At 39.6% G+C, this 72,089-nt stretch overlaps 1 protein-coding gene across 1 annotated transcript; it reads left to right on the top strand.

The window, feature by feature from the left end:
- Positions 1-21,314: 21,314 nt before the first annotated feature.
- LOC142078412 (sodium channel protein type 5 subunit alpha-like) lies at positions 21,315-58,203 on the top strand. The gene is made up of 25 exons (XM_075140875.1): positions 21,315-21,569; positions 22,580-22,698; positions 24,300-24,407; positions 25,978-26,106; positions 26,897-26,988; positions 30,086-30,295; positions 32,690-32,747; positions 33,419-33,560; positions 34,057-34,254; positions 35,199-35,381; positions 37,066-37,192; positions 39,132-39,370; positions 39,714-39,914; positions 40,707-41,060; positions 42,731-43,168; positions 45,123-45,243; positions 48,328-48,482; positions 49,119-49,292; positions 49,541-49,648; positions 51,352-51,630; positions 52,250-52,303; positions 54,055-54,196; positions 54,828-54,928; positions 55,349-55,619; positions 57,005-58,203. Exons 1-25 carry the CDS (start codon positions 21,315-21,317, stop codon positions 58,201-58,203), a joined length of 5,457 nt encoding a protein of 1,818 aa, XP_074996976.1.
- The last annotated feature ends 13,886 nt before the right edge of the window (positions 58,204-72,089 follow it).

Raw genomic sequence — 72,089 nt, 5'->3', positions numbered from 1 at the left:
TAGTTGAACTTCAGAGGTCCCTTCCAATCTAAATTACTCTATGATTCCATGACCGTAGCCACAAACTTTTCAAACTTAAATATTATGGCTAAACAGGACTTACCCACATGAATCAACAGCGATTAGTGTTATCTGGGAGTCTGAGTCTGTACCAATCAGTATTATTTTGGGTATACAGTTCTAGTCTCTCTGTGGTGACAAATTAACAAAAATTAGCAAGAGATTTCTGACCTGTCCACCTCTGGGAACCAAATGATGAGTCCTCTGTAACTTCCACAACAACACGTCAGATTTCTTTCTGAGAGTTTCTTCAATACCCCCATCCATTATAAATATTTGGATAAAGATACTGAGTGGTTTCAGAGCTGAATGTGGTGGTACAAGTTTAGGCTCTTTGCTCTGCCAATTCCAGAGAAAATATGTGAAGGCGTCAACTTAGTAAGTGATTTTATTGATCTACAGAGACTTTTGAAAGAGCAATAGAGATGTTTTGGCAACTCCTCAGGAAAATATAGCTGTTTGGGCAAATCCGTTGCAGCTTTCTGCTTCATGGTTCCATGGAGCTAAGGCAAGACAGGCCAAGCTGATTTTGATAATAGTCATTACCTTAATGCAGCGCTGTTAGAGTTCTGGGCAGATTGAGGGCAATGAAGTTTCCTTTTCTCTCCAGGTTCCAGGGAAGATGGGCTTACGCAGGAGCATTCGAAGATTAGCGATTCATAGGTTAGACTTAAGACAACAGCCACCCTACCTTGGTGCCCAAACATTGGGTAGAATTTGTTACCAAAGATAAATTAGTCACTGGAAAGATCAACTGTTACGTAAATTTTCTTCTATATATTCCTGACTTTCTTGAAATGAAGAGAGTAGAACTGGAGATAGTATTTTAATAGCGGTCCTACTATGCTATCCCTACACATATGTAGTGTCCATCACTCATTTCTCAGGCTCTCTGACATCCCATTCAATATAAAACTTGTGCTTATGTCCATTACACCCACCCTACTTATCTTCAGCTTCCTCCAACAAATTGTTTTGTCTGCCAGCTGTGCAAAAGGCAGAATATCCAACGGCTGCACAAACATCAAATATAATGGGGAACAGTTAAGGTCTTCTACTTTCCCCTGAGTAGGGGGCTCATCCCTTAACAAACAGCCAATAGTCCAGATGGCAAACACCCAAAAAATCCAGATAGGAAAGAGAGACTATTAATGTACAAGCATGGATAAAGTCAGCGCAAGCCGCATTTTCTTCCAACAAAATACCAAATCATAGGAAATCCACCAACAAAATACCAAATCATAGGAAAAACTCGTGTTTTGTTAATTCTGCTGCTCATGTGACTAGTTCGTATTTATTTAAGAATACTATATCTAAAAGTATGTTTTGATCAGTTTACAGCCTGGAGTTTCAGCCTGAAACATGCTTAAACTGATAAATGCTTAAAATGCTTAAACTGATATTCTACTTCAGCTAAATACCATCTCAAATAAAATAGACGTTGTTTTTTAAAATCAAAACTTATCTCAGTGTTGTTTTGTTTTGTTACGTCATATTGTTTCATTATGTGCATGATGACATGCATAGATATACCTGGCTGCCAAAAAAGAATCTTGTTGCTTCTTAAACTGATACTGCCCAACTTAATTTTCTACATTTACTCCATTTTCAGTCCAGGGCAAAGGCGTTTTCTTCCTGTATGACTGCCCAATAAAACCCTACAATAGATGAGGGCTCAGGGGGTGATGTGCCCAAGAAACCTAGGGAATAACGCAGGGTGTGACTGACCACAAACTGTTGCAAAGAAAGCCAACTTATCTCAACGCTAAGGGAGCTGGAGGGTGGCCTTTGTTTTAGATAAACAGCTATCAACAGTTGAGTGGCTCAATGGACTATATCAACAGTTGAGTGGATGAGCTGGTGGTGTAAATGTTTCTCGCTGCGTTCATTAAAAGGGAATGTCCCCTTGAGTTAGCGAGGACAACATGGGGGGAGTGTATATGTGGTTCAGTCCAACCGAGAGTATAAAAACCGAACAACTAACGAAAGGATTTCAAAGAGAGCAATGGGCTTGAGCTGCTTCAACCCATGTACTTCTTCCCAGTGACTGGAGACGCCCAGCATCGTGATGGTGAACACATTATAGAGAGGGTAACGGAGATCACATTGATATTGTGATTGAACTGTACATTGCAATAGTTATATTTTGCTAACCTTATATTTGTATTGTGATTTCAGCATCTTATGTATCACTCTGCTAAATCAAAAATCCCATGTAACATCAAATATCTTCAAATAAGTAAATTTGATATTAAACATCACACCCTTCATGCATGGAATATCTAAAAGAATCTGGTCAGAGAGTATTGGACTCTGCCAATCAGGTATGGCTGTTCTTCTTTCTGCAATTATCCAGAGTCAAGAATAGAAATGAGCAAACATTTAGAGAAAGGATTTTCTATTTGTTAAAAATGGGGCAATGGTTACAGAAAAAATTACAATTTTAAAACCTATTCACTCACCTTAATGATTATAGAGACAGTGACAACAGCCATCTTCATTTAAGGTTATAAATTTTGTATGTTTATCTATGTATACAGAAGCAAGTTTTTTAATTGCAGTGCAATTAAATTAACTTCATAATGTTTCATAGCATACCATGAATAATATATAAGAAGTAAAGTGAAATCTATCTCCATATTTCCTGGTTTGATGATGCTGATTAGTGGATTTGAATACTACATCCAGCAGCAGTAAAGGAGAAAACAATGGGCTTGATTGGCAGAGGCTTTCATTTCCAAGTGCCACATCATTGCCCCACTCATGTTATAACAGCGCACACTGTCAACGAGCCTTTTCTCACCAGAAAATGCAATGGTTCAAATCCGGTTTTGTGGCCCCTGCTTAAACAGTGCCCATATTTCATAGATTTAAGCAAAGAGGATCACTGTGGAGTGATCATTTCCTCACAAGACACTTTCTGGCTTTCTGAAGGTGATTAAGTAAACCTGCTTCTCTACACAACCAAATGTCATTCCATCCGTCCTGTAAGGCTTTCGTCTTACTCCATCTTTCTGTGGAAGAGCACACAGATATTTACTGGGTTTATAATGCTGCTGGTCTTTTGCTGGTGCCAGTCCCACCAAATACAAAGCTGAATTCCCAAGTCCTTTACCACAGTAGAGAGAAAAGTCTCTGGCTGGCCTCAGACACCAGGAAGAGAAGTAAATCCCCAGAAATCTTATAAGAAGGTCTGCCTTTCCCAAACACTTAGCCGTTGGATGATATGTGGTGTACGTACCCCAATCAATAAACAAAGACAGTCCTACGGTTGCCCAGTGATGTAAGTGAAGAGTGGAAGCATTCTTGCATGTTCCCATAAATCCCCATAGTTTTAAGATTTTTGGATGCAATCAAACCCAGCTATTAACACTATCCATTTAGCTTTTTCTTGAATTTTAAGCCAAAGAGTGTTTATGGGCCAAACACCTCACAAATAAAAGCTTTTAACATACCAAAGTAATAGGGGTTTTTTGTGGTTTTTTTGCTACCTTAAAAAATAATCTCTACCCGATGCACCAGTTATGAACTGATGATTCTGTTTGCAAAGGAAAAGATCCTTTATGTCAAAGGTCAACCTCCTTCACTGGAAAAAGCCATTGAATCCAGCTTCAGTAACTGAATAAGATGCTGTATAAAACTTATAGATAAATACAAGCACTTCCTTCCTTTTCCCTCTCTCCTTTGCTCTTGCCACCTTTTTTTCCTTTTCAACTTTAATTTCTTTATATTTTATGTGTTGCAAAAAACTGCACGATAAAAGCGTAATGGTTAAGATATGAGAATTAAACCAGTCTCTATATATCTTGTGCTGTATGTGTTTTACATTGGGTACCTAGAAAACTTTTATATTCTTGTAAGTAAATAAGAATGAAAGTGCTTATAAAATATCATAAAAGTGGCCCCAGTTACAGGACATTTGATTTACTCAGGAAAAAAAAAAACAAATTTATGCATTTATATATGCAAATACGCCTGTGTGTTTATGATATGTTACAGCAAGTGCCAACTGCAGTAGACAGATTGCTTGAATTTTCTCTTTTGGAAGATAATGAATCTCGTGTTGCAAGAAATATTTGGATGGCTAACACAGGTGAGACATTGATGTTATTTCAGATTATTATTTCCTCTGGCCTTTATATTATTTTGACACAAAAATACTTGCAGCTGACAAAGCGCAGATGCTTAGAACATAACACATTTCAGTAGCAGGAGAAGATCCCTTTGACCTTCCAATCACGTGTTCCTATTTCCACAAATCCAAAGCTCTAGTTTTAGCTTTAAAAGACGAGGGTGAGATGAGTGATGAAACAAATCATAGATTTTTTCCATTCTGTTTGTTGAATTTGATAGACTTTTAAAGCATGTCTTCTGAGAGGCAATTTAGACACTTCTCTTAGCATCATCCAATTATGCATTGGCTGCAGCTCACTGTAGCTATCAAAGTGTCACAGATGCTTTCATGTCAGCAATATATTGCTTTTTCAGACCCAAGAGAGGGGAAAAATCAGGCACCCCAGCGTCTTCTCCTTAAGTAGGTATTCAGCAAATTAGCCCCATTACAAATCAGTGTGCATTAGTCCATTAAAGAGCTGGAGGAAGATTCCTTTGTGTAAATGACCAAATGGTTTCTCTGTATATTTGTATTAGTCATTTCCTGTTGTTCTTTAAAGAAAGTTCTTGACACCTGATATTTAAAAGATCTTCATTTCCACATGAGCATAACTTTAAAAAAAATAATTTAATGAAGGAAAGTATTCCCATACATTTAAAAAGGTAATTCATTATTTTTAATATCATCAAATTAAATTACTTTTTGGTTCAAAGAACACAACAGTTTCTCAATTTGCAAATACCCATATAGTTATCCTATGATTAATGTGACTTCTTGTGTACAAAACTTTGAGGTTTTCTCTTTGAGGTTTTCTCTTTTCCTTTCCCAAATAATTTCTGCTGCTGCTCCCAGAATTAATGGTAGACCATGCAAAAGAGCAAGTATTTGGGCTGGCAATCTGCAGATTTAGACATCTCACCTGGAATGAACATGCTCAATTCAAATCAGCAGGATTAGGGCTCTTCAACTGTCTTGAGAGTTGAGATACCAGGTTGAAAAGCCTTGTGGTAGTGAACTGGTGCCTTGGCTATGAAGTTCGCCTCTTCTCACACTCCTTCTGTTACGTAAGAAGTTTAAAAATCAACTGAAAATGTACAACAATTGGAAAAAAAAATACTGTATGCTCAGTTCTCTTCTACCACAGATTACAAGAGCCAGCGAGACCATCATCAGACAGGAAACCGCAGAATAAGAGGTGGGGATGCTGAAGAAAGACCTCACAGAAACATGTAATAGATGCAGAATTACGTTATCAAGATTACAAAGGAAAAAGTGAAAAATCCTGCAGAAAACTGTGGAAGATAGTAGGCAGTGACAAACTCCTCTGTTCCAGATAAGGTGGAAAGAGTAAAGGATGTAGTTCAAAGTGCAGAGCTGGCGTAACGAGCTGTTGGGGATTGTTCAGCTCAGATCTTCTTTTACAACTGTTTTGCACGCAGAAGAGGACCTCATTTTCTAAACAGTATTTGACACTCGTTTTTTTCAGCTATTCCAATCTGATGAAGAATACAGTCCCTAAATCACCATCCTCTGCCAAACAGATGCTTTAGTCAATCATCTTATTATGCATTAAATAGCTTATCCACTGGTACTCTGTGTGTACAGGTCTTTAAGATGGCTGCTCCTGAAGGCTACAGTTTACTCTTACCAGCCTGGACCTTCAGTCCAGGGCGTAGTAGCTTCAACTAACTAAAGTTGCCTTTGATTTACATCAGATAATCAGGGTTCTGTGTTTTGCTTCTTCATAAAATATAGAAATATAACAGATAAAAGAAGTTTCTCAGAGAGTAAATATCCAGTGCATGATACAGCTAGGGAAATCTCCAGATATACTTAATGCTGCTTGATGAAATAGTATTAGGAATATTAATTTTCTAACTTGATTTACTTCACTACCCTAATTCTCTTAGTATTATCTTGATAGACCACTGAGGAGAGAGAAAAGAGCAATCCATATTTTTCCATCTGAGTAGATGATAAGCAAATTTTCCTGATTGAAATGTGCATCAGACCATTTAGAAAGCTGAAGATTACTGTATGTAACAGAATGATTTTAATACATACTTACAAATAAAGCAATTTCCTGTTACTCTGTAATACCAATTATCTATTCAAAAGAGTCTGAATTTTACATCACCATGCTTTTTTTTTTTTTATAATTTCATTCTCTGATAAAAGGAAATGAGATTCCTTTATACTAGGTCTTTATTTTGACAAAGATGCCAATTAACTACTTTATACCATTTAGACTTCACTATTATGTGGATCAGAAAATGGCATCAGCTATTCTTTTAAAATAAAGCAGCAATGTAATATATTATAAAAGCTATTCTAATTTCTGTGCAGTAAAAGGCTTTCATAAATCACTAAAAGCTCTCTACAGCATCATTTCCTCGGTTCCAGACTGGGCTACGAATCCCACGTATGTTAATACTCATCCCATAAACAGCAATTTATGAGGGTTTCCCCCCTTGACCAGAAGCTCTCAGTCTCCACTGTATTATAAAAGTGTAATTAAAAAAAAACACTGAAAAGGTTCTAGTTTTGTAAAGTCACAGGAACATTGTACAGATGAACATAGCTCCTGAGCTGACAAACAGTTATGCATTTTGGAGGTTAGTTTCCATACCATAATTTAATTGACAGAATAAAATTAACAACACATCCCCAAAAAAAGGAAATTTTATTCTATAAATCTCATCATGGTGATTTCTTTATAGGAAAGAGGAAGCATAAGGTGGGTGATATGGTCCTTAATTTATCTGTTTAAAACCGTATCAGTTAAGCAATTCTAAATGAACTGAAATTGTTATACTGAAATAGTACATACACCAAAGTTGCAAAATTAATTTTTCTCAGTCTGTGTTGGTTGGCATTAGAAATCACAATGCTTGTGATCGAAAAGCTATCATTTATTATTGTAGTTATAGGTAAGCTGCTCAGAGTATGTAGGGTTTCTTTTGATTAATGACTATATAATTCTGCATTGCATACCTGAAATCCATCAAAGAATTTTAACATGAAATATTGTTAGCAACAGTAAGAAAATGTATCACAACACTGACATTTTTCCTTACCCAGATCAAGAACTCAGGTCAGTTTTACACATTAGATATTAACACTTTCTGTTTGCTTTTCATCTCCTTTCTCCTACATTGTGCAGCTGAAATGGTTCTGATTGATGCATCTTTACGAAATGAAAAACCAGGATCAGTTACAAAATGAAAACCCACACTGTATCCTTAAAAGAAGATGATAGTGAAATGCGAAAGTAATTTACAGTTAAGATCTCCAAATCTTATCTAACTTCTCAGAAAGGACCAGAAATTAATCTTTACTAAATCTGGTGATGTTGTGAGTTTCCAGAAATGTATGCAAAAATGATTACACTTGTGCAACTCATCTGCTTTCTCTCGATTAGAGCTGCCATTGTATTCGCTATTGTGTCCCTGTTACTATAGCGATGAAATCTATGTAAAAACCTGAATAGATACTGACTGATTGCTGCACCTGATATATAATTTTCACAATCTACCTTCCATTCATTATTTCTTAAATTGCTATAAAATAGCATAATTTATCATAACAGATAGGTATGTACACACATACCAATTACAGCATCGCCAGGAAACATACAGAAATAAGTTGGTGGTTATTTTTAAAAGAACTGAGAAATAAGATTATTTTGTACTATTTTTAAGTAACCATTCCTTACCCCAAAGATATTGCTATGCTGTGGAGGGTAAAACTGAAGGGCAATTTGAATCTCACTTTAAGCTGTCTGTTCAGCTTTATTGTAGATTAAACTACTTCACATTTAATGAATATTCTTCTTTGCTAAAAGCAAACATACATCACATGAATATGTTTCACTTGTCTTTATTAATTTTTCTTGAGTTCAAATATCCATTAACATCAAATATTTGCCCACTTGCATTAAGACATTTCTGTATCATTTGCAAACGCAGATATTGCTCAGCTTTTTAAATACCTCTAAACATTTCTCTCTAAAACACCTAGGTTTTTTATAGACTATTTCCATATGTTTTCATTACAAATGGGGAATGCTTTTTGGCTCTTCTTCAGTTAGCAAGGTTGAGATTTTGTCACGGCAACATTTACATTTCTACTTCTTCAAATTTCTTTTAGCTTGAGGTTTATTTCCCGCCAGCTGCTCTTATTGACTTGAACTTGCTGAGGTTGAAGGTTCTTCGCTTTTCCTACTGATGGAGGAGAGGGGACTCAGACAGCTTTGCTGTGAGTACAATGAGCGAAATGAGGATTTAATTTTGGACAGGGAAGGAAAAGTCATTGCCAAAGGTACCTCACCTTTCCCTGTCCAGCAGGGAATCTCTGTTTTCTCTCCACACATTTAAAAGGCGGTGGGACACATCTAAATTCCTTTTTATACTCAGGGGAGACTTCATCAGCACAATCAATGGCACCTAGACAGCTGCTTCTCTCACCTTTAACTAAACGTGCAATTTGTCTGGCTACTGCAATTTGACATTTCTGCATTTTTCATGTATTTGCTGCCCTTTGCAGGCTACACATGGAGATATGACCCAAAGCTACTTCGCAGCACAGATGATGCAAGGCACCTGCTTTCTCAAGTAATCAATGGGGTAAAACTGGTTAAATGCTAGAACTGCCTTAGTTATCTCTTTTCCATGAGTAGTCAATGGGCTTGGATAACTCCGTACACACAAGGAATATACGTTGAATGCAACCTGTAAAAGAAAGTGCCCTTTGAAAACACCCTGGGATATTTTCAATTACTGAGAGCTAAGCTTAACTCTGATTCAGTCTGGGCCAGAGCTTACAAGTAACTTGCCTGTCGCAAGGTTAGTGCAGGGACCTGGGAAAGGCTGACATAAACACGAGATGCCATTTCTGCTTTCTTCACCCATAGATGAACCCAGCATGGGTTCATGGAAGGCAGGTCCTGCTTGACCAACCTGATCTCCTTCTATGACCAGGTGACCCGCCTGGTGGATGAGGGAAAGGCTGTGGATGTGGTCTACCTGGACTTCAGTAAAGCCTTTGACACTGTCTCCCACAGCATTCTCCTAGAGAAGCTGGCGGCTCACGGCTTAGACAGGTGCACTCTTCACTGGGTAAAAAACTGGCTGGACGGCCGAGCCCAGAGAGTTGTGGTCAACGGAGTTAAATCCAGTTGGCGGCCGGTCACGAGCGGTGTTCCCCAGGGCTCAGTTTTGGGGCCGGTCCTGTTCAATATCTTTATCAACGATCTGGACGAGGGGATCGAGTGCTCCCTCAGTCAGTTTGCAGATGACACCAAGTTGGGCGGGAGTGTTGACGTGCTGGAGGGTAGGAAGGCTCTGCAGAGGGACCTGGACAGGCTGGGTCGATGGGCTGAGGCCAACTGTATGAGGTTCAACAAGGCCAAGTGCCGGGTCCTGCACTTCGGCCACAACAACCCCAGGCAACGCTACAGGCTTGGGGAAGAGTGGCTGGAAAGCTGCCCAGAGGAAAAGGACCTGGGGGTGCTGGTCGACAGCCGGCTGAACATGAGCCGGCAGTGTGCCCAGGTGGCCAAGGCGGCCAACGGCATCCTGGCCTGTATCAGAAATAGTGTGGCCAGCAGGAGCAGGGAGGTGATCGTGCCCCTGTACTCGGCACTGGTGAGGCCGCACCTCGAATCCTGTGTTCAGTTCTGGGCCCCTCACTCCAAGAAGGACGTGGAGGTGCTGGAGCGTGTCCAGAGGAGGGCAACAAAGCTAGTGAAGGGTCTGGAGCACAAGTCTTCTGAGGAGGGGCTGAGGGAACTGGGACTGTTTAGCCTGGAGAAGAGGAGGCTGAGGGGAGACCTCATCGTGCTCTACAACTACCTGAAAGGAGGTTGTAGCGAGGTGGGTGTTGGTCTCTTCTCCCATGTAACAAGCGATAGGACGAGAGGAAATGGCCTCAAGTTGCACCAAGGGAGGTTTAGACTGGACATTAGGAGAAATTTCTTTACTGAAAGAGTGGTCAGGCCTTGGAACAGGCTGCCCAGGGAAGTGGTGGAGTCCCCATCCCTGGAAGTATTTAAAAGACGTGTAGATGAGGCGCCTAGTGACATGGTGTAGTGGGCATGGTGGTGTTGGGTTGATGGTTGGACTCGATGATCTTAGAGGTCTTTTCCAACCTTCATGATTCTGTGATTCTGTGACAATAATTCCTTCTTACCTCTAGAAACTGCAGGTTATCTTTCCCCCAAAACAGAGGAGAATAGCTAATAGGCAGGAAGCCAAGACTAGCTTTTGTTTCCAGTCTGCTTTTCGTCTATAACTTTGGGTGAAATGCAAGTAAATTAGCACTTGAGATGGATGTGAAAGCTATGTATGTAACTGATATTAGAGATACTTTATAGCGGCATCCTTAAAAGTTCTTAGAAGCTGAAGTCACATTGATTGCAATGTCATTCAGTCACTGGAAATCCTATGGGACATCCATATGTTTCTTTGGGTGGCATAAATATCTTTTAAAATCTACCCTAATTATTTGTCTGTTCCTTCCATATGAATGCAAGTTGCAGAGATTTGTACCAAGGAGATGAACTTTACCCACCTTCATGGATACCTAGGTGAAGCTTCAAACAGCTCAAACTTCATAAAATTGTCAGATGATTTTAAAGCTATATAAGACCTGTTACAGACAGATAGCTTACAGGGAACAAGAAATAATATGAATTGAATTTGTGTCATGAAGGCTGTGACTGATCTGAACACGCTAATTTCTGTAAATGATGTTACTTTCAAGTGTGATAGTGGTGACAATTGTGAAGCCAGATGGATTAATAAATCTTTTATCTGTTTTAACCTGCCATGAGATTTCCTAATTTCATTTGTGGATAGTCTTCTTGATCGTTACAAATGTGCTTCTTCCCACGAAATTGAACCTTCTATGCAGTGCCCTGTCCAAAGCATCCAGGATGGAGTTTAACTTCCTACAGCAACACTCTCATTAAATTTAGAGCCTAATGAACAAAAGCTTTTGCCAAAAGGTGGCGATGTTCCACCAATACATCAAAATCAGGGACCTGGTGTACCATCATGACTTCTTTCTCCCATTTCTCGGAGTCCTACATCCTTTGAAAGAAGGTAACTCTAAAGATAGAAGTAGATCGGCAACCAACCCAAATTCAACAGAAAATAAAATAACATTTGTCTCGGTATATTGCAAGACTACTTTCCTTGAAAGTTTCTCTTCCACTTCAGCCAAAGCTGCCAAGGACAAAATAGAGATGGGGTAAAAAATTGTTTTATTGTTCCTGATTGTATTCATTATAGGGAAGGATCCAGCACCCAGATCTTCTGGGTCAAAACAGTGCTCACATTTTTAATGCATTCTCATGCTGCAGTGGTACCATCTCATATTCCATCCAGGGGTCAGTTGGCTTTCCTTCCTTTGATTCATCCCATTTTAACTAGGTGAAATATTAGGTGTCCTGAAAGTGAAGTATAATCTGAAATGGATGTATCAGCCTTAACTTCTCTCTTTAGTGTCTGATGATGATTTTTTTTTCTTGTACAGCCAATGCTTAATGCAAAAAAGACGTCTTCCTTCTGCCTTAAAAAGTTCAGCAGCCTGGCTAATTCAGAAATACAACACTCGGGATCCTTTGGATCAGACTGATTATAAGCGAGATCACACCCTCTGTCCCTAAGCAAAACCACATGGAGAAATGCGTACGGTCAGCAAGACAAATCTTGGCTCTGCAGGAGAGGCAGGCTCCTCTAAAATTGCACAGGTACCTCCTTGGAGAGGAGGACTACTGTTTTCCCTCCCTGTTTTTGAAGCATAAGAAAATTTAGTTTTATGGACGGAAATTTACCATGCTGTTTAGCTTCAGGGCCAGAGAATGAGCCCTCTCCTATTTTTCTAGTAGTGCAGACATAGCTGCAAAGATGAAGTCTCCCTCCCGTCCTATCCAGCAGTGGCTTCAGCCATGGAGGAGTTACAGGTTTCAGGAGTCACTGAACTCTTCCAGGCTCCTCACCTGCTCCTTGCATATATCAACAGATATATAATTAATCTGAATCATATATATGCATTGGCATTTTATTTATACATATGTGTGCGCGCACACACACACACACACAGACACAGATACAGAGAAGTAACAGTCATCAGTTTTCCTGCCTTCTACCCAGCTTCACTCACAGTCTTTCAGTGTAATTTATAGATTCAGCATCGTACATTTTCTGATTTTACTAAAGCAGAGAACTGAAACTGAAATATTCAAGTAAAATATGAAGGCCAATGCCTTTTATAAAAAACCTGTTATAGTACAGACAGCTCTCACTGTGAGGCTGACAAACACATTTGCCCCCATGTTTTCTGTCCACTTTGTTCTGCTTCACTCCTGATTTTCTGTGAAAGACACTCAGGAATCCAGGGATGGAACAATATCTTAAAGAAATGCTCAGCTTGGAGCCTCCCCAGCTTTGCTTACTGAGGTTACAGCCTTTCCCATAAGACCTTGTGTAATCACATCAGTTACTTTGATGGCTAAATAGACGCCTCCCTCAACACCCCCCGTGTACAAATAACACAGTCCCTGAAGGAAGAGAACTGCCAGAGTGGTGAGGGTTTGCTGAAAGGGGAAATAGAGATGATAAAGGCAGTGAGGAGGTTTTTCCAACTATTTCTTGGGAGATAACCGGGCTGAGATATGTTTCTCTTGCATAGAAATAAGTGACTCCTCGAACCTTCACTTAGTCGGGATGGAAAAGAATGTAAGTCCTGTGGTTTATTGCACTTTCTCTTCTTAGAAAAAAGGTAGTTTGTGGTAGGGTCTTCTATAAGATTCAGTGACCTTTTATTTGCCTAAAAAACATTGAAGAACCTGAGCAGAAACTTTTTTCCTGTGGCATGTGAAAGAAAATCAAAGTGGGGAGGGGGATGAATATTTATTCCCTCCAGTGCAATATGTTTGCACAGGAGTTTCCCCTATGTTTTTGACTTGTTATTTTGCTGAAATGCGTTAACTAGGGTCAAAAATAACACATAGAAGAGTGAATAGGGATATAAGAAAGTTCTGTGCATAAAGATGGCAGAGATATATTTTATATACAAAGTTCAGATTCTTTAGTTATAATTTTTATTTCAAAGACAGAAAAATTTCAATAACCTTAAGTTTTATAACATTACTCTCTCTTAGTTCATGCTTAGTAATATTGTTCTGACTAACATTTATTTTTTGAGACTTAAGAAGAATGGATCTTATTTTAAATGGATTTTTTTTGAAAACAAAGGTTTAATTAAATCTTTTTTTGTTTGTGGAATATGTTGAACTGTGTTTGGTGAATGCTTTTATCAAGATAAACTGTGAGGTAGATACACTAATAGGCGACTGTTGGTGGGGAAGTAAATTAACAAAAGTTACAATCAAGAGGAGAACACAAATTTGGCTCTTTGGGCTGAATTGGCAATAGAAAACAAGGCAGTCTTAAAACTCACAGAAACAGGTCTCTGCTTTGGTGAAGCAGAAGAGAGTAAATATTTCAGATTTGCAGTTGAAGCAGCTGCAATAGCTTTTATCTGCTAGGAGTGGCATACGTGCGTTCAGTTCACCACAGAGACAACAGGTAAACCTCTAGAGAAATGATTTCAAGTGGAATAGAGCTGTACATTATACAAAGGTGTTTTATTAGGATGATAAACTGTGGAGTTAACCAGTACAGAGACCTAACAGAACCAGTTGCTCAGGAGGTTCTTGCCATGGTACTGGTACTGTTCCTTTACCATGTTTCATAGGTTTTGATTTTTTGTTGAACTACATTTTTATTTTCTTTGTAATTGACTTGAACAGAGACTATTTTCCTTATTGGTGGAGAAAAGTTCTTTGAAACGTAGATTTCTTTCTGTAGGACAAAAAGGGCAAATGTTGAAGTAAATCATGAAAAGTGAGGAACCTAATACTGACATTAGGTATGTCATTATTAAATGACATTATTAAATGACATAGCTGATGCAAATGGGTTGTTCAGAAATGACTTCTGATTAGATACATTTTAATTCATTTAGAAAAATATTTCTGGGAAGAAAATTGTGGCATACAAAAGACCATGTGATTTGAAAATTTCATACAACTTGTGGAATCAACAAACTTCTGGCAATCAGAGTTAAAATTTAGATTGTATAAGATAAGTTTTTTTTGAAAACTTACATGTTAAATGTTTTCTCACTGTATTTTATTAACAGGGTTTTGGGGTTTTTTTCAGATTTTATTTAGTGGATGATTTGACTTTTGTCATGATCTTGGGGAAAAATGTTTCTCTTATGTTGTATCTAAAGTTTTGTCCTCCAAAACATATATTCAGCTGCTAAGAGACCTTTCTGTATCAAAATGTACATGATGAAACCAATCTTCAGAACTACGAAGTGGCAAATCTGTGATACTTTCAGTGCATTTGGTAGTTTTTGTTAATGATACCAGTCCAAAATCCAATCCATGTATTTCACTGAGTTTCTGTAGCTTTTGTTTGTTGTTTAATCAAGTCATGTTAATCTGAGCTAAAAGTTTATAGAACCATTAATCACGTTAACTGCATTTGAAACACTGCTTACACGTGGCAAGAAAAAAATCTAGCATATTGGCAGCCTTTACAGCCCTAAATCTCAAATGCAAATACCCGAGTTGCCATTTAGCAATGCCATCTAAATACAATTGCAGCAACTCTTACATAGGTGTCCTTAGCCTCTAGCAAATTTGAGGTAGTGAGAGCTTAGTTCTTGTTCCTTAAGTGTGAAGAGAATTCAAATTCCATCTGTTTGCTGCAAAGCTTGAATATCCATAACATCTGCAGGTGGTTCAGTCCAGCAATATAGAAAATATGCAGTTAAAAATCACAACTTGTCCCTCTCCTGGCTGCTAAATGTAACCTGCAGCACATGCTCCTTCCTTCCACTGTTGTACCTTTGGCAGCACCCAGCTGCCATTGGTGAAATGAATGAATTTCCCTTCTTCCTTCTCCTTTTCCTCCTCCTCTTCCCCACTTCATGGGGCTGAAAAATGAGAAGCTGACACTCTATTGCCACGCTTCTTAAATCTGCCCCCAGACCAGCTGATATTTCTTGGTATGGCACTTCTAAATCAAGATATATTCCATTTCACTCAGGGTTTCTAAGCACACATAGTATTCAGGTTAGGAGATGGCCGAGTCCTAACCTGTCTCTTCTTTTTGTTTTTTAAAACTCCACACCTAAGCTTTACTGCCCTGTCATCTGTGTCCAGCAACTGGTCAATCTTTTTGGTAACAGCATATGAAGTAGATTTTTATCTCAGGTCTCTATGCAATCGTCACCATATAGACCATAGTGTGGTGTGTCAACAGACTTCGATACCAACACACTTTAATCACAGATATATGCAATGTTATGAATTACATGACTTTCCTGTACCGCAGCTCCAATCATGACATGCATAGTCCTGGGCTGTGGGGTCCCTTGGGGTCTTCTCCACTCCCTGGATTTCTCACAGGTTGGAGAGATGGTCCTGAATCGTAGTGTTGGGTCATGGAGTTTCCCACCAGAGTCTGTCTTTGTCCTCTGGTTACCCCCACTATCCTTAGTTATAGGGCTGGGTAAGGAATCCCTTGTTGATGATTACTCAGTTGAAACTTCACTGTCATTGTCAGATTTGCTGTTGGCACTCACAATCTTGTTCTGGCCATTTCTGAAGACTTTTGCACTTCTTGATGACCAACATGTTGTTTCCATGGTATGGCTATTTCCTTGGGCACACCAAAGCTACCAGATAAAGTTCATGGGTTTATGCTAATAACTATGCTGGTTATATTTAACTCATCCTAACTCCTACAGCAACGGACTAGTCTATGGTCATTAAAAGCTTTTCAGCTCTTTTCTCTCCGATTCCTCTGTTGTCACAGAGTTTCTTAACTTCCTCGGTGCTTGCAACTGGCCATTTGACAACTTGTCAATTGACTGCTCAAGCACTTACAAAATGTGATCTCTGCACAGATTTAAATTATTTATGATAGCAAAGTAGCTGAAAATTAGTCCACCCTTACCATGCAAAAGAAAATGTAATTTAATGCTTCACTAATTGCTAAGAAGGCTTGTCCTGTAAGTAGTCATTAAAGAAGCAATGTAATATAAGGCTATCCTAGAAGTTTTATGTGTTCACAGTCTGCTGGTGACTAATGATGTTTGCCCAGTCCTATCATTGACTGTAGAATTACCAATCTTTGGAAGTTTAGCAGTTGTCCATTAGTTGAGGCAGCAAGAAGAGGAGGCCTAATGGATGCAAAAAGTTGAATTTCTCTCATCTCACTTGAGACATCTCAGGTCATCAATTGTAGTCAACTGGCACTCTGAGATGTGATTCATTTCATCCTGAAATGAATGTGAAAAGGTGTCTAACTCTGAGATGTCTGCAGTGAGGTGAGAGCAATCCCACCCAAAGGGGCTTTCTGGATGAACGCTAACTTTACCGGGTCTTTGTAAATCGCATTGTGAATCTCCACACTGTTTACTACCTTCATTCCCCAGTGCTGGGAACTGTAAACTTTAAATCCCAGATTGAAAGAGTGGGATTTATCCCATGCTAAGTTTTCCTTTATAGGCGATGAAAAAAATCAGTTGGATTTTTCGGCACTCTTCATGTGTCTTAATCTATATGTTTACTTATCGTTAGCTGGTCTGTTCCCTCAGTTTTGTTGCTTGCAAAGAGGGTATAGGTTAGCTAGATCAGCTGTTGCCATCTCCTTTCATTCAGATGCCATGCTGGGAGACTCAGAGGACTGGAGCTCTTGGCCACGTTGTCTAGGGAAGGTAAACAAATTTTGGGCTTGAACCTGGAATATTCAAAGGATGGTGCCACAGCTCAGTTCAGGTAAGGTGTGATGTTCTAATGGTGGGAAACTAATGAGCAAATATGCTGATCATTGTCTGCCTTGGCAATCTCAATGGAGCTACGCTGGATGGTGTTATTCAGACCTGTGAGATGTTTCCTGTAGGCTGCTATAAATAGGTACACTAAATGGGCTGAAGTAGGTATAGTATTTGTTTTCCTTATATAGAGGCATTTGGGGAGGGTGCTTTTTACCTTTCAAATTAATGTGATATTTTATTTCTTTTTTATTATTGCAGTGGTGCATGGTGGGAAGACAAGACGCAGTGGGCATAAATTGAAACAACAAGGGGTCCAAATGGATTGAGACAGTCAGGTATTGGAACCGGTTGCCCAAAGAGGTTGTGCAGTCTCCGTCTTTGGAGATTTGCCTGGATAAAGCCCTGACCTCATAACTGACCCATTTTGAGGAGTAGGTTAAACTAGAGACCTCCCGAGTTCCCTTCCAACCTGAATTAATCTATGATAAAAAAATTACATGTGTTAATATACAAAAGTTATTTCCATACATGTTTTAAAGATCATTAAGACAATGTCAGTTTGGTTTGATTAAATCATCTGCCTCAAAATATAGAAAAGTTTTTGAGGAAAGAATAGAACAGTTCTACAGAAGCTTTGAACTGCTGTTAACTAAGTCTTTCCTTATTCAGTTCTAGAAAGATTTGTCTTATCTGCTGGAGATTCAGATGTAGAAAGATGCAACACAGCCCAAGTCTACCGTAGTAACTTTGGGTGGTGCAGTTGGCATGCATATTGGTGTTCTTGGCTCCTGAAATAATTACTGGAGATACAAACAGCTGGATCAGTCCAGAGTCCCTAGCTTTGCTCCTCCACGCATTGGATATTATCACTGAATAAGATGCAAAATTGTACAAAAATCAACTACATTGAAGACAATAATAACATTTCAGTTGTTCCAATAGGAGAAGGCTTTTCATATACAGTCTTCAAACAACTGTTATTCCAGTTACTTAAGAGATAATTTCTGTGCGTATTATGAAAGCCTTTTTAAACCAAAGGGACAGCTTTAACAGACAAGAATTACAATCATCCAAGCTAAAGAAAAGAAAAAGTAATAAGGTAATCCTGGCCACTCTGATCATACTAATTACCTTGGTCATGCTGATCACAGTAATTGTCAACATGTTTTCACCTCTTTCCATAATAGATCATGAAGCCAGGAAATCAAATAATTGAGAACAACTTTTATTCATTAACTGAAGATTGAATTGGGGTGATTGCAATAGCAAGAAAAGGAGAGAAAACATCTTTGACAATAACCTCGTTTCCTAGTTTGTTACAATGAATATTCCTAAAGAGAAACACATTTGGAAGAAAGCAGCCTTCCTTCGGAAAGCTATCTAGCTACACATTTTGATATTTGAGAAATAATTCATAGAAAATACATTTGACAGCTAAAAAAACCAAAACATAAATGCTTTTTTTGTTTTTCTTACTATCATTCTTCAATCATGTTGATTTCATTCAGCATTCTCTGGTCTTCAGTCACTCAAAGGATAAGAAAACTTTTCATTTTAAAGAGATATTAAACGTCACACTATTTCGTAGGTATTTCAAGTCTTGAGAAAAGGCCAAAATGGTACTTTGTTGCTTCTATGACATCAAGGGCAAAAATGGTTTTGCATTAACATTTTTTACTTCTTTTGGTCAAATTGCTAAATCTAGTCCTGGTCATATAACAAACTAAATACATCTCAGCTGTACTTGGTATGCTATCCTCCCTGAGATTATGAGTAACAGAAATTATTTTGGGGATATTTTTAAAGATGCTTGAATGAATCAGGAACATTTTTCCTAGATTACTATATTTTTAATAGTCATTAGATTTTATTCAGGACTAGGCTGTGTAGCTCAGAATTGCCCATGAATGAAAAGTGTAGTTTAGCCTTCTACTCCATGGCTTGCAGCTGCTATCAATGGAAATTTTGCTACTGACACGTGAGACAGCAAGCACAAGACTTTATTTCCTTTTCTTAATGTTTGTTCACCTGTGGAGCAATTTATAAAACCACCTGTACCAGGAAAAGCTCCCTTGCCTGGTTTCCAGCTCTGGCCAAGGATCTGCAGACTCAATGTGCCTTCATGCTTTCTTCTATTTCCCCATCCTCGGCTTTATCCAGCAACATCTTGTCTTCCTAGATTTTGCTCTGCCTTCTAATAGTCTTGAGGGAGAACGGTGTGACAATCAAAGTTTCTTTTCTGGGATTTGAAAGATGGTTTCATGGAAGAGAGGAGAGAAAACTGCAAAGAAATCTGCAACAAACCCGGAATTTTAATGGCAAACTTTTGAGATCAGGTAAACTTTTATGGAAGTGCTGTGTAGAGGGATGGGTATGTTTGGATGATTTGGCACAAAGCAGAATAAAGTAATTATTGTATTCCCTCCGTGCATTGCACAGAAATCGTGTCATTTCATGCATCATTCACAGCTCTCATTACTGATACCACAACATCTAAATTACTCTGAGCATCGACAGAACAAATACCGTTTTGGCTAGCTGAAGACTCGAAAACTTGGGAGTGGATGTTATTGTTTTCATTTTTGCTATAAGGCTACACAAAGCTTCCAGACTGTTAGCTTGATCTTGAAGAGTGTAAAATAATGAGTATTCTTGACTGAATGTCCTATTTCTTTTCCAGAAACATTGCTATTTTGTGGTGGAAGCAAGGGTTATTTTTAATATTTATAATTTTGTGTGCTTATTTAATGGGACAGGCAGGCAGACTACAAAAGTGAAGAGATTTCACTGCAGTTAGTTTGTCCCTGGCCTCCAGCTGTTGTTCTCATGGCAATGGTTTCCTACAGTTCAGCAATGTGAGGACAATTGAAATAATGTTGTATCTGGGGAGAACTGAAATGGCTTTGCATGGTAGGGGAAAATACAGGGAGTCAGCACACAGGTGGTAAAATTATTTATTTTCAATAAAACAAAGCCTCTTGATTCAGACTTTGTGTTTTCCTGGGATGTCGCATATAGTGCCTGGAAAGGCAAGGTGGAAGAGCAGGTCATCTGGCAGTTGTCCAGTGAGGACAACTTAAAATTTCCAAGATAAGCTCTGACTGCTAGTTATGGAGTCAACTTTGAAGGACACATTGAAGTGGTGGTGGCAGCAGTTTCTGGATGGAAAGACTTGTGCCTCTAATGTGATGTTCTTCCCTGCAGACTCAGCAGTGATCCACCCTGGGTAAAGTCCTCGACCGGATGGGATCATTTCACAGTCTGGAGGTGGGACTGCACTGACTCAGTAGCTCCATGACTTTCTTCTGAATCAACAGTGTCTTCCTAGAGGTCATAATAAAAGAAAACATTTTAAAGAAATCTCCTTATAGAGCTTTTGAGTGAGTTTAGCACAAGGATGCAGGTCTGGATCATCTTACTCTGTGTACTGTTTTCAGTTTTTTCACTGTCAATATATGTGCACTTCATGGCCTTGCTTTGAAGCTTTTCACAGTGTTAAGGTAGAAGGTTGGATTCACTGTACTGCCAAAGTATGGACTCAGGCAGCATTTAGTTGAATGGATCCTACCTAATACCTGACCAAAATTCTCTATTAAATAATGCAAAGTATTTTTCTAGTATAATCTCACTTTTGTTGTTCTGACAAGCAGGCATAAATTATAAACTTTGTGCTTGATACTTGTCAAGCATTTTTGTCCCCCATGTCAATCAGTACCGACTATGGGTCATGAGCTAAATCTTCTGATGCTTGGACACTGCTCGTTCCTGCGCTGACACCACCAGCATGGTTATCCATCTGAGTATTTACATCGGCACTAGTTAATTTAATACTTGGTCCTTCTGTTGCAGACACTGTTTCCACATATTTGATGTTGTTGCAGTTTGATGGGTTTTACTGTCCCATTTCCAAATACTGGGTCAAACCAGCACCTTAATTTTTTTCTGAATAACAGCTCAAGAGCATTTAGGATAACAGGTGTATTAAATGAGGTGCTCTAAATACACTCTTAAGTTTATAGAGGTCTGCCCACATCCTATCAGATACACATAACTTAAAGAAAAATACTGAACAGACATCTCACTAAAAAAGGTATTGATCATATCTTTTTTTTTCCTTTTTAGAAGCTGATGGCTCAGAAAGTTTATGTTACTAGCCATGCATGGGCAACCAGTTGTTTAATTTTCATAACTTACCTGTTTTGGGGTTACTTACTTCCTTTCTACTTGTTTCTATTATTTGGACAGAATTAGTGACAGGAAGAGAAGAATGAAATGAAAAATGGCCGAGTTCTTACTACCTGGTACCAACAACTTCCGTAAGTTCACTTACGAATCCTTGGCTGCTATCGAAAAGAGGATTGCTGCCAAGAGGAATTCTCGAAGAAATACTATAGACCAGAAACCTGAGGAGAAACCACGTCCTCAACTTGACCTAAAAGCTTTCCAGAAGTTACCAGCTCTCTATGGAAATCCTCCTCCAGAGCTCATTGGGGAACCACTGGAGGATCTCGACCCGTACTACAAAGATCGTAAGGTTAGAGCCAACCAAGATGCTTGGATTTTAACTTGTTTTATTGTGTTGTTAAGAAATGTTTATGTGAATGATTTATCAAACAGTTTTGCTTACATCGCTTTGGAAAAACTACCATCCCTTTCTAGGTTATAATAATGCAGGCAGTTGGCACAGTTGAATGACATGCTGTAATCTTCTTAAAAAAAGCTTAATTTTGAATTATAGGAATTAAATAAGATGAACTTCATTAACATTTGAATCAGAATGGAAGCAGAAAAAATAAAATGGATAAAGGAAGAGAAAGGGGTTTTGAGCCATACCTACAAGAAATGATGATAATTTTGCAAGTTTTCTTGAATTCCATGGTTTGAAACAATGTGTTCCTCTCTATCTCAATGCTTATGCTCCACTTACACGTACAATAAATGATCCCCTAAGTATAAAAATTATTATAAAACATTTACGGATGAAACCTTAAAACCTACTTATTCAAGCTCCATGTTCTAGTCATGAAGTATTGAAGAATATGATTTTCAATAAAGAACAGAGAAACGGGAACTAATCCATTGGAAATTATGCTTATTGCTTGAGAAATGGTTAATACTTTGAACTAATTTCTACAGTCTTAGAGCTAGAGGATCACTATCAACAATAGCAAATAATGATAAAGGCTGCAATTCTTCCTTCCACCTCTGCATACCTTGACTCAATGAGAGGTTCAATTTATTTTAAGAGAATAGTCATAAGCAAGATTAGTTCTGTGCACAACTCTTTGCAAGCCCCAAGGCTTAAAAAAAGACGTTCATGCTGAGGATTTTTTTGCAGCTTGATAGTTAATGGGTATTAACTCTTTCATCGGTTTATGATGAAAGGATAGCAAAATATTACAAAGAGTCTTCCCATTTAAACAAATAGACTAAAGTTAACATCAAGCTCTTGCTCATCACTGATACAACAGGATACAGTACAAAAATATGTTCTCTGTTCACTTTCCTGAAAGCTTTACTTCATGTTTCTTTATTTCTTTAAAGATTTTCATAGTGCTAAACAAACAGAAAACGATCTTCAGATTTACTGCTACACGTGCCTTATGGATCCTCAGTCCTTTCCATCCAATCCGAAGAACAGCAATTAAAATTTTAGTACATTCATATCCTTTTGTTGGCGTCATTCACTCTCCTTCATTGCAAAAAGCTACGTAATCCTGTGCTTTCATATTTTAGAGCATTGAATGAATCTAGTCTTTTCTTCACTCCAGATTACTTCTGATTATGAATTACTTTAGAAATTATTATTGTCTTGGGGCTCTTGTGCCACTTAGAAATAAGTAGTTTTGTGAGTATTGGGGGTATTGAAGCCTGATTTTCTACAGATTTGTGTTTTGAGAATGATGTCTGATGTTGGTTACCTGATGTCTCATAAACAAGTATCTTCCTCAGTGAGAAGATTAATAAGATCTCTATCGCCTTTCTCATCTTCTGTTTACCCAAACTGTAGGAATTAAATTCAACTCATGTGCCAAACCTGATCAACCATTGACCAATTTTAAGAAAAAAAGGCTGAGATAGGCAGGCACACATAAGAAAACACATAGAAAGAACAATTAAACAAACTTAGTTTCTTTAGGAAATCAGATTAAAAAAATATATCTTTGGTATAAGAAAGTGAAAATTTCCAGGGATGCTGTTGCAGGGAATGCCTTTGGAATATAAAGGTAATATAGATCCCACCTCATACATCAAATTTAGGGGACGGGAATCACTAATGTATTGCTCCAGTTTGGCACGGGGGAATGAGCAATACCAGAGCAATAATGTTGTTGCTTGGGGCTGAATCAGGCCCAGCGCAGAGTCTGCGATATCCCTGTGTGGATTTTAGGTTTCCAGCTATCTCCTGGCTGTGTGGTGCTGAGTTAGTTGCAATGGGTCCGAAGATGTCCTCGTAGCAGGGTACAGACATCCCTGGAGGAGTGATGCCTCTCATCTGAGGCTTCCCCTGGTAGCAAGTTGGCTGATATTGGCATTTCAATACTAGTGGTCCAGCTCCTGGGTTTGTGACAGTTTGACCATGCCTAGAGCTAAAGCCAGAAGATTTTTTTTGTGGTGATGGAGAGGGTGGATGATGGAAAGGCTAGATGGACATCTACCTCCTGGATTGCCAAAACGTGTGGTATGACACAAGGATGAGATTCAGCTCCTGAGCCAAGCTTAGGCTTAAGCTTAGGTGAGCTACACGTGAGCTAGATGCCCAAGTTCCCATTCATCCCCCACAGCCAGCAGGTCCCAGAGAGCAGCTAGGCAGCCCCAAGAGTTGGCTAAACATGGGCATCTAGGGTCCTTTGAGATACCTGCAAGTATCCCGGCAGACTTCACATTGTCCTTCAGAAGAGCACAGCTCTGTCAATTTAGAGTCAGGTTTGGGCTTCATCTGTGTAACCTTGGGCAAGTTTTTAACTTTTATGTTATAAAGTGAAACTAAAAATACACCCTTCCTCCCACTCTTTGAGTGATTGAGGATCCTTTTACCAAGTTTGCAATGCTTAGAGCAGCAGATTTCTAGCCCATACAGATGTCCAGATGACATGAATAACAACAGTAGTGTGTTGTCATCTAACAGAACTCAAAATCAGCATATACATGTGCATGCTGTTCTTACATGTGCTTTAAACTCAAAACCAGATACTGCATCTATGACTGATAGTTACATTTCTGAATCAGTGTCGCATTCTTTGCCTTCACTCCCGTGACTTACATTATTCACTTTGTTTATCATGTGCACTATTTTAACTAATTGTGTATTCATGGCTCTGACCGAGTCCTCTAAGGTTTCTCAATCTTCTTTGTGGAACAAGTATGTTGAGTAAGTATCTGTGGGTATGTATGTTTTTTAGTTCTGTAGTTATATTGAATTATTGAGACTTGCCTCCTTCACTCAAGATAGTTTATGAGGGATTTAGAAGGAAAGTTGCTTGTGTTAGGACTTTGTCATTTTTTTTGCTTTGAGGGAGTATTTTTGTCTTTAAACTCAAGATCTACAAAAATTGTGGTGTTATAGGAAAGAGTAAGTGTAGATTAAGTGCTGCAGTTGAACTAGCTTCATGTCTGCCCTGCTGCTCCAGTTTGTTATCCCACTTTCTGAAGTTATTCAGTAATTATTTGCTCTTTACCCAGACTCATTTCCCATTGTTGCTGATGCTGATGAAGCACATCAAGAGCTGCTGTCTTTTAAAATTCTTTCTAATAATATCGAAATGCTGAGTTTTGCTCTAATAAAACGTTCTGTCAGAAGCTCCTGGCCTGCAGGACGTTGTGAGAAAGTAAAGCTCTCATCTTCAGCACTGCCAACACTTGCAATGTTAAATCACAGTAAATCCATGCCTTTGTAGTCACACTTAAGCTGGATAATCCCATGTTTTTATTTTCTTTAAAAGAATATTTCAGCTCTCACTTTTTCAGTTTGGCACAAAAATATTAGAATATGAACCCTGATAATTCTAACACCTAACGCAAAGGAAAAGATTCCGAAATACTTCGTTTTAGAAACAGCTCTAAAGTTGTTTCTGAGTATCTCATGTTACCTGACACTGAAACAGCTGGGAATGGCAAATCCTCATGCAAGCAGGAACAAGACTCTGCATGGTATTAATATACATATCTCCAGAGATGCTGGGATACTTCCTTACTTATGAGAGCAGAAAGGTTAGATAAGAGTTGTATCTGCTGTTGGCATCAAAACTACTGTTCAAATGCATTTCAATAATAATTTCAGAATACTTCTTTCCAAATGAAAAGGGAAGCACTACCTCCATATAATTTCTTAGTGCATTTGCTGACTACCAAATGAATGCCTTTTGAATTCCGTAGGGAGATTGCTCTCTTGTTGAAATGGTAAGTGCACTCAGTAAGTCCAGAAGAGCTTTTACTGATAATTTTCCATTAATAAGAATAATTGCCGTCTTAAACTGAAAATCCTGTACTCTTGTATTTCTCTGAGTGTTTCAAACATTCTGCACAGAAATGGATGCTGTGTGCCCAAAGTAAATAATACACAGCGTATCACACATTCACTTGGCCTCTTGAAACCAGAGGAAGATACAAATTTCGATCTTTATTTTAGCAAGTAGCTAGGAGTTTTGTGTTTCTCAAATTATGGGGACTTGCATGAAAGAATTTGAAAAAAATTGCTGAATGCCAAAAAACCATGTCATAGGCGTGCACGTTAATAGCCATGTCCAGACAGTCAGCTACTGTCTCAAACTCCAAATGAGTCAGATACCGATAGAATACAGTGAAATCAACAGCAGTCTTTCCATTACTTCTCTGCAGCACTGGCTTGGTTTGTTGGCCTAGACAGTACGTAGCCTGACTGTGTCTCTTTTGTTAATTGCTAATATTGCTGTTTTCCTTTGGTGCTTTTCTCCTTTCTTTAGATATACTTTCACTGGCATTTACACTTTTGAATCATTGATAAAAATATTGGCAAGAGGGTTCTGTCTAAATGAATTCACTTTCCTTCGAGATCCCTGGAACTGGTTGGATTTCAGTGTTATCGTTATGGCGTAAGTGGGAACATATAAAATATGGATTACCTGCACTCTGTATTTGAAGTTCTTGTTGCTGTGGTGCAAAAGGCTGTCTGCAGTGCAAAAAAAAAAAAACCCCTGTGGGTCCTAACTGCATCTGAAACGATCTAGGATATTGACTCTTCCCCTTGCTTCATTGCTTACTGTATAACAACAACGTATGAGTCGTTCAAGAAGGGAATAGAGCTGTGCAGAGCAAGATATACTCTGTGGTGAATGTACGTGAACGGATGCATTTCAATCAGTGAAATGTAGTAGCTGGGCTGTCAAATACAGGCATACTGATCCTCTGAATGAAAGTGTAAGTTCGAAAATAGAGCGATGTGTATAGACACCAGGACAGTGGATTAAATCTGGGGCTCTTCATCTCCAGAAATCATAGTTTGAGCTTCGGTTTTCAGTAATTGGAGAGCTTTTATATTTGTTAGATGCAGCCACAGAAGGGAGATAGAATCAAAAGAGTTCAGCCAGTGTTTCAGCCTGAAATGAATGATTTTGAGTGTTATCTTTGTTTATATTTTAAATACATGATATTTTAAGATGCTGACACAAAAGCAGCTGTGCACAAGCCAAGAGCTACCTAAGGAAACTCTAATAATCAAAACATGGGTTTCTATTTTATAAGTCTTCGGGCAAATTCTTGATATGCAATTTATTAATACTTTAAATATGCTTGGAAGTATTGACAGTTAAGAATGACCACTGTAAAATAATTTCCCTGTTTACTCCGTTCAGCCACTTGATGTATCACATCCTGACTTTACAGGTACGTGGGAGCATTTAGTAACTTGGGAAGTGTGTCAGTCCTTCGGACTTTCAGGGTTCTGAGAGCTTTAAAAACCATTTCAGTAGTCCCAGGTAAGAAACTCTATTTGCTGAATATTTTCTGCTACTTATAACCAATTCTTAACTCCAATCAAAATGTTGGCTTTTTCTTTTTCTTTTTTTTTTTGTTTTCTCCTTTTTTTTTCCTCCGTATCTTTCATTAGTTGCAGACACAGCTGAATTTGTGGACACAAATAGTGTCTCAGTCCACTGACCCAACCAGAATAAATCAAGCATTAGAAACAATCTTATATTTAATTTATTTTCATTATGCTTTTAAAGATTTTGTTAACACTTTATTATGTCAGTTTTACAGAATGTTCTTTTAGCTGGTCCATGTGTTATAGTTCAACAGAAACACCTCCGGTAACTGAATGGACTTTATTGTTAATGATCTTTATTATTAATGTGAGTGTGTGGAAGATAACTTCCTGGCACAGCTGGTAAGCGAGCCCACCAGGGGAGGTGCCTCGCTTGACCTGCTGTTCACAAACAGAGAAGGACTGGTGGGACATGTGGTGGTCAGAGGCCAGCTTGGGCTTAGCGACCATGAAATGGTAGAATTCTCAATACTTGGTGAAGTAAGGAGGGGGGCCAGCAAAACCGCTACCATGGACTTCCGGAGGGCGGACTTTGGCCTGCTCAGGACACTGGTCGAGAGGGTCCCTTGGGAGACAGTCCTGAAGGGCAAAGGGGTCCAGGGAGGCTGGATGTTCTTCAAGAAGGAAGTCTTAAAGGCGCAGGAGCGGGCTGTCCCCATGTGCCGTAAGAAGAACGGGCGGGGAAGGCGACCGGCCTGGCTGAACGGGGAGCTCTGGCTGGGAGTCAGGAAAAAAAGGAGAGTTTACCACTTGTGGAAGAAGGGGCAGGCAACTCAAGAAGAGTACAGGGATCGCGTTAGGTCGTGCAGAGAGGAAATTAGAAAGGCAAAAGCCCGGCTAGAACTCAACCTGGCCACTGTCGTGAGAGACAACCAAAAATGTTTTTACAAATATATTAACAACAAAAAGAGAGCCAAGGAGAATCTCCATCCTTTATTGGATGCGGGGGGAACGTTGCCACCAAGGACGAGGAAAAGGCTGAGGTACTCAACGCCTTCTTTGCCTCAGTCTTTAGTAGTCAGAGCAGTTATCCTCAGGGTACTCAGCCCCCTGAGCTGGAAGATAGGCTCAGTGAGCAAGATAAACCCCCCATAATCCAAGAGGAAGAAGTTAACGACCTGCTACACCACCTGGATGCTCACAAGTCTATGGGGCCGGATGGGATCCACCCAAGGGTACTGAGGGAGCTGGCGGAGGAGCTTGCCAAGCCACTCTCCATCATTTACCAGCAGTCCTGGTTAACAGGGGAGGTCCCAGACAACTGGAGGCTCACCAATATGACGCCCATTTACAAGAAGGGCCGGAAGGAGGATCCGGGGAATACAGGCCTGTCAGCCTGACCTCGGTGCCGGGGAAGATTATGGAGCGGTTCATCTTGAGGGTGCTCACAAAGTCTGTGCGGGACAACCAGGGGATCAGGCCCAGCCAGCACGGGTTCATGGAAGGCAGGTCCTGCTTGACCAACCTGATCTCCTTCTATGACCAGGTGACCCGCCTGGTGGATGAGGGAAAGGCTGTGGATGTGGTCTACCTGGACTTCAGTAAAACCTTTGACACCGTCTCCCACAGCATTCTCCTAGAGAAGCTGGCGGCTCACGGCCTAGACAGGTGCACTCTTCGCTGGGTAAAAAACTGGCTGGATGGCCGAGCCCAGAGAGTTGTGGTGAACGGAGTTAAATCCAGTTGGCGGCCAGTCACGAGCGGTGTTCCCCAGGGCTCAGTTTTGGGGCCGATCCTATTCAATATCTTTATCAATGATCTGCATGAGGGGATCGAGTGCTCCCTCAGTCAGTTTGCAGATGACACCAAGTTGGGCGGGAGTGTTGACGTGCTGGAGGGTGGGAAGGCTCTGCAGAGGGACCTGGACAGGCTGGATCGATGGGCCGAGGCCAACTGTATGAGGTTCAACAAGGCCAAGTGCCGGGTCCTGCACTTGGGTCACAACAACCCCAGGCAACGCTACAGGCTTGGGGAAGAGTGGCTGGAAAGCTGCCCAGAGGAAAAGGACCTGGGGGTGCTGATTGACAGCCGGCTGAACATGAGCCAGCAGTGTGCTCAGGTGGCCAAGAAGGCCAACGGCATCCTGGCCTGTATCAGAACTAGTATGGCCAGCAGGAGCAGGGAGGTGATCGTGCCCCTGTACTCGGCACTGGTGAGGCCGCACCTCGAATCCTGTGTTCAGTTTTGGGCCCCTCACTACAAGAAGGACATGGAGATGCTGGAGCGTGTCCAGAGAAGGGCAACGAAACTGGTGAAGGGCCTGGAGCACAAGTCTGATGAGGAGCGGCTGAGGGAACTGGGGTTGTTTAGTCTGGAGAAGAGGAGGCTGAGGGGAGACCTCATCGTGCTCTACAACTACCTGAAAGGAGGTTGTAGCGAGGTGGGTGTTGGTCTCTTTTCCCAAGTAACTAGTGATAGGACGAGAGGAAATGGCCTCAAGTTGCACCAAGGGAGATTTAGATTGGACATTAGGAAAAATTTCTTTACTGAAAGAGTGGTCAGGCCTTGGAACAGGCTGCCCAGGGAAGTGGTGGAGTCACCATCCCTGGAAGTATTTAAAAGATGTGTAGATGAGGCGCTTAGGGACATGGTGTAGTGGGCATGGTGTGTTGGGTTGATGGTTGGACTCGATGATGTTAGAGATCTTTTCCAACCTTAATGATTCTATGATTCTATATTCATTATTGTTTCCAGTGTTTCCAGATTCTTTACAGATTATCAGTGTTGGAAATTTCATTTTAATTATGCATATTACTCTTTCAGATAAGAAAAACTAGACTATTTCTGGTTCCTCATCCTTGCCTAAATATCTTCCAGGGATTAAAGAAACATCTGGAAGTTGTAGGGTCAATCAAATGAGGAAAAAAAATATTGTTCTCATATTAATTACTTTCTCATCCAAACTATACTTGCATTGCAACATATTTGTCACATATTATCCAGTAATTTTGGTATTTTGGTATATTTTTTTAACTCAGTTAAAACCTCAGGTTTTCATCCTGTTTTTCCTTTCTATATTGTCTTCCTAGGACTCAAGATCATTGTAGGGGCACTTATCCAGTCTGTCAAGAAACTTGCCAATGTGATGATCCTGACTCTTTTCTGCCTGAGTGTCTTTGCCCTCATAGGCCTCCAGCTTTTTAAGGGCAATCTAAGATACAAGTGTATCAAGAACTCTACAGAGTCAGGTTATTTTAACAAAACATGGGAATCCTATGACATGTTTGCTAATGATACAGGTAATTTTTCTCCTTAATTCTTTTTTGGATGATAGTATAGACACTTATGCATGCATGTTTTAGCACTGCTGTAAATGATATTGATGTTTTGATGATTGGTATTTTGATGAGTAACTACCCTATAATGGCCTTCAGATTGCCAGAGCAGCTTGCAGACATCCAGGAATGCACCTCTTTCCTTCATTATAAGACATAACACACCCAAATTTTCCAAAATTCTGTTTCCCAGAATGATATGACAATAACTGAAATACGCATTAGCTCATTCTCTGGTGTAATTCCCCAAAGTTCACCTTTTACTACATGCTGAAGAGTTCGTACATCTTCATTTTGCTGCCCAGTGAATTACTTTTCAGCTGGAAACAGAAGAATTTGTTTAAAAGTCGAAGTTGCTTTCTTCTTCACATCATATGTATCTTATTTTATGTCTTATATAAGATATATACAATATACATCTTTCATGTATACGTCTTGACTGAGGCTGGTGATGGAAGCATAGAGCAGAGATCTGAAAATGCACCAAAGCATTCTCAGAGGAACATCAACTGTAAGATGCAATTCTGAAAGGAAAAGCCTTATGCTAAAGGAAAAGCCTTAATATACATGAAAAAATACACTCGTAGTAAACAATGTCTATGCCAGAAATATGAAGAAAGCCTCATCACCGAAGAAAATCTCCACCAGCTAGTTCAGACATAGCAGCAGTTATATAGGGAGAAAAGCATTTTCCCAGGGGAAATGTTGAAATACATAGAAAAGCCACACAGGATTGCTGTTTGTATACACTCCATGTGGGAGATTTGTTCAGGTAGAATTTCTTTAACTTCATAGAAAATCTTTATATAAGAGATTTTTGAGAGAAACTTTTTGCAAGCAACTCTTGTACCTACCAAAAAAACACACATAAGAACAAAGTCATTTACATATATAGAATGTTGTGAAAATCATAATTGAAAACAAACTTCAAAAGAAACCAGGCAGTGACTAGAGTAGCCCACAAGAGATCATGGATATGACAAACTTTGGCTAAAAATACTAAATTTCTATGCTGAAGAAACAGGAAACAAAAACATCTAAATTCTGGGTTTTTTTTAATGCAGACCATTGCAGCTATATAAAGGCAATGGCCTAGAGAAAGTAGGGCTCAAGAAATTAAAAATCTGTGTTGCTTCGCAAGCTTTGTCTTGTTCACATCCTATGCCATATATCTTGTGTGCGGGGTGATTCGCAATGATGGCAAAAGGAACAGGAGGGCCCAGACAGATTTAATGAAAGCTAGATGAGTTTCCTACAGGATTTAGGACTTATAGCACTGTAAGCCCAGTTTTCTATTAAATGGGTTTATTTGTATATTTTTTACAGGCTGCTTTGGTCCTGACTTTGTGTGAAATGCCCATCTCTAACATGGAGAACTACATGTTATTACGATTCTCTGAAGCTCAATCACTGAATCTTCTTAAAAAACCTTTTTGTCAATTGGCAGCAGCAGAGCTGAACAAAATTTGGGTGGAGAGTAGCCCAGATAGTGACTCATTCTTTTATGGTGTATTTACGTGGTACGGTACAGCTGATATTAAAAATTCCTGCTGGCTCTGAATCATGCTGACTTACCTGATGAGCACATCTGAGGTTTGAGAAGCACCAGGAAGACAGGAGAACTCCCTCGCATCTGGGATAATAAACCCACATCTTAATGGGTCTAATTAACTATTAGCACTAAAGCTATTACTTTCAGTGTGCTGCTACCTCAGGCATCAGAGTAACTCATGCTAAGAGAAATAGGGAAAGAGGTCAAAAAGGGCAAAGGGCACAGCTCCAGCACCCTAATGGACAAATCTGTATTTCTCAACTAAGCAGGGTTAGGACCTGCTGTCTGGCTCAGCAGAGCAGTGACACGGCATGGTGCATATCCAACTGCCAAATACTCTTTCTTCCTCCTCAAAATAGAATTCTGGTTTTATTGCTTATTGGAAACAGAACTGGTCTGTGCTACCCCAAATGATGTTTGTATGCTGTCCTGGAGAGGGCTAATTGCTTTGGGCCAAAACTGTGCCGGAGTTTGTGCTAATGATTACCAAAACAGGGACTGTGCTTGAGCCTGTGCCCTCCAATTCTTGATTTCTTTTATGCAGATGTGGCCAAAATGACAACATTTTTTAAAATTCTGCTTTAAGGACTGCCTTCAGTCTGAAATTTGTGCATACACATATGTATGTTTATAAATCAGGACAGGACATCTTGCAATCTGGTGCAGTTACTGTGAGCGTAGGAAACCTGTCTATGTGTGTGCATGTACACTTACAGGTCACTTACTCATCACTACTTACATTAAAGGATAGAGGATTCAGGCTAAAAAGTGCTTAGTTTTTAAATTTTCTTCCCCTTTTTTTATAGCATACTTTGCTAAGAAAGCGGGCACCCCAGATATTTTGCTATGTGGTCCTGGTGCTGGGTAAGTGCACTTAAGAATATTTCTTCTTTGGAAGTTTTCTCCGCCTCAGTGCTTCTGTATTTGCTCAGTCATATGAGACAAAAGCAGAAATTCCAGTCTTTCCTTGAACGCAGAAACAGGAACACAGACAACAAAATATAGTAAACAGATAGTTTAATACTTGTAGAGAATGAAGCATGAACCTGCGGTTGGTTTATTCAGGTCTAAATTCCTCTGAACCCTTCCAGAAGTGCTGTCTCTCTCTTCCCCACGGATGTATGAGAGAACTGAAAACATGAAGGATCTCAGATGTAGCACAGGACAGGCACACTCCTCTGTAAAGGCTAATGTGCGTTAAACTGGGATGAAAAACAAACCATGGATTTTGGAGGGCAGGTTTGGGCAAGGAGGGAGCTGTGGCTGCTTTGCACTGAGGGGCAGGGGATGAGGATTGGTGATGAGAGTGTTGTCCCGGGTTGGTGGTCTGCTCCAGCCTGTCGTCTTCCTTTGTTGCTGGGTTGTGGGTACTGCTTCTGCCATCCTTCTTTCCAGCCAATACTACCTGGAGTAGAAAATTGGCTTGCAATCTAATAAAACACAGATCTGAAAAATAATCAGAACTCTCACATAACTGAAGTTTTCCTTGAAATCTGCACAGTTAAAATAGCTCCACTTTTTATTATTACTTCTAGGATCTGTCCTCCAGACTATATATGCTTGAAAATTGGGCCAAATCCTGATTACGGTTTCACCAGTTTTGATACATTTGGCTGGGCTTTTCTTTCCTTATTCCGCCTGATGACCCAGGACTACTGGGAGCGTCTGTACCAGCAGGTACCAGCTTTGCACATAGTTCAGAACTAGTCTTCCAGGGAGAGCAATAGCTGAAGCAGAAAATGTGTAGAGGACAAAAAATCTCAAATAAAAACAATAGCTGCAAGTCATCAAGCCCAGATCCTCCCTTCTCCCTTCCAGCAAGCTGTGACTCCTCGAAAAGGGATGCTGAAGGTCTTCCCAGCAATATCCCTATTACCCTACTGGTTTAAGGACTTAAAAAAAAGTACTAAAAGGATCCTGTATTGTCCTTCAAAAATACAAGAATGCCCCCCTCCATCACCCTCATGGGGTATATGATCAGTGATTCATAGGCGATGGTATAGGAAGAGGGAGAAAGAGGGGGAAGAAGGGCCAATGAAGATATATTTCCATTTAAGCTTTCTAAAACATTGTGTCTAGGAAGCGGAGTACTTCTAAAGATTTCAGAGACACATTGAAAGCCTGTTTGGTATTTTTTATGGTAATTTTTGTCTCTGGGGTGTGTTGCTTACAGACCCTCAGAGCTTCTGGGAAGGTGTATATACTCTTCTTCATGCTGGTCATCTTTCTGGGCTCATTTTATCTAGTCAACTTGATTCTGGCTGTAGTAACAATGGCATACGAAGACCAGAACAAGGCCACCATTGCTGAAACGGAGGCAAAGGAAAGGAAATTTTGGGAAGCCATGGAATTATTACAGAAGGAGCAGGAGGTACGTAAATTATTCCCTTGCAAACATTAGTCTCAGTGCTCTGTTGTCAGTTGCATAAGAAAAACCATCACTCCTTGTATACAGCTGTATCTAGTAGTCACTCATGGGAACAGAAGCAAGTGATAACTTATTGCAAGTCGTGATTCCTAGAGCTACAGGAACAATTCCTTGTTCAGCTGTGTATTTTTCCTGTGAAACAATGAATTTTGTTGTGCATAATGAGCATTAAAGGCTGCTGTTACTGTAAGAAAAATAGTATTTTAAAATCTGGAAAATGTAAAATTCCATCAGCTAGCAGTTTCCAAAAGAAAATGTAGTTGGTTTTAAATTTTTCTTCTATTTTATCATTGTGGACTGCTGAGCAGAGAAATATACAGTAATTCCATTGATCAACCGCATTAACAACTGAGCCAAAACCTATTGTAGTTGAATGAAAAGTCTCCTGGTAACTTAAATGGCTTAGAAGCTTCTGGAACAAAATATCCCTGTGTTTTGAAAATATTGCCCTAAATTCAGTATGGGAAGGAAAGTCAGCCACAGTGTGAATACAGTCCCAAGGATCCCCAATGAAAAGACTGAGTTTTAATACTGTTTGAGCATTTATTTGGGGAAAAGGATGTATTCTACAGCATTATTTTCAAACTGAGTATTTTTATTGTAAGCAAATCTGCCATATGGAGGAATAGGAGCTATAATGTGATTATTTTGCCCCTGGCAGGCCCAATACATGAGATCATGTAACATACTGCAAATAGCAAATTGTTCAGTGCTCCATATGTTGGGGAAATTCTCTTCTCTTTCTTTTAGTGTTATAACACATTGGAAGACTTTTAATGAGTTTTGTGAAACGCAAATTGTTAAGAGGAAATAAACTAGTGTTTTCCTTCTGCTTATATTCAAAGTACCCAGCAAAAATATCATCCATGTTTTTATTTTAATTTCAGTCATTGGCTATTAAAGGAATTGATATCCTGTCAATTAGCTCCTTTGAAGCCTCTTCTCTGTCTACCAAAGAAATGAAAGAAAGAAGCAATAGGAAAAAGAGAAATAAGTCCTTGGGGATAGAAGATAATGAAGAAGAACAACAATTCCCCAAGTCACAGTCCACAGATAATCAGCGAAAGTTGGTAATCTATTGTCTGAATCTGAGATCCTTATAGCTTTTCCAATTTTAATAATAAAATAAATTGCTTGAAAGCACAAAACAAATCCTATTACAAACACTGATCACTCTTAAGTCTTCATTTTAATAACCTTTTGGGGTAAGGAAGAATTATATGTAAAATTTCATTTGAGAAGGAAATATTATAAACAAAGCGTGGAAGGAAAGTTATAATAACAATTACAATACATTTTCTGTAACATTGAGGAATAGAAAAAAGTTAATTACTGTGAGAATTTAACTTTTGTGCCATCATTCTTTGTTAAAAAAATCTTACTTAAAATATAAATATAAAGCTTATCACAAAAATAGCTGTTACAGCTGGTAGGATTTTGTTATCTGCCTTTTAAAATCTGAGCAAAATCCTTCCTGAAAAATCTAAATTAAATAAGAGTTTTGGACTTGGTATGGTTGATAGGAAATTTTATGAAACTCTAAACGTTTATGGCTTCCCAAAATCTTCTCTATGATATTATGCCATTCTCTCTTTATTCCTTTTCCTGGGCTTTTAGTCTTTCCTTGGTCTGGTGTACGGTCCCAACGCAAATCAGCTGAAACACAGACTTAGCCATGGGAACGTGTTCAATTTCCAAATACCTGCTTTAGAAGTTGATTCCAGTGCGGATTTTGGTGATGAGGAGACCCGCAGCGCCGGGGAACACGAAATCCGGTGTCGGTCACTGTCGGTCACGCAGACGGGAAGACGCTCCAGCGTGCAAAGTCAAATGAGCCACAGCTCTCGCCCCGCTACCCCCAACTGCGTGCAGAGCAGCAAGTGGGCTAACGCGGACGACTGCAACGGGGTGGTTTTGGTGATGGGAGGAGGAAGCAGCAGGGTACACAGTCTAGATCCAGTGTCTTCTGAAGGAGTAATGCTTCCACCAGTGATGGAAGACCCAGGAAAGGGTGATCTGGTAAGTAAAAGAGATTATTTTGAGTATATCCTTCATATTATGGTTTCTCCATAAGTGGCAGGTTTTTCTTATCTTAAAAGTTTCAGTGAAATGGCAAACTGGTGTGAAATGAAGCATACTGATGTGGGGAGTTAGTTGTTGTAGAAAGTGGTTTTTAATACTCTGATGAATTCCTGAAAACTGGAGTTCATTGCTTCAGCATTCCTGTTATAAACCCTGTTTTTCTGCTATGCACAACTTGCACTAACATACTTTTGAAGGTTCCTAGTGCTGGAATTATAAGCCACCAGAGAGTCTTTTTATCCCATGACCTGTCCAGGGAGGTAATTTTGAGCAGTACCTATAATTTCTTTCTCCTTCGTAGCACCTTTAGCATCATGCAGAAGTCTGTAAGTTCCCCAAGCAGGTAGAGACGCTTTTCTACCAGTTTATCCCTCATCTCTCTCCTTTTCCATTAGTATCTGGAATATTTCCTAGGCCTATTTCCCCTCATACACTTATTTCCAAGGTTTGTGCTTGCCCTGTGGCTATTACATGCTTGCAGGATCCCTTTACTGCAGCATTATTACTGAAGAGTAGGACCTTCGTTCTCAACATCTATCGCATCTTGTAGAAAGGTATATTTATTTGGCTGCCTGTCATTGTTCCCATTAACTTTCATAGTTACCCGTCATCGCATCCTACTTCATTTTATTCCTGTGGTATCTCCCTAATCATGTTTACTTCTTTAAGCAGCCAGCTGTAAATGATGAGAGCAGCATGATGCATTTGCCTCCTCATCTGTCAGTGGAGTACTTTAACGAGGCACTTCAGAGACAAAGGGCAGCAAGTGCAGTCAGCGTAATTACCAGTGTCTTGGAGGGTAAGTGGTTCCTCATTATGCTTATTTCAATCCTAAGGTAATGCTAGCATGAAAGACCAAAATGTCAATACATTTCTTAAAGGTTAACAGAGATTTGTAAGTGTGTAGTTAGCAATTTCATCGTTAATTTGGCTCTTTTTTTTAAAAAATGCATTATCACACAGTCTTTATGTACTGGAACACATCCTTTGCCTATTGCAAGATCTCGTTTCGTAGGACAGACAGTGAAGGGGATTGGAATGAGTGGGTGGAAGGAGTTTCTCTAGCATCTGAGGTGCGGGGCTGGGATACTGTTTTCTCCTCCTGACCCTGCGACTTGGGATATGTCACTGGCAGAGACATAGGCATGCAGAATCCAACAATAAGATTATGCAAGCAAAATCAGTTGTGGCAATTCCTGGGTTTTAAATACTTAACTTCACTATTTTATTCCTTTAACTTACCTTTCCATGTGAATTGGGGGGGGGGGGTGTATCACTGACAGTTATTTCGATGACTGATAGTTTTGTTGCAGATCTTAGTGAAAAATTTCAACCTAAGTTGTTCAGGATGAGGAAGTCTTGTTTTGTTTTGTCCCTGTTGAGGAGCTCTGTCACCAGTTCTTGGACTACAAGTATGAGATTTAGCAGGTACTGTTGTAGTAGGGAGGTCCCTTTTTTTAATTTTTTTTTTTTTATTTTTCTTGGGAGAATCACAGTTGCAGCACATCTGGTGGAGCCTTGCTTTGCGGTGTAATTCACCAAAGATCTGGGGTTTGTTGCACACTTTCAGCTGTGAACTGGGATGGAGCAGGGCTTGTAGCAATAAGTGGCTGTGGATTAACCTGAGAACAGGCATCAGAAAGGGGAGCAGAAAGGGTCTTTGCTGGAACGTGAACACCAGTTCTGCTGGATCCACGCTGTATACATAAAGAAGCAGCCATTTGATCTAGAAGAACAGAGGACAAGAGCTAGACCTGGAGTGGGGTTGAGTCAAGGTGATCACGCTGGAATAAACAGCGTAGGGTGGAATCTGAGACTCAAGCCTGGAGGAGAAGAACTGAAAACTAAACAGTGGGAAGAAATAAGGACAGGTCCAACTAAGAAAAGGATATGAGTCCAGCTCATCTGATCTCTGAAAAATTTCCAGGTCCCTGAAAACCAGATTACTAATAATTCCTATTGTGCTTGTATTTAGCTTCACATAAGCTCCAGTTTGTCAGTGAATTTGCACAGGACTTCAGCGGCGTCAAAAGTATTTTGGAGGACCCGTTAATATTGATGGTGAAGAAAGAAAGGCTGTGAGATTTATATTTGACCAAAAGGATGTAAATGGCAAAGCCAGAACAGCTTCTATCCCATGTTTTACTTATAGAAAATGGAGAGGTGGGGCAACTTGCGTCAGCTGGGAAATGGTAGGCGTGACATTTCCAGTAGAAGTGGCCTAAGGCCAAATTTCAGGCACCGTAGTTTGGATTTGCCTCACCTACAATCAGAATTCCTGTGGCTGCCTGTTGCTTTGAGAGCCAAAGGAGACAAAAAGATGTTGGGTGTGATAGAGCCAGTGTCCTAGACATCTACGTAAGGATAAGGTGAAAAGTGCCTTAGCTGCTCCTACAAGAGTGCGAGAGGATGCGGTGGGGCCTCTGCCTTGTAAACATCGGTGTTTAGTCAGATGATTGTAGTACAAGTCTGAGTCTGAGACAAATAAAACCTGACCCAAGGGCTTTTGAAGTTCACATGAATGAAATTTGAATCCTCTTTTCTCTGAACTTTATCTTCATGTTTTTTAGCTGATGTAGGGACTACATGAATGGTAGAAAGTGCAGGGAAGCTTTGGGGCTGTGTGTGAGATGTGAGGTTTCCTTTTTCTTTGGTCTTTTGAATACTTGAAGTTGTTACTTCACCATCTTGCTCAGTGATAACTATTTAATTATAGTGGGGTTTTCTTTTGCATTTAGAACTTGAAGAATCCCAGCGGAGATGCCCACCGTGCCTGAATGACTTTGCTTTAAAGTATCTAATTTGGGACTGTTGTCCGTTTTGGTTGAGAATCAAGAAGAAAGTGGCTGCTTTCATAAAGGATCCTTTTATTGATCTCACCATCACTGTTTGCATTGTGATGAACACTTTGTTCATGGCACTGGAGCACAATAATATGTCAGAAAACTTTAAATCAATGCTTAATGTCGGCAACTTGGTAAGCAAATTCTCAGATATGTGACATTTTATACCAGGGATTGATTGATGGGTGTTTTCACATGAGACATAAAGAGTAACTGTAAAAATTGAAGATGAGCAAACTCTGCATTTATAAACTCTAAATTTCTAATATAGACAATTGCCAGATTTTATTGATACATTTGTAACACACTCCTGAAAAGGCAGAAAACAATCCTTCCATTTTAATTGAAAGTGAATTAGAAGTTCATAAAAATGGGTTTTGTTGACCTGTCCATGAATGTTATTTGTGGGAAGATGATCTAAAGATACAATAAATTCATGACTATTTTTAGGCTGATGCTACTGTTTCTTTGTCACAGGTTTTTACAGGAATCTTTACTGCAGAAATGATCTTAAAAATCATTGCTCTAGATCCCTATTATTATTTTCAGCAGCGCTGGAATATTTTTGACAGTATAATTGTCACATTGAGTTTAATCGAACTGAGTTTACCCAAACATAAAGGCAAGAAAGAAAAGCGAAAAGGAGGAACCCTGTCAGTTTTACGATCCTTCAGACTGGTAATGCCTCATGCTTACTCAGTTGTATAAAACATTATGTTATGAATATAATAAAGAATAATTCTGTTGTCTGCACTTAGGATGCAGGAAATGATTATTTTTAATATTTTTTTTTTCCTCCTCTCAGACTAGGAATAAGAAACACAGTCTTAAACTCCTTGTGATGTTAGAGTCAGAGTTTAATGACATATATATTTCTTTTGAATACACTAAGAAATATTCAGAGGAAGAAATATTCCAGAGAAGATATGTTATAAAACTGGTGTCAAAAATTAAAAACTAGCACAGGAAACTTAGGAAAAAAGTGTGAATACAAATACAGAAAAAACAATACTTAAAAATAGACGTGAAATGGTGTTAAGTTAGTCGTATCATATACTGTGGACCAATTTAAATTGCTTTACCAAAAGATAGACTCCTTTTATGGTGATATAGCACCAGTCTTCCAACTTTTCTCCTTTGTGTTACATGTAAGTTAAGCACCATAGTCTACATTAAGTGCATTGTATGGATACCTGCCTGTGTGGGCCAAACGCTTACCAGGGACTCGTGTTAGCCTGGTCCTTTAGGAGGCACTTATTTTACGTTTGCAGTGTTTCCCAGTTAAAAAAAAAAAAAAAAAAAAAAAAATCTGCAAATACTTTTTAAAAAATATTAGTGTCACAGTGCCACAAATATTACATAGCTGGAATAGTTCAGAACATCTGTAAAATAATTTTTGCAGGATTTGAATTATGTAAAGATGGGTTATCTCTACCGATGTCTAACACTATGTTTTATGTTTCTACACAGCTGAGGGTCTTCAAACTGGCAAAATCCTGGCCAACTTTAAACACACTAATTAAAATCATTGGTAACTCCCTGGGAGCACTGAGTAATCTGACCCTCGTCCTGGCAATCATCGTTTTCATTTTTGCTATAGTAGGGGTGCAACTTTTTGGGAGAAGCTATGGGGAGAACAGCTGTAAAATACATAAAAATTGCAAGCCACGCTGGCACATGATGGACTTTTTCCACTCCTTTCTCATCATTTTTCGAATTCTATGTGGAGAATGGATAGAGACCATGTGGGATTGCATGGTGGTCGCTGAACGACCGCTGTGCCTTCTTGTCTTTCTGCTGGTCATGGTAATAGGAAATTTAGTGGTGAGTTTTCCAATATTTTCTCCTCTTTATCCTGTGAATGGTAGAATCTACTTAATTGCCATTTTGTCAACAAAAGATACTTTCCCTAAACACAGGTGGAAGAGTTACCCATATGTGTTATAGCCTGCAAAAGCCTCTTTTGCCTTTCACCTTTGAGCTGCTGTCCATATTTTCACATTTTGTGTGCTTTGCATAGAGCATCACTTGACCTTTTCCTGTGGCAATGTGACAAGGAATATCTTTGCAGTAAATATAATACAGGCAACTATGTTTCTTCACATCTTGGGATTTGGATGTAAATAATCAGTAAGGCTTATGGCTTACCTGCTTGAATTAATGGAGCTGAGTGCTTAAGTCCCTCTGTAAATGAATTTTTTTTTTTTTTTTTTTTTTTAAGATCTCATGTAAGTATTGAATTCTTTATCAGCAAATGGCAGAATCTACACTCTCATCACGGAATTCAGGATTTTCTTTAATCATGTCCAAGTATGTTTATACCCAAAAGCTAAATCCTGCTATGGCATACCCTACACGGACTCGCATGCCCGTGCTGGGGTGTAAGGGGCAGGCTGCCTTCCTGGTCCTGTTCAATCATATCTGCCCAAATCATAAATATCTTTTTTTAGTAGCTTTGTTTCTTATGTCATTCTTAATATCATTCATATACCAATCTTCCCTTAATTTAAGAAACTGCTGAAAAGAATTAAGTTTAGGAAGTCCTTTATGGAAAATATCTGTTCTGTGGCTGAATCCCAGATCCCGGGGTTCTACACCACAATGATTGGTTTCAGTGATGAAATGCTGTGAGTGATATTCATATCACATAATGTTAAGTGTCAAACAATTAAGTGCTTAGCCTACGCTCCTTGTTTAGGTTTTCTTATTATCAAAGGAAACAGAGACGTATCCGAGAGTGAGATTTATTCCAACCTAAGGTCAGTAACTAAGACAGATGGAATGAATTGGCCTCTGGAGGGCTAATGTTCTCCACTGACTGTGGTCCCTGGATGACTCAGGGGTGCTATCTGCCCAGTTCTGACACGATAAAAATCAGGATACATAGATCCCATCCCAAACTGAAACATTAGGAAAAAAATTAAATTTTCCCCTTCCCTTAAAAAAAAAAAAAAGTGGGGTTTATAAATTCTTCTATTTAAATGTATCCAAAAGCCAGGGAGGAAACCTCACTTCAAGCTTCTTTGATTTTTATTTTTGTGACAGTGTTGCAGGTTTGATGGAATTGCTGGGCCTGAATCTGATTCTCACAGTATTTTGGACGTAGCACCACAGAGACCTGATTTAATTCTAGTTTGAAGAAGGAAGAGACATTATTAAACTGACAAGCCATGACCATAGCCTTTGTTACTACTATAACCTTTGAAAAGTTGTTTTGGCCAACTAATGCATTTGGCATGCACACATCTGTTTTAGCTACTATTTTAAATAACTTTTTGGGGGAAGAGGGTCATGGGAACATAGAGCTTTCTGAGAGAGAAGTTTAGTCCATCAACCATAACGTGATCAGACATAGTCATTTCATTATTACCTTGTCTTGGTTTGCTCAGTAAGACTGAACTTTGATAGTATCTGTGTTCTTCAAAGTTAGAATTTAGATTTCTAAAAGCTACTCTCCTGACTTTTAATTTTATTATTATTTCAATGACTTTCAGGTTCTCAACCTTTTCATTGCACTGCTGCTGAATTCCTTCAGTACCGACTGTCTCCAGACAGCAGAGGATGACAGAGAGATGAACAATCTTCGGATTGCCGTTGCTCGGATTCACAAGGGATTTCACTTTGTGAAGAGTGTTACATGGGATACCTGTTGTGGAAAGCTCAGGCGTATAAAGAAAGCACACAGGAAGAAAATCAAATTGACTGCACAGAACCCACTTGGGTTCAAGCATGAAGAAATAAAAAATTGTAAAGACAATTACAATAATGAATGGGCTGAGAAAAATGGGGACAAATGCTTAGGTCTTGAAGATTTTATTACCAATCCCAATGTATTTGTTTGTGTTCCTATTGCTGAGGCAGAGAATACAAGTGAGGGTTTTGAAGATGATGATAAGCTGAGTACATTTACAGACATAGAATACAGCAAACAGGTAATAAATTTCTTTATTTGTGTTGGAACGGTAGAATCATATACATATTGAGGGATGCATGTATGGTAGGAGACTATCTCTAGCAGAACAGGGTGGCATATGCTGATCCATTTCCAGAAAGTTACCAAATTTCGAACTAAGCCAAAAGTACGAACTATTTTGGCATTATTTACATGAGAGATTTTAAAAAGTATGCTCTGCTTAAAGAACATTAACATGGACTCATAATGTGAATTTATAGCTCTGGTCCATTCTCGGTATTTGTCCTTGCCATGTGTAGTATATAGTAATTATCAGAACAATGTAGGGGTAGCCTTATTAAGGTCATGTTTCTTATATGATAGCATATATTATCCTATTTCATTGTTTTCTCTGAGTTTTTCAGTTCTATTTTAACCATAGAAGACTGCCATTCTGTCTCAAGATTTCCCACCTTAAGTTTCCATCTTAATCCCTATGCAAAAATTCTCACTTACCTTTTGGCTAGTTGACTAAAATACTAATTTCTCAGTTTGCTGCATATCCTTTGGGAAAAATTTCCCTTTCTCTATCCTTAGGTAAAATCAAAGACTCAAAATGATCATATGACTTTTGTCTGGAGAGCCCCGCTTTAAATGAAATGCATATCTTATCTCTCTTTCCCTTCCAACTTGTCTATCCCCCGAAAAGGGAAGAGAAACCCCCTCTAATCCACAGATTATTTTCAGGATGAAAATCACCTGAGTCAAAAGGGAGAAAGAGGGAAAAATTCAGGCAGCTCGAGTGAAGGATCAGGATTTTCCTCTGAAGAATTCAGTGTGCTTTGCCTAGGAAAGGATAGGAAGGTTGCACCATCATCACCAGAACAAAAAGAGGTAACAATTTTCTTTCTATGGCATTGACTTTCCAATACTGGTCAAGCACAGGTACATTTCTGTTGAAGTATTTGCTGGAGTGTGGAGTTTAGTGGCAGAAGCAGCTCTGAGCTCGCGGTAGCTGGTCTGGCTGGTCAATGACGGAGCCAGAATTCTGTGAATGAAATCGAAGCCCTGCTGGGTTTCTAGGTATTGATTTTTAAGAAAAACGTATGTATGGGAAAGAGAGTGTTTAGAAATGGAAAAACTACAAAATAATTTGATTCAAATAAATATTTTATAAAATTCTCTCTGCTAATTTCCATTTATTGAAATTCAAGTCCACAAAAAAGGAGAGGAGGGGAAAAAAAAAAAGGCATTAAAACAGAGGTATGCTTCCAAACGGGAAATTCCAGCAAGTCTGCCTGTGTCCGAAGTACCTCAGTTTCAAGAAATATAATACTTTAAATGAGTTTCTCACTATGACATTGAAGATAGCAGTTATATTTTTAGAATAATTTTGAAGAATACATTTAAAAAGTAACAAAACACTGCACAAATATAAAAGAACAAAAACATAGAGTAAGTAATTTGTAATAAACTGCTGACTCATCATACATTATATATGGTGTGATGGGATAACGAAAAGCTTTGTAACTGGAGAATATATGATACGATTCCAATTTCTGCTTTGTAAATACTGTCATGGCTGTTTCAGTTCCTGATACAATACCAGATATATTTATCTGGTTCTCCTGTCTGAATGAATTTTCCTATGATTTCATGGTTTTAATCCAAGTAGTTTATCCTGCTTCAAGGACTACATATATTGATAAGCAATTTAAAAGCTCTTCAATTTACCAGCTTATTAGGCAGTTAAATCTGGTTCCTGTACATAAATATTGTAATTATATAGCTTTGGCTCCTATTTGAAAGCACCAATTGGTACTTCTAAACTTACATACTTTTAAAATCACAAGATTTGTTCCATTACCAACACTACTTGAAATATTAGTACATAGTCAAGTTTTAATTTTGAATGTTATTTGTTCATGGGTGAACTTATTCATTTGGAGCAGAATGTAGGAAGAATCAATACCTGATCTTATTTTGCTCGGTAGTTTGACAGCTTCAGCTCTTCTGAAGGCAGCACAGTGGATCTGACAAATCCTGAAGATCTTTTGAGGCAAATTCCAGAGTTTGCTGAAGACTTCAAGACTCCAGAAAAATGTTTTCCAGAAGGTAAGGCTCTCATGGTTTCACTACTGGGAAGTGAGAAGAGTCAGTGATGCTGAGCCAATAGGATGAGATTATTTTCAGTTAATTTTAGTTATCTGGAAATTGGATAAATAATCCAAATAATTGTCTCTGTCAACAGAGAGATCATGGCACCAGAAAAATAAACCCCCTTACCTTTAAAGCCAATTGCTTCTAACTGGGACCTTGGAAAAGGCATAGACCCAACCTCAAAACATGAGATTATTATAGCGAAGTGAGATTAATATCACTCTATTGGACAGCATCCAAGTCACTTTTGGGGATTAACATAAGAGAAGCGTGTGTGATCAGATCTCACCTGACAATGGCCACTGGAACAAGGCACTTGGCACATGAGATTTGTTAATACTTTGCAACAGTATAAATGTTTATTCCTTAAACGGCATTTAATGAACGATCTCTGTAACAAACAAAGGACTGAAATAAACAGAGAGAAGCTGCTAGGATAAAGTTGAATTTCTATTGGGTGATAATCTGGAAATCCCTTCTCAAATCATCATACAACAACTAGCTTTACAAGTTGTTACAGGATGTGTTGAGCACTTTTATGAATTCTCCCTACCCAAACATGTGTAACAACATGTGGTTTTCATAAGATGCAAAGAAATAGCTCTTGAGATTTTTCTCAAATAACTGTCGCTGCTGACAGCCACGGGTAATCACTGCACTCCCAGAGAAGGGCAACTGGTGAAGGGCCTGGAGCACAAGTCTGATGAGGAGCGGCTGAGGGAACTGGGGTTGTTTAGCCTGGAGAAGAGGAGGCTGAGGGGAGACCTCATCGCGCTCTACAACTACCTGAAAGGAGGTTGTAGCGAGGTGGGCGTCGGTCTCCTCTCCCAAATAACAAACGATAGAACGAGAGGAAATGGCCTCAAGTTGCGCCAAGGGAGGTTTAGATTGGACATGAGGAGAAATTTCTTCACTAAAAGAGTGGTCAGGCCTTGGAACAGGCTGCCCAGGGAAGTGGTGGAGTCACCATCCCTGGAAGTATTTAAAAGCCGTGTAGATGAGGCACTTAGGGACGTGGTTTAGTGGGCATGGTGGTGTTGGGTTGACGGTTGGACTTGATGATCTTAGAGGTCTTTTCCAATCTTAATGATTCTATGATTCTATCAGTTGTGAGAGATCAAACTACATCAAGTCAGTTTATAGGGTCATTTCTTCCATGTGTGTTATATTAAACGAATTATAACTGTGGCAAAATTCTTTCTGGTGCTCCTTCTTGCTCTTTGCTTACCCAGTCAGCCTGGCTGATCACCACCATTTCTACCCATTCCTCAAGTTTTCTTTGATTCAGTTGTTTTCCGCCCATTCAAACTTCCCTGTATTGCAAAATGAACAGGAGGGACTTCTCCAGCCTCACATACGTGGAGCCCAGCAGCTCCCTAAGCTTGCTTTCTTCCTCGCTCCCAAAGGCAGAGCCTTTCTCTCATCACTGCCTTCTCGTTCAAGCAATGCTTCCTGCATATTTTATCTGATGAGAACACAAATAAATCAAATCTGGCTGTAATTACTCCCATCCCCTCATTGCCCTGTTCTGCAGAGCTGGCTTTTTTTTTTTTTTTTTTTTGCTGTGCCATTTTTGGGTCAATGAAACTTCTAATGCACAGTTTTAGGATTGAATCAATAACAGTGAAGCATGTAGAAATTATTCGAAGCTAGAGAGGTGTTGTGCCTGAATGCAAAGTATTCTCTGTGTAGTAATAATATATATATTTACTATTATGTTATACGTCATAAAATCATAAATCCTGAGAGAGATCCATCACACTTACATTGCAGTTTGCTTTCTCCAGAAAAAAACCCACAGATACTACATTAATAATACAGATGTCAGATTTCTGAGCTACAGAGGTTTTTTTCAAAACTACTTTATCAATGGTATTTTTTGCCAGTACAGCTGTTAGAACAAAAGAAATAAAGATTTTTTTTCCTTTTTTTTTTTTAAATGTCTTGTTTGTGCTCTGTAGTCCCAGGCTGGAGTGTGCCTGCTGTGGCCAAACCATTAGACAGCTCAACTCTGTACCTAACACAGATTTCTGCACAAAAAAAAGTCCCTGTCTTATGCAAGTGCCATTCCCTGCCTTATCTCAAATCCCAGATCCACCTTACTGGGGAAACTGGGATTATTGAAAGAACGATGATCAGAATTTTTTGCATATATTACATCCTATTATATACGAGTTACATATATGATACTATATAATATGTGTATAAGATATCATATATGTGACACATACATACATTATTTTTTTTCATGCTCGTAAATCACAGAAGCCTTCTGACTGATATTTTTCATGATAATAACAACACGAATTAGCCTAGAGCACACAGCAAGGAAAACGTTAGCCAAAATGAGTTAATTCTTGTCAAAATTAGTAAGTCATCAAATCCAGGATTTTGTAATGGAGTGGTCAGGAAACGTTGGGTGGCCCTGGTGTCATTGTCTGTTATAAGAAGCAATCTGGTGAGCTTGAAAGGAGATGTCTCCTTCTATGGAGCTGATAATATGACATATTCTTGCAAGATATATGATATAAAATCACTACATACATTCAGAACCAAATAAATAAACGAACAGACCTTGGAAGGCAGGGTATAATGCTGCAATATCGAAGACAACTGTTCACCTTCTCTGTCTCCAAGCCTTTTTGTTCTGGGGTATCTCGTCTCTGCTTTCCAAACAGTGTGTGGAAACTGAGAAAGGCTTTTGTAACATCAAGACTTTTCCCATGGCCCTGAAGTTTTGTGTGCCTGACAGTAGGTCAGTGAGAGCGTGTCCAGTGTCTCAGAAATACCTTGAAACAATGGAAAGTTGTCCAAAGGGGCTCCACCTGCTTTATATGTGTATAAATAGAAGTTACAAGGCAAACAAAACTAGATGTTTCCTTTTTTTTTTCTCATGGAAAAACATGGGGGAAAAAAAAACCCAACAATGATGCAGTTAATGTGACCATGGACTTCCCCCTGCTGTGAGAAGTTTCTTGAGCAACCCTTCACATGCATGTACATTCATTCCATACATTCATTGCTGTCTCTCACTTTCAGGTTGTGTTCGATACTTTCGTTGTTCTGTGGGTAGTGCCATAAAATTTGGAGGAGAAACATGGTGGAATCTGAGAAAAACCTGCTACCAGATTGTTGAACACTCCTGGTTTGAATCCTTTATCATATTCATGATCCTTCTGAGCAGTGGAGCCCTGGTTAGTGTAGCACAATTTCATGTATTTATTTAGAAGCATTTTAATTTTAATTTGCACCCAGATAAGTTGTTTTTAGCAGAAAACACAGCAAATATCTTTGAACTCATCAGGAGAAAAAGAAGAGGCTTCACATAACAGTAATTTGTTCACTATTGCAATTACTACAAATTTATTTTCCTATCCTTACAAACTATGAGAGAGAGTGAACAATGCTAAAAATGTATAAATCTCAGAAGCTGGTTCTGTTCTGGCTCTCTACTGAATTTTTCTGGATTTATCTGGAAGTTATTTCACAGTTGGGAATTTTTTTTTTATGTCATTAAAACAAATAAATTGCTCTTAATACAAAAAAACCTGGTTCTCTTGAATGTATATTTTTAGAAATTCATTTCAAGAAGTTTATACTTTCCTTCTAGGATCCCAGTGTACGTGATGCGTGTCCACCGGCGGGTAGTACATAGACAAAAAGACAGGGAGAATTACAAGTTTATCAGCTGACATAGATTTGCGAAAAAGACGGGGGTTGGATCCATGTAAAACGTGTACTGAATGACGAAGGGGTCTTAATGATGCTAGACTTCCATTTTATAAAGCTCATCTCTGACTTTTGCCATTTATTATATATTATGATTTCAGGCGTTTGAAGACATCCATATAAATGAGAGAAAAAGCATTAAAAATATGTTGTCGTTTCTTGACAAAATGTTCACTTTCATTTTTGTTCTGGAGATGCTCCTGAAATGGGTGGCTTATGGCTTCAAGAAGTATTTCACCAACGCCTGGTGCTGGCTGGACTTCCTTATTGTAGATGTAAGTTCTGCCTTTGGCATTTCTACGCAGGTCCTGACGCAGGATGCAGTAGAATCACTGTCTCTTTTCTGGATGCGAAGCTAAGACGGTACTCTTTCCTCCTTTAATGATGGTTTCAGAATATTTTACTCTGGGCACTGAAAATATGGGGAGATTTGGTTGGTTTTTTTGTTTTTTTTTCTTTTAACAGGAATAAAGGAAACAGATACCAGGACGTTGCTAATACTTTCTTTTGTCTTCCCATTCAGGTCTCTTTAATAGACCTCTTCGACAGTTCATTTGGCCCCATGAAATCTCTTAGAACTCTCCGAGCTCTGAGACCCTTAAGAGCATTGTCACGATTTGAAGGGATGAGGGTAAGAGGGAATACAAATTAAAGTCTGTCAGTACTAATAAGCATGTAACAGGTTCGTAACTCATGACTGTGTCTTTATGAAGTTCATGTGTCTACCCCAAGTTCAGTTTAGGACCCATAAAATGAATTTTTAAAAGGCGCCTTTACTGCACTCCTCTGTACTTGGCTGCTCCTTATAGACTTTCCTTAAGTGATTGATCCTAAGTGCCATTGAAACTAAAACTAGTCTAGGCAGAACTTTGTTCCATAGCTGCTCAGTCATTCTTGTGTTCCTGTCTTACTGAGATAGCCAAAAATAAAATAGAGAATAAGAACTGTGACCACAATTCTCATTTTTGAAGTCTGATGGCAGGCTAATTCAGAGGAAAGAATCACCTTTGTTCTGCAAGTTTTTACTGGATTGATTTACAAAAACTTTAGACTATTAAGAGGTACTTTGCTTAAATTATTTTTCCAAATAGACTTATTCTTTCAAAAAGCAGGAGTGTTTGTCTGTACAATATTTGCTGCCTTTTTCCATCAAAGGATCACCTGGAACAATGTGAAACTGCTAGACATTAATTGCATTTAATTACAAATCTACCAATGGGCAAATGCAGAGAAAGATTCCCTCAGCCATATGCCAAACACATCCATACGCTGCAATGTGAAACAGCGTGATAACCACAGTGGTATTTGGGCAAAAGTCTGGTCTATGGAATGTGAAATACTCTGGCGTGTGAAAACGGATGATAGAAATACATATGGCATCACTGTCACACCTTTACATGGGAATGCAGTCTCAATGCAGCTGAGATATAGATTGCTTTTGGACATCTTCTGGAAATGAGACTGAAAGCTCTCTGATTGCAATCTTGTCACTGTGAAGGCAGAGAGAAATTGCATTAAAATAAGTAACAGAATATAACAAAATTTCCATGGCTAGAATCAAGTTTGAAACAGGTACCATCATATTTTCTGTCTTGCTGTACAGAATGTGTGTGACATGGTCTCCAAAAGCCTTCACAAAGCTTCTTCATTGTTCTTCTGGTCCATCAAGTTCTTTGCTACCTGACTGCTGAGTTTATTGCTTTCACTGTGAAATTCAAAGATATATTCTCATCGTTTCCTTACACTGGCCCATTTTATGAAGCAACCTGTTATGTTTTAGCATGCACTTAAACCTTACATGGACATTTTCTGTGATTATACAGCATCTAGCACAGAAAAAGTACCTAGCTCATGGTTATAGACCCCAACCACAATCATAATCCACTAAAAATAATAGATTTAGCAAATAGTGGAGAGTTATTACTGGTCCTTTTAAAAATTACTTTCTATAGTCTTAATAATACAGTCCTCTGCACTAGTGTTTATGGATGAATATTTCAGAAATTTTATGTTATAAAAGTTCCAAACAAACAAACAAAACATTTCCCACTCCAAAACCAAGAGAACGTCATCAAAAGAGGACAGACTCACATGGTAGTATGCTTATGTGGTAGTGGCTCACAGCAGCCCAAAAAGTATCAACTATTCCTTTGAAAGCCTAAGAGATACTATGGACCGTTGAATCAAGGTACCCATGCCAGCTGTGACTAGTATTTACGCAGAAAACATTAGGTTTCTGTTTGCTCAGATGACTAAGTGACTGCTTACCGCACTGAGCAAATACTTGAGCCCATCTTTGTTTAAGCATATTTTTCCTCTCCCATTTCATCCCAGGTGGTGATCAATGCCCTTGTGGGAGCCATCCCTTCCATCATGAATGTTCTGCTTGTCTGCCTCATCTTCTGGCTCATCTTTAGCATCATGGGAGTGAACCTCTTTGCTGGGAAGTTTGGGAAATGTGTCAATCTGACAGAAGAAGATGCAGATTTAAATCATTTGATCAATAACATGTCAGACTGTAGAACGTATAATAACACAAAAAAAATATTCTGGGTCAATGTTAAAGTCAACTTTGATAATGTTGGTTCTGGCTACTTGGCTCTTCTTCAGGTGGTAAGTGCTGCTTGCCTTCACTAGCCAGCACCATGTCAGATGGGCTTGACTTCCTGTCAACTCCTAACTCAAATCTGTGGGTGATGGAAAAGAGTGGTATCATACAGCCTGCTCTTCCTTCGCAGCTGGCTGTTCAAACACCAGTGCTGTTCGTGCACACAAATAGAAATAGGGGGACAAATTAGATCCTGCTGTGATTTTCCAGGTGATAAAGTAAGCATCTGGTGGACAAGTGTTGTTTCAGCCTCCAGCAGGTTCATGAGACTGAGAGTTGGAGGCAATCTCAGACAGAAATCTGGGGCACATACTGAACTAATCTTCTGTAATGCAGATTTTTTTCAGCCAAGGCCTTTAGTAGACCATGCTAGTGAAGGTTTGCTCTGTCAGCATCCTAGGACAACATGTTCTGCCCCACCCTTGCGAGCTTTCACATCCTGATAAGGCTCAGAATGCCACACATACAGCAGGGTCAAGTTCCCCTAACGTCAGAGCTTGGTGCTTTGTGTGTGTGACCACACCAAAGGCTTTTAGTCCAGTCAGTGTCAATTGGATATTGCAAATGATGTGAAGACTCTTACCCTGAAAGTTCAACACGTTTTTCCATAATCTGTCATTCTAGGCAACATTTAAAGGTTGGATGACCATCATGTATGCGGCAGTAGATTCACGAGAGGTCAGTCACTATATTCAAACTATATTTTTTGTTAATGCTACTGCTTTCTTCAAAAGCATAATAATTTTTGTACTTTTATATCTGCTGTGCTAAATCTTTCCAGTAATGGTTTTTATCAGCTGATGTAAAGATTTCATCAGTGAATGACTCGTAGTATCCTAATCTGTCGTAATGGGGAGTGGGATTCAACTCCAGATCCGCTCACCTAAATGCAGTTACCTATACCGTAAGGTCTCCATGTGAGTTCACCTCCAAGTGCCCTGTATGGTTAATGGAGATCTGGTCAATATGCTCAGAGAGATCTAGGGAGCGTTTCAGCTCACCCTGGATATCTATATTGTTCAGCTGAGCACCTTTTTATACTACATTGACTCTACTGATAACTGGATGTCCATCAGCTAGCAGGGGAGTTCAGAGTTCCCACTCACACGGAGGCACCCGCCTTCACACATCTTCTTTTATGAAACTGGGAGGAAACCGGAATGTTTTACAGTGACATAGTTTAAAGTCCACTTCAAAACATGAAACCAAACTTCTTCAAGAATCAAGCTATTGTGGCTAAGCAACCATTTAAAATACATTGTCAGGCACCACTAGTACTATTTTGCCTACTGTTTACATTGCAAGTCGCTTTTGCTGTCTTATCAGAAGTATCATCCAATGTTATACAGAACAAAGTGGGATGCCTTTGGAGGCAAAGAATTTGAAATGAAGAGGCTATCTTAATTTGATCATGAGTATAAAGGAATCAGATCAATTTAAAAGTAACCATATATGAAAATAGGGGTTTTTTTGTGTTTCAATTTGAAAAAACTATTTTTCTTCTTCTGATTTTGTTTTTATCCATAATAGCCATAGAAGAAGTTTTTTGTTAACAAGAAAAAAAACGTATCTAGGCCAAGATTTTTAATGGCAAGAGCTTGGAATTAGACTTCCAAATAGTTTGCTTTATTTTTCAAGTACTGAGCAATTTATAGCTCCTATTCTTAATGGAAGAAGCTAAACTGATGCTTCTGAAATGCTTGTGAAAATCATGACAAAATTGTCCAATTCAGTAACAGTTTCTACTGACTTTATAGGGCCTCAATCAATTGCAAATGGTAGGATTTTAAGTCAGGTTTGAAAAGAAAGAAAAAACCACAACAATCAGCTTTTATGGTGGGGGGGAAAAATTAAAAAAAAGTAAACCTCATTCACCATTAGTCAAAGACTAAGTTTTGCTCTACAAGTTTTTCAGTGTAAATATATTCAATATCAGTATGAATTAAATTATCCTGTTCTGCAATGATTTAGCCAGAAACTACATAAACAAACATTGTAAAAGAAATCAGGTTAACAAGTTGTATAGTATAAACACTTTGTAGTACTATTATTTTGAGCCATATTTTCTAATTAGTAATCTCTCAGGTGGTGTGCTTGGTGTTTCATTTCATAAGGTTCATGTTTTCAAAAGGGATAGTAGTCAACATCTGAGCAGTAATGTCCCTACGAGGTCCTAGAATTCTGATGCATCTAATAGTCACAGTAGGAATGTTACTTTCTTCCACCATTTCCTTCCCCTTCCAAAAGTGTCATATACATATAATATTTTGTGTTATGCACTATTGGTAGTTTTAAATTATACCAATTTTGTCAGAACTAGCAGTAAGACTTTAAATCTTAGTTCCTCCTGGAATTAATTTGTGAGAGGATCTGCAATATGAAGCTTATTCTGAATTGGTAATTTTTCATGTTGCTTCTTATTCTTGCAGAAAAATGAGCAGCCGCAAATGGAGCACAGTCTATTTATGTATCTCTACTTTGTGAACTTCATCATCTTTGGATCTTTCTTTACCCTGAATCTCTTCGTTGGTGTTATTATTGACAACTTTAACCAACAAAAGAAAAAGATAAGTATATTCGTTGTGCTCCCAGGCACCTGCTATATCTCGAGCAATGCTATCTTTAGAGAACAAGGTCCTTGTTATACATAGAATCTAAAACTTCTATTGGCATTTACAAGAGCATTAGTAATTGAGTTAGCAGAAGTAACACCCAGGGTGAGTTTCTTCCTCCTTTCTTTTTCCCTATAAGCTGAACACCCAGCTCCTTCCCCACATATTGAAGGCAATGACATCGTCTCTGCAGTCCCTTAAGATTTTACTCGTTTTTGGGAACTGAGCACGACAGGAGACTCATTATTTAGAAAATGTGGTCTGGTACAGATGCTTGGAGAAGTATTTTGGATATTCAACAAGACCAGTATGTGGGAAGCCGGGGAAAGATTTGTCCCTATCCAGGTTTTCAGTAGGTCCTTTGTTTTCATGCTTTCTGAGCTAGCTGGGTTTCACCCCAGGACTTCTGCTCTGTCAATGTATGGTTTGTGCCACTCCGGTTTTTTGGACGCAGCTACGCATTATGAAAAGGGCTAGTACCAGCAAGATGTGAAAACGGAAGGAATGTTAATTTTCAGCATCTTAGACTTTGTAACTACAATAGTACTGCTTTCTCACCAAATAACAGTGACATTTCTTTATATACTTAGGTGGGGAAGATATCTTTATGACAGAAGAACAGAAAAAATATTACAACGCGATGAAAAAGTTGGGATCCAAGAAACCTCAAAAACCCATTCCAAGACCACTGGTAAGGCTGTCTGAATTCTTCAAAAGGAAAATGTATTGCAAAAGTACAATTTAATTCACTGAAATGTGCATATGTTTATATATTACATATAAATTATTTATACCGTCTTTACATTGATATTCAGACAGCGCTCTAAAGTCAATTCCATACCAAAAAGTTGCAATGAAAGATTTTACAGGTTAAATATTTACTAAATTCTCTGCATAAATATTGTTGGGCTTTACATTCACCTTGGAACTGATTAAACTTCAAGATGGGAAGGGATTTTTAATGTCATTTTTACATTCTGCCTATCTCACATTTCTCTGACTTCACTATAGTCGAGTGACTTTGCAACATAAAAATTGGAGCTGTTGGAGTCATGTACAGATAAGTACTCCCTACTTTCATAACTGATGCCAGATGTATTTTTTCCTCTAGAACAGATACCAAGGGTTCCTTTTTGACATTGTAACACACCAGGCCTTTGATGTTGTAATCATGATTCTCATCTGCCTTAACATGATCACCATGATGGTGGAAACCTATGAGCAAAGTGTAACGAAGACTAACGTCCTTAACAAAATCAACATACTCTTTGTTGCCGTCTTTACTGCAGAATGTGTACTGAAATTGGTGGCTCTGAGGCAGTACTATTTCTCAAATGCTTGGAACATATTTGATTTAGTTGTTGTGATCATGTCACTTATTGGTAAGTAAAATTGGTTCAGCAAATTCTTTACTAAATCGATTATTATCTTTTCAAAAAAAAAAAACAGTTTAAATTTATCAACTGCAAATGGATGCTGAAATGGAAATCGTAATACTGTAAAGTCTTGAGGAAAAAGAACTAAAAAACCTACCATGATTATATTAAAATAATACGAAATAAGATTTTTTAAAATTTCTGCTATTTTCTTTTAATAATAAAAAAAAGGCAGCTGTGTTATGTAAAATCTTTCTTAATGGTTCTTCAGATTGTTGTCTGAAAGACAGCATGAATAACCCATCATACCAGTACCACATTATGTGATAATTTCCATCGTTACAGATTTAGTGCCAACTAAGAAAATCTTCGATCAGATAAAAATTGCTGGGTTTTGTCATCTGTGTTTGTAACAGAGAATTGAAATATATAGAGAATATAAAGACTGGAATTAGATTATAGACTATAGAATTCAGTTTCTAGAAACTCAGGCATAGCTGATTGAAAATAAGGGCTTACACTGTGTAACAGGATAGAAAAGAACAACATAAATGTATTAGCTTTTATCTGAAGGAATTGCAATGGAAGAATGGGGCAAAGAGCTCTTCTGACAATTTGAGCTTTCTGCCAATTTAACTATTCTTAGTGCCAGTACTGCCAAAATAGCAGAAGGCATTTAAGTGAAGAAAAACGTTTTGTTTCTTTAGTATGACTTATGTTTTGGTTAAGTAAGATTCCAGTAAGAACATGGCTCTTCCTTGAGAGATTAAGTTCGTGGAGTGCAAATTCAGAAAAATGTATGCAAAACACCTAAACCTAGAAAAGCCAAACCTCTTCTAGTGCTACTAGATCTGTCAATTTTTCATGCAAACCAAAGATAAAATAACATCCATCTGTAGCTATGTCCCTGAATGAACTAAAAGCCATTGTAGAATGGCATGCACAGCTTCTATGTTCATCACTGGGTTTGCTTATATCTGTCTTGACTAGATTATGTAGATGATGACCATGACATTGTTATTATATCTTGTTTTCTTAGTTCAGCTTTGTAGTGTCAGTATTTGACGTCAAATTTAGAAGGTAAATACATAACCTGCACCTGCTGAAGTATTCATGCAACCAGTGTCAAAGATATTTGAAGTTGTGCATAGAAAGGTGCTTGCCATCCTTAGTGCAATGGGTACTATCTTCTGGTGGCTGAAGAATGTAGTTCATAATTACTGATTTCTACAGCTATTTTTTCAACTCTAACTTCTATTAAAGGTTGTTCTGCTAGGGTCTTAATATACACACATCAGATATTTTTTAACTGTAAATATTATCATTTCATCCTACTTACTAGTTAAGCAGAAATGTGATCTTCTAACCAGTTGTTATCCCTTCCATTTTAGCTTTACTGCTTTCTGGCATCGGTAAAGCATTTGAACAATTCTTACCACCTACACTCTTCAGGGTCATTCGCTTGGCTCGTGTTGGACGAATACTGAGACTCATCCGGGCTGCCAAAGGAATTCGAACTCTGCTTTTTGCATTAATGATGTCCCTACCTGCTCTATTTAACATTGGCCTCTTGCTTTTTCTGGTCATGTTCATTTATGCTATTTTTGGTATGGCTAACTTTGCCTATGTGAAGATGGAAGATGGCATTGACGATATGTTCAACTTCCAAACCTTTGCTAACAGCATGCTCTGTCTCTTCCAAATCACCACGTCAGCTGGTTGGGATGGTCTTCTCAGTCCTATTTTAAACACTGGGCCACCGTACTGTGATCCAAACACAAATGGTACTATAGGCGAATGTGGTAAACCTGCCATAGGTATTATTTATTTTGTAAGTTACATCATTATATCATTTCTCATTGTTGTAAACATGTATATAGCTGTTATTCTGGAGAACTTCAATGCTGCTACTGAGGAAAGTACAGAGCCTTTAGGGGAAGATGACTTTGACATCTTTTATGAAATCTGGGAGAAGTTTGATCCTGAGGCAACTCAGTTTATAACTTTCTCTGCACTTTCAGACTTTGCAGATGCTCTGGCTGAACCTTTACGTGTACCAAAACCAAACAAAATTGAACTCATAGCAATGGACCTGCCTATGGTCAGTGGAGATAGGATCCACTGCTTGGATATCTTGTTTGCTTTTACAAAAAGAGTGTTAGGAGATTCTGGGGAGATGGATACTCTTAAAGTACAAATGGAGGAGAAGTTCATGGCTGCCAATCCATCCAAAAAATCCTATGAGCCAATCTCCTCTACTCTCAGACACAGACAAGAGGAAGCTTCTGCCACTGTCATCCAGCGTGCCTACAGGAGTCATTTGCTCCTGCGCTCCATAAAGCACGCTTCTTACCTGTACCATCACAGAACTTGCAGTGGTGACAGTCTTGGAGGTGCTGCTCCAGAAAAAGAAGGACTTATTGCATCTATGATGGGTGAAAACTATGGTAGGAGTCCTGACAAGTCTGAAACTTTGTCCTCCGCATCCTTTCCTCCATCATACGACAGTGTCACAAGAGCCAGTAGTGGCAATCTCATGGTTGAGAATGGAGAAATTACAGGTAACCAACAATCTCCAGACGTTAAATAGTTCATCAGTGACAATGTTGTTAAGAGTATTTTAAAATGTTCACAGAAGCTGATATTGTAAATACATGTCAGCTGAGGCAGCCTCCCTATTAAACGAAGTCTGTTGATCATGATCAGTTAACCATAGTTAGGTATGATCACTAAACTGTGGTAGCTGCTAAATCATAGCCTTTGGCTCTGCTATGTTCAGCTTTGTTCAATATTTACATGCGCAGAGACAAAAGCTGTGAAAGCTTTTGGACCTTTTTGGTCAAGGGCACCCCACTGCAAAGCAGGTCCCACAGTACCTGAGTGCTGCGGTGTATTCACGGCAGTGGTAGGTAATGTCTGCTGATGTTGTCCCTGGTGCAAGAAGTGGAGAAAAGCCCAAGCAGCAATGGATCTACTGGAGAACAGGAAAAGAATGTCAGTGTTAAGATAAATTGCCGAAGGGAAAGGAGCTAAAATTTACCCTTAGTCCATTCCTAATTGATACTCTCATACACCTGTTAAGGAAATGGCTGCTGATTTTTTTTTTTTTTTTTTTAATGTTTGGGGTACCAAAATATAGCCACTGCATGATCCACAGATATGCCACAGTGTAGTGGACTTATTCCAATATGATCAATTTACAGAATAAGTCATGGCATGTATGCTATTGTAATTGTGTTACTGCAGCTTAATGAAATAATAAATAGAACTCTTAGTATTACAGAAGTTGTACTGAGCTGAGTAAAACCTTGCTTTATTTTGCCTGTGAGGATTAGTTTTTTAACCCAGTTTCCTCTGGCAGCGAGGAGAACGCAGCCGTGTTGTGTGTCTATCAGTCACTCCATAACAAATTGTGTTTATTACATACTTTTCTCAAACTTCAAAGAATGGTTAAGTTTCATGCTCAAGTTCATTCCTGCCAATGTGGTAGAGAAGAGAGACACCAATAAGCTTTTTCACCGGCGTGAAATTGGCAGCATCGTTTCAGATGACATCAGAAACCCAGGCTGGGGAGTGCCACATGGGCCCCATTTAAGCTGCCCTTGGTCGTGGTGGTGAGCGTCATCCATGGCCATGCTGTGAGGCCCTGACCTAAGGTAGATGTGTCTTGTTGGCGGTAGGAGCCTTTCCGCCTTCTGCCTGTGCTTCTCTGATGGGAGGACCAGTTTTCTGTCTCCTGCAAAGATTAGAAGAAACCAAAGTATGAATAATGTGGACAATTAGGAAATCTGGGTTGAAGCATTTGCGTCGTCTTGGGAGTAGGGATGTAATCATAACCTCTACTTCTCATGAAACTCTGTGTGCACATGGTCTCTCGTGATCTTCACCACATTTTCCTTATCTTTATCCTTCTTCATGTCCTTACTAGCTTGGGCTTCTTCTCAGAAAAACACATGCCCAAACAAGACTCAGTCTTTTGTCCTTTGTACATGTACTTTGGAGGTACTTTCAGCTGATGCACTTTGCTGTCTAATGACTGTTGTGTTATTCCTTGTCATGCACTAGACGTAGTCATAAATTACCCTTGACATTTTAATTTCTTATTTAAGCTTCAAAGATGTTACATGCAAGTCGGCGTAAGATGCTTTTTATTTTTCTTAGTCGCAAGGTTGTAGTCGTGTGGTCACTGTTGGGGTTCTGGCAAGGCTCGGGTGAGCTTTCCCCTCCACACTGATTTCAGCCAGAAGGAAAACTGGGTTTTGCAACTGAGTGGGACCTCCTGTACCTTCCACTTGCAACCTGCAACAAGTTGTCTACTCTCTTCAACATCCCTTCTCTACGGTGGCAGTTATATGTCCTGTGTTGTGTCACCTTCCTCTTCTCCTCTTTTTCATCTCTTCAGATTGTGAGCTCTCTGGACAGAAATTCTCTTTTACTATGAATGGTAAATGACATCTTAATAATGAGACTGTTTTCAGTTGATACTGTCTAAACACTGATTGCAAATAAATAATATTTATAATAGCTTTTAATTTTAATTTCCTCTCTGGTATTCCTTTACCTTCTCCTAGCCATCATAGCATGTTTAATTAGTTTTGACTAATACTCCCTCAAATTTTAAGATAGATGCACAGTGAATCTGCTTTGTACCAGAGAATTCAACAGCTCTGTGCCACTGGAACCCAGGGGAATCTGTTCCGTCACACTAAAAAGTAAAACTAACAATTAAAAATAATTAATAAAATGAAATGGTTTTAGTTGATTAGAATGATTTTTAAAACACTTACCCAGTTTGTGACCTGCCACAGTTCAGGAGTTGACTACACGGCACTTGTGAGATGGTGTTTCCCAGCTCCAGCCTGTTCAATGTCCGCTTCCCATGATGTGCGGAGTCCATCAAGAAGCAGTAATGAGCCGCACGCACCGTTCTCATTGATTTGGGTGTTGCACTGAACAGTCCTGACATCGCATCCTCTCAGGAGATTATGTATTTATATTATGTATTATCCATACCCAAAGGTAGTGCAACTCGTCTTTGCCAGTTTGTGTGCCAGGAAGGGGTATTTTTGATTGCAAGAACAGTTTATTGACAGTCAGGTACATACAAGCCTCCCTGAAGTCCATCTGTCTGGGAGGGCCACTCTGAAGGTGAGTCAGAGCTCCACCAGCGTAGGAGATCAGATGCAAAAGACCATTTGGTGCCCTGAGTGAATTATTTATTGGTGCAAGAAATGACAAGTACCCCCTAGGATGGATTTTACTTTCTGCAGAAACCCTTCTGAGTAAAGGTGATATTGTTTTGGGGAAGGCAAGCCCCTTGCCGTGTTCTTTGATCCTTCCGGTTCTCCTCTGAAACCCCTTAATTCTGGATCCTACTGCTGTCCATACTAAAATCCTAGTTTCTTGTGATGGCTGCGTGGCATACAGTCTTGTTTCCAGATGGATTGCCATCCTTTTTGGTCATACTGAACAACGTTTTATGTGCTTTCCCCCTTTTAGCCACTATTCTGAGAGCATTGCATTAATAGCCTGGTCTCTTCAACAGTTACCTCTTCCATAATCTATGTGTCACTTACAAATTTTACCCCAAATCATTGCATTTTTAAAGAGGTTATTAATAGAGACAATAAAAAACATGAGGGCTGAGAGCTCTTCGCTTTGACAGCCCATGAGAAACACCAGCTCAATAACATAATGGTTTTGTTTATTCCTTTGATAGTGACGTAGCACAATAAATATAGCAATGAAGGACGTGAGAATACCGAAACAACTGCACCTGTCTGTGGTGGGCTTGATTTCACTACCTAAAGCACACACATTTTTCACAGGAAATCAAAGTAACGGAAAGGCCTTGAATATTTGCACTCCAGTCAAAAGAGTTAAAAGGGCAAAAAAAAAAAGGACTATGTGGAACTAACCAATAAAAAGCTATTTTCTTCACCAAAAATCAGGACCCGTAGCATACGCTAGACTGACTTTACCGTTGAGACAATCGTTATTAATGGGACCATGCTGATAATTTAGTTCAGTGTTTCTCAGCTCTTGGGCAAATCAATGGAGCTGCATGGCATGAAACTCCTATGGCACTTTAAAGAAAATTTTTTTCCTCCCATTTGCCAGACACCTTTGCAATTCAACAGTTGTGAATTCAAACTGGATCAAGTGCAGAGAAGCAATACTAGAATGAATAACAAACTATATTATGAAAAGAGATTCAAGTTTAGTTTGTTCAGCCTAGAAATAACAGCTGAGAGGATGCATCATAGCTCTCAGTAAATAAAGCAGATGGGAAAATATGAGCAAGGGAGAAAAACGTTTAAAAGACAAATAAAATAGTCAGGAAAAAAATTACCCTGGAAATTAGAAGTGGCTTCTGTCCTGCAGAGGATGGAGTCGTGAAACTGCTTTGCAGCAGGGGCAGAGGAGCCAGTCTGACCAAAAGGTGAATTGTTATACATTTCTTCAAGGGATTATGTGCCACGACACCTTCAAGGGGATCTGTGACCCAGCAGGCTCCTTGGTTCCTGCTCAAAACTCTCTGAATTTCATAAAATTAAGACTGGGATCTGCAACAGGACAGTGAAACTTGTTGAATGCTTCCTCCTAGTGGTTTTAGATTAAAATGACATATTCAAAGCACAAAAAAAAGTTGGGGCCTCTCTCTCAACTATAAAGATTGAAACCTGAACAGATAAATAACTGCCTTTAAAGGAGTATTAGCAAGAATACTAATACTAGGGAGAAAGGGTTGTGCTAAAAGAAAGCTACAGTTCAAAGGTCAGAAAATTAAATGAGTAATAATTGCCAGTGTAAAAGATAATTAGACCATGAATAGGAAGCAGAAACAGCAATAACTCATTGGCTATATAAGAAAGAAGAAGAAAAAATAAAGAAGATGTGGGATTGGCTTAAAATGGGGCAGGGATGAGGTTTTGGACAGCTTTAGGGTTAAAGATAATCTATCTGTATATATATGATAAAGATCAGGTAAATAGTCTCCTTCAGTGTCAGTGAAGACGATATTCAATATGGGGTTATATTTTCCTTGGCTAACAGGAAATGTTTGAATGGAAATGTGAGTACATCCACAGATGAACACAGAAGGGAATTAAAGCAATGGAGCAAGGGGCCAGAATAACCCCTTTTCAAAAATGCTGTTGAGAACTGGCACATGAAACTGCAGATCTGTCAGTAAGGATTTTGTGAGAATCTGTCAAATCAGGAAAGGTAGCAGGAGGGAAAAAAATCCACAAAATCCAACCCAAATGTAATACTTGTATTTAAAAAGGAGGTAACAAGCAATTCAAGCAATCAGAGACTTGCTAATCTGAACTGAGCATGTTGCAGGGCTGTGGAACACATTTTGAAGAAGAAATAATGAAAGACTTGAAGGAAAGTGGAAAATTGAATAAAATAGGTTTGAAATCTATTTACTAAGAGAGAAGAATGTGGTAGATCTTATCCACTCGTATTCTGATAAACAAAATGTAATAGCGCAGAGCATAAAGTCCCCTGCTGGGGGCCAAACGGGGACATTTGCTACCAGGTGATGGAAAGAGCAGAACACTGCGAAGACCTGGATAAACTACTGAAGCAGAATTGTCGCGATGAGTAATGTGATGCAATCATGAAATGGAGAAATTTCGTGAAGATCTATCAGCTGAGACACAGTCCGTGGAGTGCAGGATGTGCTAATGCAATGGGAAGGCACGGGTGAGGTCGCATCTGCACCCGTGCATGCATTGGTAAATGGTGCTCAAGAAAGATTCATATGAATCAAACAAGAATTAAAGGGCTTCTACGATAGACAGGGGATTACAAAGGCTTTAGAAAGAAGCCTGGAATCCTAGCTTGTTTAATCCCACAAAATGAAAGTTGAGAGGAGAGACGTGACTGTTCCTGAGAGGGGAATAAACGTCAGGAAGGGTTAAACCAGATCATTGAGCAATGCTTATTTTGAATACAGCCTGCATCAACCACCCTTCCTCCCAAGTGTATAGGAAAGGTGCAGTTTCCCTGTGGTAAGTTATCCCTGTGGAAGCTTTCCATAATCCCATGGTTATGGGCCAGGCATCTGGCACAGAGGAAAGCTGGAAAATGCACCTAGAAAATTTGTCATCCATACCCTATTGATCTCAAAGCACAAGTTGCTCCAGAACAGCAAGATCCAATCATCCCAAATGTGTTCGCTTATCCCATCCAGTCAATTGAGATGGTCCCGAACTGAGACCTCATATGTGTTGGGACAGCAACACCAGAAGGTGGAAAGAGATTTTCCTGCAACAAGCGCAAAGTAGCTTTTGCAGGAGGGTGTAGGGTGTAGCAGAGCATGCAGAGCAGCATGCTCAAAGGTCACGTGCAGGACAAGTGTTAATATAATTGCAGGCAAATAAATGCAGAAGCTTGTTGGACAGGTCGTGAGCTAAGGTTTGTGCAAGCAGATCTAGGGGGTCTGATATCCAGATATGAAAAGCAGATCCAGAGGGTCTGCTTTTGGATAGTATGAGCACAAACCAACTGAGTGACCTTAGTGCAGGCCACTGTTATAAATATGTCATATCTCCACGGAAAGGAACAGGAAACACAGGTTTAAAGGCTGCCAAATATCTTGCAGGTGCATGTTGGGCTGCATTTGACTAAAATAAGTTTTCCAGCTGGGGTTACAGCTCTTGACCTGAAGACATCAAGGAGAATGTCTGTCCCCTGGTAATTTGTTTCACAGTTAATTAGCCTTACACTTAAAATCACAAGCCTACCTTTTCATTTAAATTACCTTGACTTCAGCTTCATGCCACTGTTCTTGATATAGCTTTAATGTTACATTAAGAAGTTCTTTAGTACCTGTTATTTTCATTCAGTGAAGGCACTTATTCACTATCACTTCTCTATTTATTATTTTAATGTGAGTGGAATGACCTCTTAAAATATCTCACACAGGCATTTTTCTCATCAATCAAGTAATCTTTTGGCTCTTTTCAGCATCTTCCTATATCTGACCCACCAATGCCATAGCTGCTGCCTGTCATGACCATTATAGCCCTGATAGTATGCAGCCAATTTTCCCTCTCCTGGGAGCTGAAGAGCAGGAACCAACTGTCAGGAGCTTTATTGGATGTGGCAGGGAAAGGGTTAACCCATTCAGCCATCAGGAGCCAGCTGCAAGGTATAAAAGATCAGGAAAAAAAAAAAAAATATAAGGGAGGAGATGATTGCTTAGGATAGAGGTGAATACTTGGGAGAAGGGTGGTTCAGCTCTGTCAAGGTAAGAGGTGGGAGAGCCAGGCATTGTTTTTGCGGGCAGAAGAAGTGGTTTGAGGACTAACAGCTGGAGGAAGGCTTGGGTGGGTTTAATGGGACTGGATGATTTTGGGTAAGGTGTGAGCTTCTGTGGGTGGGAGGATCTCAAGGAGATGACGCATCTACCCTGGTAAGCCATGGAGTACCTCGATGTTTTATTCTGGTGTCAAACTCTCTGGTGGGAGGAGATGACCCTGTGCCATGAGAGGGGCCAGGCTGAGTCTGAGCCAGCCCAGAAAATGGATGTCTGGCAGTATGTTGAGGAGAGGCAGCTGGGCTTGCTTAACAAAATAATGTATGTTTTCACGTGTCTAAAAGGAGAAAATTAAGTCAGTCGGATCTCTTCGTAAAACTAGTAACCTGCGAATGTTTGGCTTGCTGCATCTTTTCTCCCCTCAAATCAACATTTAACCTTGAAAGGAAATATCTTTCCTGACATAGGGAGCACTCACTTAGTTAAGTTTTAGATCATTCTGCTTGGTGATCTTCAAACATCTTCTCACACAACTTCTATACCCTGCCACCCCCCAAAAAATGGGGAAGATTTCAAATAGTTCTGTTCCCTTGTTCTGGTTTGGCACTTCTCAATGGCTTAACCCACTGCTGGTTGTGAGAGTCCCTGGGGCAGCAAGGTCTGGATTTCATCTCTCAGTAACATGCATGATGCAGTTCACACCTTAGGCTCATATTTTTGGCAGATCTTTTACCTCAACGAGGTTCAAGTCATATTTTCAAGTTTCTCCTCCCAGTGTGAATCGCAGCTTTATTCTGAAATGAGAACGGGGAGTCTGATGTGGTATTATATCACAGGGCTCAACACAGGAGCAATCCTCTGCCACAGATATCTCAGGAATGGCAGAGAAGTGACCTCATCACATAGTTGGATTCAGGAAATGGTGCTAAGACGTCTGTAATGCAATGACAGCATTTCCATTGATACCCAACTGTAGGGCAACCTCATCAGCGTGCGCTTGTTCAACCCCAGCTGTGCTCCTGCCATGGTATTAACAAAGCACAGCACAGTGACATGGGGGGCTGTTACCCCCTATACATGTTACAAGCCATTGACAGTTTTAATGTTTCACTGAATCAGGTATCGTACATTGCACGCTGTATTTGTTGGCATTGATGGCAAGATCAAAATGTTTAATTGAAGTGGAGGATGCCAAAACGTTCCCTTTTACACAACCGCGTTGCCAATCATGGGCAAGAGTGACCACTATTATGCTCTTGAAAAACATGTGGCTCACTCCTGAGCTAAAGATACCTACACAGGTAAAACCAAAAAGCCCTGTGTAGGACAGGATGTGGTTATACTACAAATTGGGAAGATGACTGAAACTACAACTACCACCAAAAAGAGCTATTTTGGGCCCTGCTGCAAAATGCATCACCAAGGACTCCTGCCCCCAAGATGGCGAGCAGCCAGGGGAGGCTGGTGGGGGTCAGGATGTCCGTCTTTCCTTCACACTGCTCTTCCCACCAGCTTTGACCATACTATATCATGCACTTGGGTTTATATAGAAGCAAATCTTCTGCAAGTGCATTTGTCTGACTCTCTAGGCAGGGAGTACGATGCTTGATGTAAACCATATAAACGTAAACATGTAGGCTGCTCCACTGATGCTGGTGGGATGGGAGGGACATTGCAAATAGCCTCTCCTGGCTGCTCAGCACCCATTCCCATCTACATTGTGTGTAGCAGGTGCAAAATACAACTTTAATTTATACTACCTCATTTATCTAAGGACAAAGATCTTACTCAATTTGAATACTTTCCTTCCAGAATTTTTTTTTCCCCCTGTTATTCCCTGAAGTTTTTGGAGATTTATTTTGGAGTGAGTTTTTTCAGGGAAAAGGCAGCTGATGAATGTACAGGTTCATATGGCAATTAGTTCCCTCTTCCATTGAGGCTACAGCACAGTAGCAAGAAAAAAATGTAGTGATACCCACCATCACCCAGAAGTAAGTTAATTTCAGCTGTTTATCCATTTTTAATTTGTCTGGGAAACTTTTACCCACTTTTCATTTCTTCAAGCAATTCCTGAGTTAGGCCCTCAGCTGGTATAATTTGATTGAAGGTGTTGAGCCCATTTATACCAGCTGAGGACCTTGTCTGCTAAAATCATCATGAACTAAACCAAAGTTATGGGGGTTTAGAATTTTGGGGTTTGGGATTTTTTTTGTGGTGGTTTTTTTTTTTAGTCATGAGGCAAGCTAATATGAAATTTATACATTAGAAACAATCCAGAGAATTTATTTTTCCCATTTTGATTAAACTGTGTTCTGAGCTAGCCTTATGTGCATTACCAAGCCTTTTAGCAAATGCTATTGTATCCTCTGTTACTTAAATTCTGCAAACTTCCTTAAAAATCCATTTTTTATTTTTTTGCACAAGCCTTAGCAGCCCATTAGCTGACATCAGTCCCAACACCGCCTCGAAAAAACATCTCTGGGCACCATGCCTGCTCCTGTGGTCTCTTTCTAGAGTGCACCTTCAGGCAGTGCTCTTTGTTCAGGATGACGCTGTTTCCACCTTTCTCTCAAGCTGAGAAAAATCTGAAGTATGGTGGCTCTTACAGACAGCAAAATGACAGAAAAATCGTTAGGAAGTAGGCACTGCTCCGGCAGTAGTTTTTTCATAAGCATAACCAGAAGACCCCACTTATAGCAAGAACTTACCTGTTCCTGGAGAACTGGTTTCCTTAGCATCTTTACTGAAGAAATTGTCAGTGTAAGGGTTTGTTGAAGTGAAGAAAAAAACCCCAAACCCCCATATATATATATATATATGTACACACACTTATCTGAAATAAATCCCAATTCAATAAAAATAATGCTGAGATTTCTGGCTGACTTACTTTCTTCTTCAAGGTATAGAAAGCAAGTGGGAGGACTGGGACTGGGTGACTTTACATCTTACTGCTTACAAGTCAGTTTAGGCAGGAGGAACCCCACGGAAAAGCTGCATATTTATGTACTGGAAACCAAATACCCAACTTTATCAATAATACAGTACAACCTCAGCTCTAGGCTCATGACACAGTCAATGCAGGGGAGAAAGGCATCTCCAGAGGTTGAATGATCTTATCCATCTAGGGATGGGTAATCACATATATCTCTCCACTGACGCTTTGGAGGGGAGACATGATACGACTTATTCAGGTTTGGACTTGTCTAACTTCTAGACATCTCAATGGGAGGACATGAATCCCACTATAACTCTTACAAGATTGGAAAAAACACGCAAACCTCATAGCTGTAAAGCACCAACCTCTGATGAGTTTTACTGGACAGTCACAATTTTGGGAGAAAGTCTTGGACTCTGCAGTGAGCTCAAATCTGCTCAGTCTAGTGAGTACCCTCCTTTGTTCCAGCCTCGGGATTTCTTGCGCTACGTTATAGCCCTAAACCAGTCATGGCCTCTGTATCTAATGAGATAATAGGGCTGAGGTAGATATTTTTGCTGTATTTCTCAGAGAAGTCCTTGCTGGGGATATTGTTGGAGCCAAAGCATGTGGATTTGGATCATCCTGCTTGTTTGTTTTGGAAGAAATGACTGCTTTTATTTGCTTATAAATGATAGCTTTGGTCCATGGTGCAGGCTGGGTTTCACAGCTGCACTTGTCTCTGCGTCGGATACTAAACGTGGGGTGTGAAGCGAGAATGCAGAGTGGTGGGATGTTCTTGGGGAGGGACTGACATGAGTGAGTTACTGGAGTCAGTGTGCTGTACAAGAATAATAAAGTGGTGATCCCATTTGTAAGAAAATTGGGGTACACTGTCACTCAATTCAGAAGTGGGTACCTGCCTTTTACATGTGTTTATACTTCAACTTTTCCTTTACTTTAAACCATCCGCTTAAACCAGTTTTTGTGTTGGTTTTCCCTTCTCTTTTGATATGAACATGACTACAGAAAAAGCCAAAGTGATGATCCATTAGAAAAAGCAAAATATGAAAAGTGGCAGGCAGCGGGAAGTGCTTCTCCATCCTTTCTGTCAGACACCCGAATGCCCACAAAGAGAGGCCGCACTTGAACCCATCCAACTCTTTTGAAGACCAAAGTCAGGTGTTAGGATTGGGTGTTATTGTCCGTGGGTGGCTGTGTTTGTTGAGGATAGCAATTCTCTTCAAAATACTTGGCAGAAGCCCCACTCCTGTCCCATTTAAAGTCACCCCCAAATCAATGCTTGAAAATGGATGAAAGAATAAATAAAAAAAAAAAAACCTCTCTGAGAGAGCACTCAGAAACTCTGCAGAAAAAAAAATAAAATTGGACTTTGCTTGATGCTGAGGAGAGCATTCAATATCCAGCAAGGGTCTGACCCTGCACTCGGAGGGGGTCAGCTTGGAAAGCAAAATGCGGTTGTTCAGTGTGCGCATTGATGTGCTTTAATGCTAGATTTCCAGTCAAGGGCAGTACGGTTCTTAAAGGCTCCATTTGTCAGAGGTAGGATATTGCATTAAGGATGAAATATGAAAAGCTGAGAGCCTTGAGCAATTATAGCTTTGTTTAAAATCTTCTCCAAAGAGGCAAACCAGAAGGATTCACAGGATTCCTTGATTTTTTAACAGGGCAAATTTTCGGATGCTTGAAGGACCCAGTGACTTTACTGCAGTTTATCCCAGCAGGCAACTGGGCCTGTTGCATTAGCAGCCAGATCCTGGCTGAATGCTGTCCTCCTTCCCTTTCTTGTTATTGTGAGTGGCAGGCTGGTTTATTACATTAGGGTTACAGGTGATTTATGCTGGAGGGTCCTTATAGAGGCTTTAACTTGGTCTCAATAGTTTGGTCTAAAAACTGTTTGCTGGGGAAAGGAAGATGAGGGGGAAATCTGTGGTGGGACCTGAAAGAAGTTTCAAGTTGGAAGTGGGACTAAGCAGGTGAGGGGTGAGATGCTTGCAAACAGGCAGACAAAGAAGAGAAGGAGAAAGCCCAAAGAGATGTGTGAGGACTAGTGCTTGACTCTTCACTTGGGCAAAAGAGGCAGCTGGTGGATATATTTGGTAATTATTTCTGGTTGTGTAGGGTTCACTCAAAGGTGGAGGGTGGAGAACTGCACATGAAATTGTCTCCTGGTCTTTAGTCTTGTTGGTGCTTTTTGTATTCCCCAAGTAAGGAATGGGTCAGCCCAACAGGACCACCAGTTTGTGAGTGCTTGTTTGTCATTGAATCCTTTTCTACTTATAACTTTCCACCCAGGCTTTTGCTGACCACCCATCCTCCTCATGCTCCCATCCCACCAGGAGGATGAGTACCAGCACTCATGCAATTGATCCCCAAAGGCAAAGGGGCTCAGACAAGTTGCCCGTGTACACGCAGTATCAGGATAAGAGTTTTAGATTGAAAGAGCTTCAGGGCAGACCCCAGGTCCACCTGGGGCTCTTAAGCTGCTCAGCTTGAAGATGCTGAAAAAATACTAATGACGGTTCCTGAATGCAGTCGTGCCATCCTCTTTTCAGAAGGGAAGACTGTTTTATCACATCTCTACACTGTTGCAGTAGACTTGGGTCAGAAATGGATGGAGAAGCAGGTATGCTAGGGAAAAGTGACCAGAAAGAAGTGATTTGGTGGACTGGAGAATTCTGCAAGTTAAATAACATGGGCAGTCAAAGCCCTGCAGCCTACAACCCCTGGATTTGCATCTTAGTAAGCATAAGGATGAAAACCTCAGTGAGGAGCACCAGAGAAAGGGCACTGAAAGATAAAGATGATGTAGAAACCTTACAGGAAACCCTACAAGAAAAGGAACAGGAGGATAGCGCAGTTTAATTTCCTTCAGATTTGTCAAGCTTTTATCAGAAATTCTGAGTCACTTAACCACTTGAAACCACAATTTGCCTGAGACCTGGCCTTTGCGAGCATCAATAAGCCTAGAGCAGCCCTAAGGAAGTCCACAGGATTATTTCTGAGCTGAAAGACATTGTGGTCTTTATTGCTTAGCTTGTGTCTTCCTACCCCAAGCACTTCCCAGAAAATGAAAACTAACAGGCATTACAATTAATTAGAAGATTCAAATTAAAGAAAAAAAAAAAAGGGAAATGTTTCATGATTCATGTAAAATATTAAGTATATATAAATGTACTGGAAGGAAGCTCGACTTTAATTAAGGTTAAAACAGAGGAAGGGACGGCATGGTGGACTGCAATGAAAGAAAGAAGAGGGAGCGGTGTACTAAATGCAGAAAATTATCATTTTGAGTTTCCCACCAGTCCTTGTGGGGGTCTTTTCATGAGCACCCAAAGGCACGTTTCTAACTGCAGGCTTGCAGGTAGTGTTTAACCAAAACCAACCAACCAACTTTCTGTAACTGTTCGAGATTTTTTTTTTTTCCTTGGTCTTTAACACAATGAAATGCAAAGGACAAGCCAGTATTAGTTTCAGCCTGGTAACAGCAGTGAGATACCTTGGAGATCCTCTGTATAATGCACAAGGAGGGGCTCTGGAGGCAGAAGTAAGGCAAGGATTTGTTCAAAGTGCCTGCGCAAGGGAAGGAAAGCATGCAGCAAATGTGATTGCCACAAATCAAATGTGATTTTACATAACATATGGTTGATCCTGCAGCATCTATAAAGCACCAACTTTTCTAGATGCTTTAGTCTCTATGTGGAAATTATTTCTAGAAATGGTTAACCTTTCTTTGGTCTGCTCTGAAGCCCTTCCCTATGGAAATCACAGCCAAAACTCCCACGGAGCTTGGCAAAGCTTAGATTTCACCCTCCTAAAACATCTCCCTGTGGCACCCAAAGTCCAGCTGTGCCTAGGAGCTCTCTTGGTTCCCTCCATGGACTAAGCCTCGCTGTTCCCCAAAGCCACCGGAGAGATGTCAGTGTCTTCCGCAAGAGAGGTCGCAGGGGTAAAGCAGCTTCGGTGTCATGAGTTGGTGCTTTTGACCCAAAAAGGAGGGAATATATTTATATTTTTTGGTTGTTTTGCAAAGGCTCAATGTGTGACTGCTCCCTTGTAGCAGGCTTCACCTACCCTGGGAAAGCGAGGGGCTGGATAACTTTTTGCAGGAAGTTAGCAAGGGAAGGTTCACGTGAAGTGAAGTATTTTTCAATGTTCTGGGTGTCAGAAATTCATCCAGCCCGCGGTTCGTTACAATGCAGGGAATATGGGAGGAACAGAAAGCTTTGCTGGAAACCCAGGCTCTGCCTTTCGGACACTGCTAATCACT

This window comes from Calonectris borealis, chromosome 2 (genome assembly GCF_964195595.1).
Source record: "Calonectris borealis chromosome 2, bCalBor7.hap1.2, whole genome shotgun sequence".
In the NCBI taxonomy this organism is placed as follows: Eukaryota; Metazoa; Chordata; class Aves; order Procellariiformes; family Procellariidae; genus Calonectris; species Calonectris borealis.
Note: the sequence above shows the minus strand (reverse complement) of the source record. Positions and strands in the feature narration are given on the sequence as shown.

What these genes read in the sequence shown, in the direction of transcription:
- LOC142078412 (XM_075140875.1), top strand. Translation starts at nt 21,315, where the DNA reads ATGGCCGAGTTCTTACTACCTGGTACCAACAACTTCCGTAAGTTCACT. An exon ending in AATTACCAGTGTCTTGGAGG is followed by an intron (nt 37,193 to 39,131) that starts GTAAGTGGTTCC and finishes TTTTGCATTTAG; the next exon opens with AACTTGAAGAATCCCAGCGG. An exon ending in TTCTGAGCAGTGGAGCCCTG is followed by an intron (nt 48,483 to 49,118) that starts GTTAGTGTAGCA and finishes TTATGATTTCAG; the next exon opens with GCGTTTGAAGACATCCATAT.